This window comes from Vicugna pacos, chromosome 23 (assembly GCF_048564905.1).
Source record: "Vicugna pacos chromosome 23, VicPac4, whole genome shotgun sequence".
Taxonomy (NCBI): Eukaryota; Metazoa; Chordata; class Mammalia; order Artiodactyla; family Camelidae; genus Vicugna; species Vicugna pacos.
The window spans coordinates 29,507,117-29,579,205 of record NC_133009.1 but is presented as its reverse complement, the minus strand read 5'-3'; the positions used below and the strand labels follow the sequence as shown (position 1 = coordinate 29,579,205).

The 72,089-nt window shown below is 36.4% G+C and overlaps 1 pseudogene; it reads left to right on the top strand.

The window, feature by feature from the left end:
- The first annotated feature begins 51,330 nt into the window (after positions 1 to 51,330).
- LOC140688656 (small ribosomal subunit protein uS2-like) lies at positions 51,331 to 52,217 on the top strand (annotated as a pseudogene).
- Positions 52,218 to 72,089: the final 19,872 nt, after the last annotated feature.

Genomic DNA, 72,089 nt, shown 5'->3' with positions numbered 1-72,089 from the left:
ATTCAACCACATATTATAGAAGAAACATACAATGGCATTCTTCCTTGGGAATAAATTAGTTTATTTAGGTAGATACTGGGACAGTGTATATATATTTAGTAAGTAGGAAAAGAATACACTTTAATTTAGTTTAACCAATAACTGGCTAGAGGTCGGAAATGTCAGTCTAACCTAAAATCTCCACGTTTATTGTTTGTCTGTGTATTTGTTTTAGTGAATGAACAAGGGTTGTGATGACTAGCAAAGCTGAGTACCATGTTGAAAGAGCGTCTCCTCGCTGGTTCCTTTTTTCCCCCTGCCCTCCACGTCCGCCTTTGCAGAATATTGAAATAATTTGTCAGACGTGAATGCGCTTAATAGTCTAGGCAGTGAAAGGACCCCTTTGGCAACACTTTTCATCAAAATAAGTAAAATTTAGTGTCCAGAAGAATGAAATATATTAGAAAATAAATGACTACAACTTCAAATAGATCATACTGTGTTTTAGATAACTACTAAAAGGAATTTAAGAGAATCAAACAATGTGAAGTATGCACTGTAAAATTTAAGAAATTAATCATTTTCACATATGCCTTACATAATTTAAATAGACCTTAGTCTATTGAAACACTCAGAGAAAAACAAACGTTTATAAGCAGAGCTATGAGACATCTGTTTAAAACACATATTTTCAAAATTTTATTAACTTTTTAAAACTATAAAACAATACTTTCTGTTACTATTTTAATAATATTCTTGTTAATATTGAAGGATGACCTTTTATATTATTTCAAATATTAAGGTATTCTAATGTAACATGTCCATTTTCATAGAGCAGCAGTGTTTGGTCTGCTTTGTTTGTTAATATTATTCATAGCTAACTTTTTAATATTTATATTATATGGCAAAAATATTTAAGTGGACAATTTTTATAATACTTGGGGGAGTTTCCTAAGGCTTTCAAAACCATATACAGTTTCTGCTCCAGCAATTGTTGGCACTTTCCTAAGATTGTCAAGATGGAATTCATTAACATATATAACTAAATCTACATCTTTTATCAAAATACCATATAACCCACACTCCGTGACAGATTAAAGAAAGCTGTATCATAAATTGTGCAAACTGAGCCTCTGTTACAAAACTTACCCAAATTATAGCTCTGCCATTTGCCTCTTATGACAGGATAAAAATAAGAGTCTCATAAAAACAAGATTAAAAAAAGGTAGTCTGTCATTCTTTCCTAAAGAAAACATTTGTCAGGAAATCTTCAAAAGTAATTGGGAAGAAAATGTTAGGTTCTACAACCCACTGAGTTATTTTAAGGTGCATCTGAGCATGTTAAAACTTTTTTTTTTAAGATCAACCTAGTTGTGCAATGATGTATTCCCAAAGTTTTCTCAAACTTGCTTTAAAAGAATTATTTTGCCTGATTTTAAGCATAAGCATTTACTCTATTAAAAAAAAAAAAGACTTCTAAATTTCCCTGGGTTGACTCTCCATGTTCTACATATTTTATTGCTAAACTTATTGTGCTGTGATTTCCTCTGACAAATGTTGTTTGGAGCCCTGTTACAGTTTAGAAAAGGAGTCTAGATTTTAGTTCTCAGTTTATCCGCTACGTAAATTCATATTTTCCTCTGAGAATGTAATGCTAACATACATAATTTGTCATTAAAGGAATGATCATATTTCAATTAAACTCATCAGTATATCAAGTTTGTGTACCTGTTACTTTCTTCCAATCATCTGCTATCCACAGCAGAGCGGAGGCATGCCTTTTCATCTTTCTGTCTTCTTCAGTAAGTCTTCTTCTTCTTACATATAGTTCAATATAAGTTTATTAAATTTAAATATATGTATAAAATTTTCTTTATAAAGCTATTGTTAAAGATAACACTGACAAAAGCATTTCTAGCCACTCATATTCTATTAGAATTATGGTAGCTTGTTAAATTCTAGCTACCCTCTTTGACCTGATATATTAAAATTACTTTTTGATCTGCAATTTTATTAAAAAAGAAGGCTAATTTTGTTAAATGAAAAGCACTTCCAAGATTAGGAGATTTTTATTGGATGTCATCTAATTTTACAATCGCCTACCTTCAGCCAGTGTTGATAACTTTAAATTGAGTGCGTCTGGGAGAGACAATATGGCTGCCAATCTGTGAGTCATGCCTGTCAAATTCTGTTAAGCTGGGGGAGGGTATAGCTCAGTGGTAGAGCGCATGCTTAGCACGCGTGAGGTCCTGGGTTCAATCCCCAGTACTGCCATAAATGTGAATAAGTAAATAAACCTAGTTACCTCCCCCTAAAAAACAAGCAAAAAAAAAAAAAAAACCACCAAAAAATAAATGAAATATTTTTTTAAAAAGTCTTTTAAGCTCTCATCCTCTCTTAACTCACTCATTCTTCCTCACCTGCTGTGAATTCAATTCTTTCAATAGTATCTATAAACAAATAGCTTTTACATATGTGTCTAAAATATTCTACCACTTGGAGAAGCAAAAAGATATGATATAAAAGGATCTATGAGACAGGTCCTTTTCAGTGACACATTTTTACATCATTCTATCTCTCATATACTGGGTCCAAAAGATGGTAGGCAGTGATTAATCAAAAAGCAATTTCCCCCCAAAATCAACTTTTTTTACAAGATGACTCCTGACTAACCTAATGTGTTAAAATAGAAGTGTACGCCCTATAATTATAATAATTGAATGGCACGGTAAACAGTACGTGATAGTTACTCATCAAGTATTCATTGAACGGACAGATACATTATTTTAAACTATAACTTCACTCTAGAAATACTGTCATTAGTAGCCTAAGCACTAGACTGGCAACCAAAACTTCTGAGCACGTGACTCTGCTCTCTGAAAAACCGCACTGCATGTGCGAAGAGAGCGTACAACAGTTTTCTCTGTCTTGTTATTATTGATCTATAAAAAGCTTTTGTAACATGGAGATCCATAAGTACAGTAGTTTAAACAAGATAGATTCACAGCTCTCTCTCAAGCCGGAGCCCTGAAGTAAACGTTCCAGGACTGGTAAAATGACGGCCGTCCTCTGTATGTGGATTTTCTCCCTCCAACCAGAGTGGCTGACCCAGCTCTCACTTTCCCAGTCAACGGGAAAGAGTATAACAGAAGACACTCAAAATGTGTCTGTTTGAGGATAGAGCTGGAAATACAGAGCTCCCATCTGCTCACAGTGCACTGGCCAGAACTTCATGAGAATTTCACTACTAGGTAGGCTGTGCGGGGGGGGGGGAAAGCCCCAGGTGGGGACAGGGAAGGAGGATTTGTGCTCTGCTGGAAAACAAGAGTTCTAATGTTAAAGGAAGTGGAATAAAAGAAACATAGGTGAACAAGCAAAATTTTTGCCACGTTGTGCCTCTCACTTCACATAAAGTACCTCTGCTCAGAAAAATGCTGAATCAATGATTGCAAGTGTTGAAAAACTAAATGATATCAGTCCAGTAAGGGAACAATTTATACATTTGTTACATATCTATAACTTTGAAAATATTAATGAGCTTACAAATTTTATATAAGATGATGTCAAAAAAGAGATGGTAAAACATTAGAATAAGGTTAACAAAGTTTGTAAACTTCAGGTTTTAGCTCAAAAGTTTTTTTTGTAGAACTTCTCTGAGTCCTTTTCTTCTAAATTAACTCCTATTCTAATAGGCATTCTTTTTTAGAAAGTAATTGTATATGTAGTATATAAGCTACTATTTGTTCATCAAATGCCACTTTCATTAAATTACAAACTCAAAGAAAGACCCTTATTTATTTCACTCATCACTCAAATGAATTAGAATATTTGTATAATATTGAATATAGAGTATTTCTATAAATATTTAATTAAATGCATGTTTAATGTGGAGGAAAGCTAACATTTGTGAAGTATGCAGGATTAAGTACCACATTTGAGGGCCCTCTTTTACCAAATGTAACTGAAATTGTGAAAAAGTTAATCAAAAGAAAATATAAAACTCATTTTAATCGCAAGGGTACAAGCAATATTCCTAATACAGCCTCAGACAATCTCTGTAGTATTTGGAACTGGCAAGAGCAAAGAATAAGAGGGAGAGGAGGGGCAAAAAACATGTAATCATTTAATGAAATATTTTCAGGAGAGCTATTCCACATGACAAATTTTATAAAACCAAAGTAGAGGAGAGAGAGAGACAGAAAGAGAGAGAGAGTATAAAGAATGAGAAATACAAAGCAAAAACTAGGAGAATATATTTGGTTATGACTTTAGGCACATTCTCTTTTTTTCTATTATTCAAGTATAATTGACATACAACAGTATTAGTTTCAGGCATACAACATAATGATTCTATATTTGTAAGTATTGTGAAATGAGGAATATTATTCATAAAGAATGTTTAAATTGCAGCCTAAATGCCCATCAACAGATGACTGGATAAAAAAGTTGTAGTATACAATGGAATACTACTCAGCCATAAAAAAGAATAAAATAATGCCATTTTCAGCAACATAGATGGACCTAGAGATCCTCATACTAAGTGAAGTAAGCCAGAATGAGAAAGAAGAAAATATCATACGATATCATTCATATGTGGAGTCTTAAAAAAAAAAAAAAGAGGACACTAATGAACTTATCTAAAAAACAGAAACAGACTCACATACTTAGTAAAAAATCTTATGGTTACTGGGGAAAGGGGATAGGAAGGGACAAATTTGGAAGTTTGAAATTTGCAAATGTTAGCCACTATATATAAAAATAGATTAAAAAAAAACCAAGTTTTTTCTGTATAGTACAGGGAACTATAGAAAAAACAATGTTCAAATTGTTGGTGATTGAAATCTCACTACCTTATTATTTAGTGAATTATGCACAGTTATCCTAACAATGCACACAATACTTGTTTCTTTTTGTCAAAATATAAAAGAAACCCATAGACCCAGGAAAATAACAATATCAGACAGGATTCAATGCAGAGAACAGAATACACTGTAGATATTTTTTGCTAGAAAGAATTTAATACATGATACTCAATAAAATACAGTGATAACTGGAGGAGAGGACTCTAGTCCACACATACATTAATTACTTCCAGAACATGATCAAACTGACTTGTTAGTTGGGTCCTTCTGTACTGGACAATGTAATTTATACCAATTGAAGAAATAAACGAAGGAGCAGATAGATTATTATAATTATTGTAATAGTCAAAAACTATTGTTCAAACTTGATAGAACAAGACATAAGTATTTGTGTGTTTTATCTAAATTTACAAAGGTAGCCACGATAAGAATCCCCCAACTAAAACTCTTAAAAATCAGACATGGGAGGAAGGCAGGAGAAGTGGAATGAGAAAAAAATTAGCTATTCTTCATATTTTATAATAGTGAAACAAATAATACAAATTATTTTAGTCATCAAACTTAAAAAACAATGGAGTTTATTTATATTATTTGGAGTTTGGATAAAACTACCTAAAGACGAAATTCAAGAACAGTTTCAAGTATTTGTCTCGTAGAAGTATGACTGGAAATACTACTACTTGGAAGTATGACCTATGACTTTTGTTTTAATGGTTGCCAGATTATGATGGTTCACGCATTTTAACTATGTTCACACTGAATTTTGATCATTTTAAATACATATGCTAAGATGTTAAAAAACTTAAGGGTTACAAATAAAAAATGTTTAAAAAAATCAACATTAAAAAAAAAACCAAAACAACTTAAGGGTTACAGATCTGTGCCAGAAATAAATATTTAATAAAGCTCAGATACTGCACTGTTTGTCTCAAGTTTTTTTAAACATCATTTTTTCAACCTTGTTTCCTGTTTAACTGCACAGAGAGATCTCTACCGTAGACTCGGAAGTTTAATTGTTGTATTATGAGACTTAACAGCGTGGTTATGACACTTATTTATATAAAAACTAAATATTTAATCAGCTTCCCATGTCTTAATTTTATCTCAGTACACCTTCCATTTTTAAGTGTTTAAATGAGTATATTTTGCAACAAAAAAAAAATGTAGTGATTAAAAGAAAAAACAAGGCACTGAGACAAGAAGAAGACCTAAGACTCTGTAGATGTGGATTAAAAATTCATAGTCTTTCCAGCCTCCACCAACAGTCTTTGGTTTTTGCCGTGCCAGAAAGTTCCTATTCTTAGTTTCCTGGAGAAGTGATTTCTTCGCATAAGCCATCTTCTTCCTTCCTTCCTTCCTTCCTTCCTTCCTTTCTTCCTTCCTTCCTTCCTTTCTTCCTTCCTTCCTTTCCTTCCTTCCTTTCTCTCTTCTTCTCTTTCTCTTCCTTCCTTTCTTTCTTTCTTCCTTCCTTTCTTTCTCTCTCTCTCTCTCTCTCTCTTTCTTTCTTTCTTTCTTCCTTTCTTCCTTCCTTTCTTTCTTTCTTTCTTTCTTTCTTTCTTTCTTTCTTTCTTTCTTTCTTTCTTTCTTTCTTTCTTTCTTTCTTTCTTTCTTTCTTTCTTTCTTTCTTTCTTTCTTTCTTTCTTTCTTTCTTTCTTTTTTTCCTGTAGACTAGAGCTTTATTTCCAGGAAACAGGATATAAATACTAAATAAACAATGGCATATTTAGTTAAAATAAACTGCTAAGATTTACTACTAGAAAATGAATCAGAAAAAAAACCTTTATTTTCATCATTGTTTGTAGACTAACATGAACTACTTTAGAGAAGACATTCATGAACTTCAGCCAAAGGGCTTATTTCATTAGTATCAGAGTTCTCGTAGCTTTGAAACACTCGCTCAGACCTGTGTAGACGATAGTCACAATAGTCCATGGCATATAACACTGTGTAAGTGCTAGATATATTAACCAAAAATTCAGGAAAAAAAAATTAGTAGAAGAGTTTCTAGTACTCTCAGGTTATAATTTAGACACTAGAACTTGTGAACATGTTTTTCTTTAAAATGCTATAATACTAGTGTAAATATGTAATAATAAAAAGGGGAGATGGAAATAAAGAGCTTTTATAGAAAAAAAGGAGTGGAAAAATCTTATTAAGGAAAAATGTCAAATGGCTACTACATTTTTAACATGTTTATGCTATGTAAAATCATATAGAAACCAGTAATCTTGGAAAACCTTGGAGGAAGTAATTTTAAACATGGAACATTACTAAGTAGATCTGGTAAATTAAAAAATACGTCTACAAGTGTTATAGACAAAATATTTACTTATTTCAATGAAGTTATGCAAAAATATATTATGGACATTGGGTTAAAACAACTATCATTGCCAAAATATTAATTTTTTTAAGTTTTTACTCATGAAAAATTTCACTGTACTTTTCATAGACACACTGAATATATTGCATAAAATAATTTTGTAACCACAAATCTTTAGTACTGATTTCTGTTAGTGGCTGATACTGTTTACCGTTGAATCCGTGCACTCTGTGTGCTGATGTCACAGATACCTTTCGTGTAAAACCTGAAAGCACTGCATATGAAGAGATTATGGGTCTACGGAGAAACATACAAATAATGAATTTTGCTGCCTTATCTCACTGAAAACACTTATTACAAAGCAAGTTCAACTATAGTTAAATCTCAGTAGTCACAAAGAATGAATGTGGTAATTGCAGGAAAAGGCAATAAAGCCAGTCTTTGCAGTGTCAGTTCAGTGTGATTTTTTTGTATCGGATAGGCTGTATGTCTCAGTCAGTCCCTGCAGGGGAGTCAGACAATTTAAAATGTATATCCATTGTGAGATAAGGCCCCAAGCCCGCTGTGCTTGCCAAGGAGGAAATGCTGTCACACTACACAGGATGTTTGAAAGAAAATTATGCGCGTCTTATTCATGATTAAGAAATCAAAAAGACTTCTTGCCTGTGAATTGAGGTTCCTAGATTCAGATAAGAACGACTTCTTCAGACATGAAAACTGGGTTAATCTCCTTATTTGACTACACACAGATACATATTTTGATCCCTACTCCACCCTCAGGTTACAGGATCTCCTTGTGATACCTTGTGACCTCAGATATTTGGCAGAAAGTTCCAGGTAAGTGTTCTGAAGTATACAAATGCACTTCATTTAAAGCATTATATATACACATTATATATGCATTATGTAACTATGCACTAGTTTTTTTTAAACATAGAAATATCTGAAAATTTGATTCAGTTTTGTAATAATATGTATGTTAAGATTTTTCTTCTCAAAAAGTACTCAGAAATGAATTACAGTCAAGTCTAGTTTAGCAATTGTAGCTTCCCTAATAGCATTATGGAGGTATTTCTCATTTAGTTTTCATGTGGCTCATTAATATTTAAGAGGGTATTTATTATTTTTCTTTAAAAATAGAAAAATTTCAATTTTATTAAAAAATATTTGTTTATAATTTTTTGATAAAATTAAGAGAGAAATAAATGATCAATGAGTACCCAATAAAAAATTTAAAAGTAACCCACAGGATATATAAATAACATGATAGATTATTTCAGAATATAACCAATTATGAAATTAAAATTAATATAAAACTCAATATTTACAAATAAGACAAATCACTATGGTGCTTAATATTTTCCATACCAGTATTCATAAAAAATAACAAATGACAATGACAGTTTACACATTGTAGTCTTCCAATAGTCTATCTAAAATGTAACTGTGTATGGATACTTGCCATAATATTGTATGTTCACTAAGTCAACAGTTACATAGTGTACAGCTATTCATCATTTTACAAAATAGACACGATTTTGAGGGCAAGCTATGTGATAATCTCTATTATATTTGGGAATAAAGCAGTGATAAGGTGAAGTCTGTGCTCTCTTAGAGTTTATTTTCTCATGGTAAAGACAATTAAAAATAAATATATAACATAAGGATAACGTGAAACAGTGATCAATGTTATAAAAACAAATAATGCACGGTAAGAGAACAGATGACAGAAACATCACAGGAAGTTTGCTAAAGGTTCTTCTAACGAGGTTAAATGTGAGCAATGACTGGATCTGCCAGAACTGTGTGGATGGGGAGGTGACAAATCCTTTGAAAAGGCAGATAGCGGAGGAGGGCTTTCAAGAATGAAGCAGATCCACCCAGGATAGAAGTTCAGGAGATGGCATTACAAGAAATGAGAACTTCAAACGCAGCCATCACAGTATGAAATTACTCATCAAATTATGTATTTATTAGACAAGAGTTTACCACTTGGTGTGCCTAGAAATAGGATATAGAATTTTGAGAGATGCATTTAGAAAGTCAGCTTTGAAGTGGAGGGTGTTTTATGTTATTCAAAGGATTTTGTTTGGCAGTATAATCAATGATAGAATCACTATTTTAACAGTTTATTTCTGGGGGGACAAAGATGATTTTGGGGGAAAATGCAGGAAGTTATTTATAAGGTTATTTTAGAGTCTTGAAAAATTGATGATTAAAATTTGGTATTAGTCAGTGACAATGGGAATAAAGAAAAGAAACAAGGTTGGAGAATTTCATAAATAAGTCATCATGACCACAAAACTGACCTGATGTGGAGACTGATAAATAGGAAGACACAAAGGGGACTTATATTAAGGCTGATTAGGTAGATAACGTAATCATATACAACAATCAAAATGCTTTGTGCTTTCTTCAATATGCTTAGAAATGCATTCCCAGAATAAATGTTTTACTTAGGAACCTGGTGTTTAATGTGATACGCAAATAAATCAGTAGAAAAACTCTCTGGAGTCTCTCAAGGAAAAATAATAAGATATTCACAACTAATCCTTAGAATCTACAGAGTGTGAAAATTGACATAAAGGAAGAATACAAGTTCAGATGGAGAAGAAAAATACCTGAAGAGATATCTGCGTATTTATATATCAAGATAATTTTGTATTCATGAGATGGTACAATATTCTTGTCAGGGAAGAGAGATTACCCAACTCTCAATGTTCCAAGTGGGAAAAGAAAAAAAAATTATCATTGAGTGTTATCCCAGATGTAAAAGAAGCCAGGATAATGTTAATGGTAGAGAGAGACTGTTAACAAGTACACACACTAGGAGCCCATTGATAAGTGTATATTGAGGACAACCATAAGTCTAGAAGTGTACACTTCCATTTTAACTTCCATTCATTGAGGGTAGTGAATGATATTGTGCCCCGATATAAAGATATGAATTTTAAACATAAAAGTGAAATGGAAGGAAAACATTGCATAATACAAGACTTTAAAGAAGGAGCAGAGTTTAAATGGATAAAAAGATTTTTCATTCACAACTTCAAAATTAGTGTTACAATTCATTTTTCAAACATATCTATTAGAATTTTAGATGATTACTATTAAGCATTTTAGAAAAGAAAAATGCAATTAAAATAGATCATAATTTGATAAAAGCATCTTAATATTGTGAAATCATTAACTTCATTTTAATTACATTGATAGATATCCAGCTCTTTCTTAATTGCAATTTTCTCATCAGCATACACTAGTGATCTTTAAAATGAACCAAGCAAGTCTTATTAAGGTAATTATTTTGTGTAGTATCATAAACAATAAAAAAAACAGCAGAAGTACAGTGACTTTCCACCATCAGATTCAGACAATATGTGAATAAAAAGCTGATACTCAACTCCCTTTGCCATGATGTGCCATGTCTGGAAAAGAATTACTTTGGGAGAATGTTCAAATAGGTTGCTAGCTAAGACAAGGGTAAGAAGGGAGAAAGAGTTACATTTGTATGGTTAATAGTCATAGTTTAGAGATTTAAAAGTAAACAATTTGTTCTATGTGATCATCTACTAACTTACTCTTCTTATACAATTTTACTGAAGTGAATAAGAATGTTTCTGCTCAAACTAGGGTATGGTAATGAGCCAATCAAATTCAACATGACATTCACTTGAAGGGGTATCATTCATAGCATTATTGCCTCACACCCAGGAAACTATCTCACAAAAAGTTATGAAAGGACCATTACTTGGTGGCTTTTCATGTCCTTCACCTCCATCTCATCAAGATCTGCATGAAAGAAAACTCTCCAGGGGCTGCCATCCACCTTGGGCACCTACGAAGATAATCCTGACACTCAGCCTGAAACTCTTCCTAGTGCAAGCTAAGGAGAGAAGCTGTCACAATGCCTTACTTCATCAAGTTAATACTAAGGATGCTGCCCAGCTTTCTTTAAAATAACTTTACAAACTAACCAAGTCTCGTATTCCCTCGGTACCTCAGCTTCTTCCAACATCCCAGGTCTAGCAGATCAGCCTTCTTCCCTTGGATTCCAGCAGAATGCTGATGCAAATGTTTTCTAATAATATCAAATAGTGCACTACCTCACACCTCCCAGGGTCTTCCCTTTTGACTCTTTAAATACTAAATGTATGATCCCGGAATTCTTGGCCCCTCTTCTGTTTGTTCTGTGACTTCTCTTTAATTTAATTCAGGCAGTTCCTTGACAACATTTTCCTCCATCTTTCTTATAAAAATGTGTTTTTTCCCCTCACATCTCAGTTATGTTTCAATCTAAAAATCTGAGACTTTCTTGAGTTCTATAGAATTCTCAGTCATTTTCACATTGAGTAGTGCCTCTTTCTCATATTCATTCTTGAATTCCTACAATATGTAGAACATATATAATATATAAGAATATTATTATACAATTGTATTTATAGGAATATAAGAAATATGATTATAATATATAATTATGTAACATACATTCTATATATATGAAGAGATCATTTATTTCTCTATATAGCTTACATTTTATTTTATAATTTCCATCTATTTATCTCTCTGCAGTACACTGTGGTTGGTCTTCTTAGATCTCTCTTCAAATTTACTAACTTATCTTCAGCCACATTTAGGCTATTCTTTAATTTGACTAAAATGTATTATAAAAATCCTTGAAATTGGATTCTATAAATGATCTGCTAATTTAAACAAATGGTCCCCTTTCTTGCTTGATGAATTCCACTCATAGATGTATCATTTTTTAAAATGTTAACATACTTTTTAAATAACCATTTTGACTGGTCTAGTATTGTTCTAATATATAGTTTTTCTATATAGATTTTCCCGATTTGTGCATATTCTCTTAGTCGCTCACAGTGATCAATTTCTTCATTCACTATACGTTTTTTCCTCTGTCCTTACTCTCAGCAGGAACATTTTTTGTGGAAACTCCAAGCATGCTTGTTCTAGTTGTGGTTATATTTATGGGATGGTTTCACAATCGTCTACAACAGGTTTCCTGGCATTTGACTTTTTTTAGACCACTTTCTGTTTGTGTCTCAGCTTAAGGCATTCATGCTAAATTTGGGTTCAATACCTGCCAGCCGTGCAAGATCACTGTTGCAATTTTTTTTTTTTTCAAGATAGTCTTTTCCTAAATCAAAGTCCTAGGCTGGTCAGGGATAGTTTCTCACTTCTGTTCAGCAATTATACAGTCATTTTCCAGCATCTGGTTTTAGGCAGGAGCCTGGTTCTAATTCCTGGTATGACATGGGTCGGACAGCCTCAATATTTACCCCTGCAAGAGCACTACCACCCCAGCTCTTAGGACAGATCACAGCCTGGCATCCTAATACTTCTTAAAAAAAAAATTATTATTAGTGGTTGTGAGTACCTGGAAGCTGGTGATTTCCCTTTCTTCCCTTAAAACCAGATATACATTTTGTTTACTCATTTGTAATTTCGCTTAGTAGTTTGATGTATTTGCAGAAGAGTCTGGAATTCCCTTATCTTTCTAAGCTACTAAGCATTTGAATTCAGTCCTCAATCCAGGCCAATGTAGCTTCTGTCTCCTCAGCTCCACTGAACGCTGGCCACCTGTGGTCTCCATCCCGTGATCTCCATTAAATCCTTCCCAATCATGATCTGACTTGACGCTTAGCATCAAGCACACAGTTAACCACTCCTTCCTTTGTGAAACTCCCTCTTCTCTTCAGTCTGTGGGACCACATTTGTCTGGGTTTCCTGTTGCCTCAGTGGGCATTTCTTGGCTTCACTGGCTAGTTTTTCTTCCTTCATTTTGACTGTAAAATATTGGAATGTTGAAATTTTTTTTCCTATTCTCACTATGTTCTTTCTTGAGATGATCTCTTCCAGCCTTATGTTTCAAATACCAAATCAAAACCTTCATTCCCCCCCCACTTTTTCCTAGGGCCTCATCAGTACGTCCCATGAACTCTCCCGGGAAAATATATATTTAATTCCTCCACTTCTTTTCACAATGCCGCTGACCGAGTCCAACCATAATCAGCTTTCACCTTAACAAGTGTAAAAGCCTCTTAAATGGTCCCTCTACTTTGACTTCCCACCCCTACGCATTCTCTATATAGCAACTAGAATGATCTGCTTAAACTCACAAATCAGAGCACCTCGTGTTTTTTTTAATAAATATCTCAATTCCTTATAAAAATTCAGAATTTATGTCATGACCAACAAAAGGTAAACCAGGCTTCTCTCATCTCATTTTCTATGCCCCTCCTCTCTCTCAGTCATCCGACCACACTGAGTGAACTCCCTCCTCATCAGTGGACCCGCCAGTCTCATTCCTTCCCTAGGCAGGCCTGGCCCTGACTGTTTGCAGGGTGGACGGCCCTTCCACGGGCTCTTTATGGAGCTGCCTGTTCCTCGTTATCCGAGCCTCAGGTGTGCAGATAGGCCTTTTCTGCCAACTCTCCGAATTAGCGCCCATGCTTCTGCTTCACTCATTCTCTGGTTCTCTCCTCCATTAAAATATTTTATAATCTATAATTATTTTACCCATTTGATTAAATTTTATTCTATTTTATCAAGACAGCATGGTATTGGTACCAAAACAGACATATAGACCAATGGAACAGAATACAGAGCCCAGAAATGAACCCACAAACTTTTGGTCAACTCATCTTCGACAAAGGAGGCAAGAATATACAATGGAATAAAGACAGTCTCTTCAGCAAATGGTGTTGGGAAAACTGGACAGCAGCATGTAAAACAATGAAGCTAGAACACTCCCTTACACCATATACAAAAATCCACTCAAGATGGATTAAAGACTTAAACATAAGACAAGACACAATAAACCTCCTAGAGGAAAACATAGGCAAAACATTATCTGACATACATTTCAAAAATTTTCTCCATTTGATTAAATTTTAAATCACATTTCTTCTACCAATTGTCATGCGTACCCCATGAGTATTCCTGTTTATCTCATCTGTGCTTTTATATCCAATGCTTCATAAACTGCCTGTGTTTCAGTTGTTGCTCAATAACTTGAATGAATGATTAGATGTGCTTGAAGATAAGAGACAAGAATACAAGGGCAATGTTATATTAATTAAAACATATCTAGCCTTCAATATATCTTTTTCAAGTCTGAGTGGAGAGATGAAGGCAAGGTTACCAGGAACGCAATCTATTTAGTTTCAATAAGGTAAGGTGTCCATATTTGCCAATGGTGATCAAACGAGATCAAATATTGTGTCCTTCACAAGTCATTCTGTTCATGCCAGCTAAAGAAGTAAAAATTGTGAAGGCACTGTGTTCACCAAAATGTTTTTTATTTCAATATATAACTTAAATAGGATGTGTATTAGTCTCTGTATTCATTCATGTCCTAAACTGAACGATGCCTGGGAATATATTATCAATAGAAACAAGCCTAGTATTTGAAAGAGGTTTAAAAACAAAGAACCAAAGTAATTACAAAGTAATTATACTGCAAACAAGATATCCCTACAGTTTAAACTGCCCGGATTAAACAGTTGTCCCTAAAAGTTTCGAGAATGTGATAAATCACTGAAACAAGCATTTCTAACCTCTTTCATATTGTTCAGTTCTGCCACAGGGGCAGCAGTTAGTCTTAGCTGCAGACCGGGAACCTGTTCAAATCTAATCCTAACACGTCACATAATTTAGCTGTTGTGTGTATGTGCCTGTGTTTCCATAAGAGTTAAATTGAGCAATTAATGAAATTACACTGAGGACAGACATTAACTGTCCTTTTAAACAAGACCAAAATGCTTTACCAACATAGAAAATAAGCAGGCTGTCGTTCAAACACAAATTAAGTTTACTCTAAGTGAGTTACGGGTGTTACATGGGTGTCGTGTTCTAAATTCCAGTCATAGAAAAATCATTTGCTGTGATTATGTTTCAAAAGTTACATTACTAAAGGTTCTTTATTCTGTCTTCACTAGCATTTTCCATCTGCTTTTTTCTGCAGGCTGCATAACTCTGTTCATGTGAACCTGACTGTGCAATAGCTAGATATGGAAATAATGAGTTAATTGCACCATAATGTAATAGCAAAACTGACCACTGATCATTTGATCAACTGGACACTATTTTTCCCTAAGGAAAAAAAAAACTATAGAATTAGTCAAATAACTTTATAGGGGAACTGAACTTTGAGAATTCCATCTAAAAAATGTTTTATGGAGTACAAATTGAGATTTTTGTTTCATATAACAAATTCTTATTTCAGACTGATCAAATTACATGTAAAAAATAAAAAGAGGCAATCCATATCAAAATAAAAAGACTTAATTAAAATGTTTACACAGTATATTGCTTTCTGCAATAGTGTACTAGTTTTCAATTTTTATTAACTTTCTACACTATTATTGATGTGATAAATTACAATAAACTGAGAGGCTTAAAGCAACATACATTTATTATCTTATAGTTCCGGAAGGGGGTCTCGTTTGCCTAAAATCAATCTTCCAGTATGGCTCTGTTCCTTCCGGAGGCTCTATGGGAAAATGTGTTTCCTTGACTTTTCCAGTTTCTAGAGGTCACGTTCATTCTCTGGCTTTTGGCCGCACTTATCTATAATTTTCTAAGCCAGTAATGGCTAGTAGGGTCTTTCTCATATTGCATACGCTATCTCTACTTCTATGATTACTTCTCTGACTCTTTTATTTAGCCTATCTAGTAATCCAGGATAATCTCCCATTTGAAGGTCTTTAAGTTAATCACATCTGCAAAATCCCTTTTGCCTTGTTAAGGCAACCTATTCACAGGCTCCAGAGATCAGAGAATGGGCATCTTTGGTGGCTACTTCTGCTGACCACAAGTAGCACTCAAGTATGTTTATTTCTCATCTGTGTTGAAATAAGGAGGAAGCCAATGATGGGTTTTAGGCAGAGAAAATACATAACTAATTTTATATTTCACAAGGATCATGTTGGTTGAGATGCTAGAGAACAAATTAAGAGTGGGCAACAGTTAGGAAACTGTTTCAGTCATCCATCCAAGTCAGAAATGATTCTATCATCTCAGACTGGAGTGATGATATTGACAGTGAACTACAGGAGAGCAGTTCAACATTTCGGGAGGTACTTGGGGATTAAAAGCATGAGGATTTGTTGCAGGATTAGATGAGGCATACGAATAAGGCAGAAATGTCTGGCATGACTATGAGGCTTCTGTTTTTAGAGAGTAAGTAGTTCAGCAAGAGAGAAAACACTGAAGAAGGACTCAGGGAGATCTTCAATTTTATTTAACAAAGAGTCAGCTTCCAGACATTGAAGCAGAGATGTTACCAGCACTGAAGTTCTGAGGCGAGACCAGGAATAAAGCTGTAAATCTGTGAGTTGTAGATAACATGACCAAGAATGAAAATGGCTTTAAAAGAGGAAACACACTAAAAAGATATGAAGGCCTAAGACTTTAGGAAATTGATCTTTAAAAAGCTGGACAAGAGAGATCAGGGCAGCAAAGGAATATGGGGATGAGAGCTCAGACTTCTAGAAAGAAACTTGAACATGTGTTGCCATGGAAACAAGAGCAGAGGCTGCTAAAGAAGTCAACAATCTTGAAAGTTGCTGAAAAATCCCTAATTCTCATTGGATTGGTGATATTGAGATAATTATTAGCAAAACAGACCTATTTTTGAGGACCTGAAACCATACGGGATTGGATTAAGAAATGGTGTAGTTTGAGAAAATGAAAACTGTGTTAGCAAAGTTTTGACATCTGGGATTTGAGAAGTGATAAAATGAATGGTGGCTGTTAGGGGAGTGATGCTGAAGGAAAAAAAAAATATATATATATATATGTCAGAGAAATTTGATTACAGTGAAATATCAGCAGGACCTGTTCCATGGACATGTGAGCTGGGCCACTACATGAGGCCCCTGTTTAGAATTACCCATATTGGTTTAATGCTCTGCTATTGCCCTCTTGAAATTATTTTTTTTAATTTTTTTATTTATTTATTTAACATTTTTTATTGATTTATAATCATTTTACAATGTTGTGTCAAATTCCAGTGTTCAGCACAATTTTTCAGTCATTCATGGACATATACACACTCATTGTCACATTTTTTTCTCTGTGATTTATCATAACATTTTGTGTATATTTCCCTGTGCTATACAGTGTAATCTTGTTGAAATTATTAATTTATGTTTGACCTGGTGATTTGCAGGCAAACTCTGATGGAGCAAAGAGATGTGACAGTGGTTTGGAGACTGGTCCTGCCTCCTGCTGGCTTCCAACCACCTAAGGACGGTTTGGCCACACACTCTCCCACAGCCAGGCATTCCACTTGGCCCTACACCCAGCCAATAACCAGATGGGGTCTCAGGCGAAAGGAGGCCCTCATTCTGCTGTTGACCTTTGCCCCGTGAGTGCTGGGGTCAGGGTGTGCACTCCAGAGCATCTCAGGTAGTCTGGCAGCAGCATGGCTGGCAGGTAGCCAGCCAGTCTTGAAGGAGGCAATCCTCCAGCCCCTCCACCCACCATGGATTATGATGGCTGGGCTGTGAGAAGGGGAGATGCCTATCTCTGAAGCATGTGGGTCTGGAGGCTGGGGAGTGGGGGAACCTGGCAGCTGACTATTCTGTGCTAGGGGGAGTCTTGAGTCCTGGTTCAGGGCACTCATGTAACTGTTGAGTAACCCCTGCCTAGGGAGCCGTTTCTGGACCAGATCATGTTTGAGGGAACCTCTCTTCCCCCTTTCAAGCTTCCTGAGTCTAGTTTTTATTTGTCTGCCCTGATTTGCTAGCGCATAAGCATTGCATCATGTTTGAAGACAAGCTATGAAACAAGAATTATGTAATTCACACAATTTAAATGCTCGATATGCATTTAAACCTAGCATGGCATAGTTAAAAATAAGTGAAAAAAATTAGTGCTAATAATTTAAATGTTTATTTTTTTCTTGGCTTAGAACTACATTAAATAACAAATACCATGAGAGGTCAGGACTGGAAGAAGGGGAAAAGCTTTGAATCTTTTCAAAAACTAGAATTATGCAATTTATTGATAAGAAAACTGAAAAAGAAAAAGCTGTCTTTGGAAGAACTAAAACTTTTTTCTTCTATTGCTAAGAGAAATAATGTTAATGAGTATTTCCCCATACTTACTTATCTGTCTTTAACTGAGCAATGTTTCACAAAATTAAAAATCCCTTAAAATAAAACAATTAGTGATACAACAGAACACAGAGAATCCTGGAGGAACTTAGGGATTACACCTTACAAGGCATTTAGGTGGACTAATTACTTACTAGCTTACTCTATTTAAGTTAGATAGAAGAAACAGCCCCAAGAGTCAGATTCATTAATTACTAAAATTAGACATTATCAGATGAAGTAAAATTTGTTTTAATCAAGATAGTCTCAAAGGGAATAGATTATTTTTATCTGACAGGAATAATTTCTTTTTACACAATTCTATCAAATTGAATCTTTAGGCCATATTAATGTTGTTTATTGCATGTGTGTATTTGTTTACTATTAATTTTAAGACCATTATGATTTTATGGAGGCTTTTTATCCTGTAGTCCTACATATGCTACTGACCTTGTTATGAATATCCTTTTAATAGGTTCTCTGAAGCTTCCATGATAAGATATAAACAAATCAGAAGAACATATCTCTTTATTCTATAATATATCTCCAATTCACGGTTTATTAAAATCAGAGATTCTTTAAATTTTGTTTGAGATTCAAATTACTGTATATGGACAGGGACTCAGGAATGTACATGACAAAAAGCATGTTAGATGCGAGCAGGCACCATGCAAAACATTCCTTAAAATATATTGAGCATTTACTAGTCTGTGCATAAGTATGTAGATTGTTGATTTTATTATTTTGAAGTGGACACTCCTGGGCTTATATTTCTCAGTTTTCAGCTAGTGACCTTTTTGGACAAAGATAAATTACCTGTAAACTTTGTCTATTTTTACTGCTATAGAAAACACAAACATACATGTATGCACACACATACCACAAACATAATCAACTAAAATTAAGATAATTTTGATAGGTTTTAGGAACAGATAATTGTAAAATATATATGTGTAAAAGGTGTGATCAAGTTCACAGTAAACCTGTGTTCACATTTATAGAAATAACTTAAAGACAGAGTAATAATCACATCATGCACAGGAACTATTCTTCCAGAATATCCACTGAAAATCCTTAGAAGGCTTATATGTATAATACAAATATTCCTTGATCCCCACCAGTTTGCGTGACTGCTCGATTAGTAATGGGACGTGTTCAAATGACAGCCTTCCTCTGTCTTGTCTGTGTTTTTGCAGTTTGTCGGTTCAGAATGACCACTGTCCTTAAAGTTATGTTAGACCCCAATTCTCTTATCACAGTGGAGCTACTGTGGATGTAACTGCGGATCAATCATCTCCTCCTGTTTCAGGACCATCCATTCATTCATTCAATTAACATTTATGGAGTAGCTACTCTTTCAGGCAAATGGGGATCTGAATGTTTCTCACCATAAAACTCATATTCTAGCGGGGAGCTATTTACAATAAATGAGTAAATACTTGATGAACGTAAGTACTATGTAGGAGGTAAAATATAGGTAAGCAGTAGAGAAAGACAGGGAGATAGGGAGTTCTTATAGACTGGGTGATAAGGTGACATTTGAGCAAAGACCTAAATAAAATGAAGGAGAAAGGCAGACTGTCATATAAGTGAATTAACCCAGGCTGCCGTTTTCTGAGTCTGGCTTATTCTATTAGCGTTATGCATTTCAGCCCCATCCACATTATTAAGTACATGAGTAACGCATCCTGTGCTTATGATTGCTGAGTAGCACTCCACTAAATAGAGATTTCATAGTTTGCTTTTTTAACTCCCCATGGGACCTTTGGATTGTTTCTTTTGGGTAATAATGAATGAAGCTGTTCTGTACACACAGACAGATTCCTGGGTAAATACAGGTTTTCATTTGATTTGGGCAATCCTCTGTGAGGGATTGCTGGATCATAAGTAAGCAAATACTTAATTTTATAAGAAACTCCATACTGTCCAATGTGATTGTACCATTTTGCTTACTCATAAGAACTATAGGAGAATTCTAGTTGCTCTGCGTATATTCCAGCTCTTGTATTTTCAATTTTTTTGTTTTGTTTTAAACTTTCTAATCAGTATATACTGGTATCTCATTGTGTTTTCCGTTGCACTTCTTAAATGACTAATGATGTTTAGCATCCTTTCATTTGACATCTCTTTGTCTTCTGTGGTGAAGGGTCTCCTTAAGTGCTTACCCATTTTTATTTGGGGTTTCTTTCCCATTAGTAAATTTTGAGATTTCTTAATATATTCTAGAAATAAGTTTTTACACAATAGGTTATTTATAAATATTTTCTCCCAGTCTGTAGTCTGTCTCTTTTAATTCTCCCAACAGTGTCTTTGAAACAATTCGGTTTTTTTTTAATTGAGTAACTTGAAATGTAACACTGTGTAAGTTTAAAGTGTACACTGTGTTACTTTGAGATTTGTATACTGTAAATATATAACATTTGTATGTTGTAATTTGATGGCTGATACATAGTTCATAATTACACTACAATATTGTTGTCTATATTTATGTTATCGTGCTTTGCTTATTTGCTACTTCAGTTTTCATGTAGTCATTTTTTTGATGAGTATGTTGAAGGCATTCTTGTCTTTGTTATCATGTTTTTAATTTTATATTTATTACTTACAATTTTTATCTCTCTGCTGAAATTACTCATGCATGTCGTTCACTTTTTCCACTAAAGCATCTAACATATTAATCATAGCTATTTTATATTCTTAGCTGATAATTTTAAATTCTGGGACATATCCAACACTGGTCATCAGATTGGTTTGTTTCCTGAGAGTATGTTGCTTTTTCTTGCTTATTTGGGTGTCTCAATTTTTTGGTTGAAAGCTGATGTCTTCTGTAGAGCATAAGTAGTAACTACCTGTTTCTGTGGACACAGCCCTTCCATGGAAGGCCATCAGTGTGGGTGACTGAGTCAATCTAGCCAGGAACTGAGCTGGTTTGGGATCTGTTGTTTCTGTGGTTGTTACTGGCTTCATATCCCTTGAAGTCACCTTGTATGCAGATTGAGGCTGGTTTCTCAGAGAGTTTTTCACAGTATCAGCCCCACTTGCAGCATGAGGGCTTCCCTTTGAGCCTGCTCCTCGGAGAGATTCCTTTTCCATGTCTCTGCCCCAGCCAGGCAGTAGACGCTCTTACTTGTTCCTGGACGCTTGCTGGCCTGATGGTGGTAGTGAACAGGCATGAGAGAGTCGCTGTATGCTTTTCTGGTTTATCACTTAGATACGGAAGGCCCAGATTTAGGTGAACCTACAGATCATTGATCTTACATATTATCACACAAACTGTAACACTGAACATAAAGGGATAATGAAGGTAAAAAAAATCAGTAGCCAATTCCTTGGTCAATTCTATAGGCCCAGTGATTAGACTGCATCCATTTCACTATTGGGGACATATTATCCTAGTTTAAACGAATAACTCTGAATAGGAAACTAGGCATCAAATACCGAGAGTGGCATGGGAAAGTAAATACAGTGAAAAGGAAGAAGATAGCTTATCCCAAATTCCCAGGTTTCCAGTTCCCATCACCCCCTCGTCCTTGAGGAAATCACTATTTCAGTTACATACTTACAAACATACACATCCGCATGTCAACATGCTGTTTTAACCAAAAGTAATGGCACATTAAATACCCTTTCCTGAAATTTTCTCTTTTACTTAATATAACATGAAGACTGTAATATATTTTGAGGGTTTTTGCTTTTATTTACAATTCTACCTAGATACTTCTACCTCACATTTTTTATAGCTATGTAGTATTCTCTTGCATGAGTTTACAAAGCTTTATTAAATCAATCTGCTAGTCCACTAGTAATGGACATTCAAGTAACTTGTAGAAATCGGATACTATAAACAGCACTGAAATTCATTTTCAGTTTTACAATACAGCACATTCATAAGAGTTTATTATTAAGATACATTTCTGCAAGAGCTAATAGTAGATCAAAATGAGTGAGCATTTGAAATTTGACATTGATTTTAAGGATAATGTACAATTTATATTCTTAAAATATTTTGACAGTGAATGTCTGTGATTTCTTATCCAACCTAGAATACTGCCAACATTTTTATCTTTGCCAATGGTACATGATTATAATATTATTTTCTATTTATTTTATTTACAAGTGATATGGACATCTGCTAAGTATTTAAAAGCCATTTGAAGGTATTTTTACTTCTGGCTGTGGAGGACTAATTTATGTAAGACGAATTCCACAAAAGCTAGAAAAGACACCTAAAATACATATGTTTGAAGGCATCAGAGATCTATCAAGACACCGAAGACTTAAGGAATGAAGACACTAGTAAGAAGGAACACGAAGTGACAAGATCCAAACATATTTTCAACACGAGGCTTGTGTCAGAGCAGCACAGAGTCTGAAAAGCTAAGCAGACCTTTCATTAGTCTCCAGGGTCAGAAGGAAAAAAATCAATTTCAGATCCTGCGTCAGGAGAAGGGACCTGGCAAATGTCTGAGACTTTCAGATGTGACCAATTACACACCAGGAATAGTGATGCATCAAAACAGACAATCCTCACAGCTCCGAGTAAGCCCAATTCCTCACTGGAATAAGCTACACTTTCCTCTGGAGAAAGCTGTCACTCTTCAGAGCCACAAATTATTTCTATGCTTTTTTTTTTTTTACACAGAAACACTAGTATTCATTAAAAAGTTAACAGACATATTAGGACTCAAGTCATACACCATATTACTCAATAAATACATGACTCTTATTACATGTTACTATACACATGTATCACATATAACAATAAAAACTGAGACACAACTTACGTACCCAAAAGAGAAGATCGTTAGACTCTGTATCGTCATAAAATTAAAGTTGTAAATTATTATTTAATGACATGTAATGGCATGTAGATGGAATCAGTGGGGAATTTCATGTGGATGATGAGAAGCAGAGAGGTCTCATTAGGAATTGCTAACGTATCAATTTGCAAACTAAATGGATTTGGGGTTGGAGATCAAGAGTTTTATTTTGGACATACGAGTGTAGCTGAATAAATTACTTGGGAACTAGAGAAAAGATCTGGGCTGGGAAGAAAGTTCATGTCGTCAGCATGCAGAGGGTAACTAAGACCACAGGCACGGATGAGAAAGTTCAGGGAACGAGGCGTTAGCCCACCAAGAGCAGAGGGCCAGGAAGGCTCGAAGAACCTTAATTTATGGAAAAATTGCAGAGCAGAAGATATTTACTTGGATCCACTTAATTTATCATTCACAAAAAGTAATATTGTATCGGGTATTTATGTACAATGATTTTAGAGTCTTTCCCCTGCTCCTGCCTGGCATGAGTTTAATAGTTTGCCTCATATGGGATTGGTAAATTATTGATATACATTGATAGATGTTTCGTATATGCTTTGTACACCTTCTTCCCCACCCATGGGAATTCTCCAGGCAGTACATTAAGAGAAGTAAATATCTGCTACATTGCAAGGGCTCAGATTCTCTACACTCCTAGTACTGTTTGAAATTTTTGGTTGTTCAAATTTCCAATCCATCGTTGGATCCTTTGTGCTGAGCCCATGGACTGAAGCTTCACTACAGTGTCTGCCTGACTTTCATTGTGTTGTTCCCCTAGACACTAATTTTCTGGAATAAATGATCTCATCTCTCCAAAGTGAGCTTCTGTTATCAAAACCTCCATTGTTTTAATCTTCTTAATCTTTCTGAAACTTAAAAAAAAAAAGGCTGACGACAATGTGTTGAGATTTTAAAGACACTATTGAAGGCAGGGAGGGGAGGAGGAGGGGAGGGCCCCCTGTGGATAGAGACTCCCCTCAAATCATTCCTACTCTTTCTCCTCACTTAGATGCAGCCTTGGGTCTCCTGTGAGACTTAATTAAGCTACAGGCTCCCTCTGGCTGCCACCTCCCATATTTTCACGAGTCCACATTTCTCTAACTAACACATCTCTCCTTCCTTACTACTTTCTTTTCATGCCACACTCCAAGAAATCTCAGACATTCCTGATGATTTCTAAGGGTTCTTTTTACCATGAACTTCAGGAGAAAAACTGCTAAGAAGAAGAAAAAGACACATTGGGGAAATGTTATAAAAACACAAAATAGTAACAGGATTTTAAGGCTGCTTTTTTTCCTTATCATTTTGCTTGTCAGTAACAAATGAACATCTTGTTTTAATTCTGTAAAGGAGGTGTTCATTCACTGCATCCCATTTACTCTTTGGGCTGGTGACCTTATTGAATTTTTTATAATCCACTGAATTCTGTGCTTCTCCTTTATAGCTTTAGACGGTTTAAAGAGAGGGACAGATATTCCCAACTATGTTGGTGCTTACTTCGTGCCATACACACAGGAACCTCGTGTGTGTTAACTGCTTTAACTTTCATAACAAATGCATTGTGTAAAGAGGAAGTTTAGGCCCAGATTAAATCGCCCCTATTCATACAACCGGTGGTAATAAAATCCGAATTCAACTCCTGGCTTCTGGCACCAATGACCCAGGTGTGAACCCCTCTCCACTGTGGCAAAATCAACTACAGGCAGTAAAATGTGGTGATCAGCTTGCCTGGCGGTGTCATGAGAGGCTAAACTTCATTTCAGAGTCAATTATAGCCAACGTTTTCAATGTGCTTCTCAGAAAACATTCCCATGGGCTATTAACAGCTATTACAGGGGGAAAAGGAGGGCCTTGTCAAATAAGGCTGAAAACCATGGGATTAATAAGTACTAAACAGTTTGTTTTCAGGTCTTTTAACACTAACGTGACAAAAATGCATCGTGACTCTAGTGGCAGGATACTTTGTGCGTTGTTTTCCAGGTATACTTGACAATGAAACACATTTTGGAAGAATATGTATTTAGTAAGAGTTTAGGCAGCTATTTGAAAAACTCTGATGTAAATTGTTTCTCCCTGACTATTTCAAGAAATTACTGCCTCCCCCTGGAATAAATACTTTTTAAAATCATTTCCTCACGTCAAGTGATTTCACTCAAGATGTGAAACTTAGTTAGCTTGAGTAAGAATAAAAACTTGACTTTTAATGCTTCCTAAACTACCTTCACAATATACGCCAAGAGTGTGTTAGTCAGGATGATAATTAAGCTGCTATAACACATAGGGTCTAATATCTCAGTTAAACTCATGCCCGAGTTCAAAGCATTGTTCTATGTGAGCAGATAGTTCCTTCCATAAGAGGGATTCAGAGGTCAGAATTTTTCTGTCTAGGCTTCCGTCTAACTTAATTACAGCTGGTGAGAGGGAAAATGTGGAGAATGGACACCAGTCTTTTAAAAACTTCGTCCTGGAAATGACACATATCACTTTTGTTTGCATTTCATTGGCAAAGAGAAAACATATGCCCGCTCCTGGGTGAAGGAAAGCTGGGTGATGTACTGTCTAGGAAACTACTATTCAGGTATATTATTTTAATACATAAGTGGAAATGTTAAACTGAGGGCTTGTTAGTCATCTACTGCAAGGACTGCAAGTATTGGCCAATATTGCTTCAATTTCTACGCTCCTGTTGAATTTGTAAGGTTCCCAAAGTCATGCAGCAATTCACAAAATTGACTGAATAAAATTTCCAAATTATTGCCACATATTAAACGACCAGTCATTATCATTACTATAGTACCTCTGTCAATGATAAATTGCTGAATGGACATTTCCACTGAAAAGGATTTTCTGTGTGCATATTTAATTATTTTGTATTATATTTGGCTACATTTAAATTTCCCAAAACTTTCTTTACTTTTTCTAACTTATTTTTCACTCTTTAAAGATTGGTAAAACTCTTCTTCTAAAGTTATTAATAAAATCAAACTAGTATATGGCATGGTAGGACTCACCAGGAATACACAGTTGGCTCCCTGCTGGGGTAGAGTGGAACTTAGAATGAATAAGGAAGAACTTACACCAATTTCATTAAGTCAGGGGCAAGGAATAAGACTAAGAAATGGCCAGGGCTGCATCAGCCATAATTTCCCAAAGAAAATTCAGTCTAAAGAGGAAGATTCAACCTCTAGATAAATAGTTGAAATGAGAGACCAGCATAATCAAAATAATTTCCTTGTCAACCTTTCACATACCAACCTGTTCCTTCTCTTTGTGTTAAGTTATGACTCTGTGGTTGAGCTAAGGTCAGGGATCCTATTCAGTCATCACTACACTTAGCACTTGGCATAATGGCCAACATACAGTAGAAGCTTGATAAATGTTCACTGAAATACAACTTGAGTTTTGAATAAATAAATGAGTGGGTACATTGAGCTTGGGTATTTAGTTAGCAAATAGAACACACCAAGAATCTGAAAAAAAGCTACATTCATTGTCCCAGGGAGGAGGATGGTCAGAGTGAACTCACAAAGTCTGTGACTTTGTTCTGTCAAATAACATCTGTGACCCAATTTTGTTTAAGTGGTCTTCATCTTTTCTTGTCTTAACTCAAACAACAGTGGAGTCACATCTGTCTTATTCAAAATTCTATCTACAGCACATAGGATCTGTTTCTCAAATTAATACATTCTGCCTTGAGGTGAAAGGTCCCCACACCAGTCCTATGGCTGTGGAGTAGGTTCTGTTCCCTGGAACAGGGTTTGAATAGCCTTCCAGTCTTGAGAAAGTGGTCTGACACTAAAATAGAAAAAAGAAAGGAAGGACTGAGGATGAGACTCAGAAGAACTGCTGTGCACCAACAGGAGAGGAACTTAGACTCCAGACTTAGGAGCAATTATGAGAACCCAGGACCCAGGTCTAGGGTCAGACTGACCTCACATGCTGCTTGTTGCTCAGGTCCTAACTATAAAGCTGAGAGTGTTGAAATTCTTACAGATTCAAGTCAAAATTGATCATGACATCTCAGAATGGAGCTGAGTCTGACAATAGGTATCAAAGAGTCTTTACCTATACAGATCGGGCCCCAAAGTATTAGATATTTAAATTATTTTACCAAGTTATAGTCCCAGCTAGTTAATACATTTTATTTTTAGAGTCTTGTTTTGGGTTAGAACACACTGTCTCCCCAGACTCTAATGCTAATGGACATAGTGAAACTGAATAGTAAAAATGCTTCAATGGAGCTTCTTTAAGTAAACTATAAATTGGGATATAAGTCTAGAAATGCGAAGAAATTAAAATATGAAATTAAAAAGAAACACTTTCCATAAAAAGTAACAAAGAAAGTGGGTGTAACTCAAAGATGTCCTTTCCACAAAATTACCGATCAAGATTAGTCTGGAGAAGGTGGACAGTTCCCCATCTCCATGGGTTGGAGGAATAGTTGCATTAACAGCCCAGGCTAGAGGGCATGGCTTAGAAATGACATGTCCTGCACGTCTGTTCCCAAGCTAGACTAGCATCTCAGAGTCTACTCCCTGCCAAGACTGTCATGTTAGGAGGCTGCAAGGAAAGACAGAAGGGAGAGTATGACAAGGCGGAAACATCACTGTGATGTTGGACAAATTATTGAACTTCTCAGGGCTTCAGAATTCTCATCAAATGGGATTACCAGGATTTTGAGGGAGCCTGATGAATAGTCCATCTTTCCTCCCTAGTTCTGAACACAGTTGCGTATGTTAAAAAATGCCTTATTCCTACGAGAAGGCTTGTAAGACACACAGGACTAGTTCTCTTTGCCAAGAGGATTCACAAACTGATGTCCAGAACTGAGCAGAGTGAAGCCAGAAATCGCACTGTATGCTGAACTAAGGGACAATACTTGCTTCCTGTAGGCGTGCGGCTTCTCTTAGCATTTGGTTGACATTATAGGAAGTCACATTAAACTACAGGTTTCAAATCTCCTCATTTTGTATCTACAGTGTACATTTTTATTTTGTCGAATACCAAATGCTTTGTGCAGGGATTTTTAATTAACAAAGTTATTACTTCTCCATCATATCTTTTTGTAGTAGCATGGGTGGCTGCACCCCAAGGTGTAAATCCATACATTTTATCACATCTAAAACGTTAATAATTTCATATGCTTATTTCATAATGATACTTTTGTTAATGAGGTATTTATCATCTTTTGCATTTTGTCCTTGGCTAATGAAATCTGGAAGTTACCGATGCATCACAGTATCATTAGCCTCTAGGTGCTTGCTAGATCATTGCCTTATTGATGAAATCACCTTAGGATAAGGTCTCCATAACTCTGCCTCACTGGACACCTACAGGATCGGTTTGCCATCTTCTAAATTCCAATACATAGCAGGTTGTTTTATAACACACATCCTGCCTGTATCTCATTAAGGTTAAGTACTCTTTCATAACAAGCCAATTTTACAACACGTTTTGGCCTACGTTGTGTCCCTGTAATAACTTTGCTGCTTGGCAGTGAGTGTTTTCCATTCTTGCAGCACATTTTGTCTTTTCCTTAGGACCCTTTATAATGAAGAGTGAAATGCTACAAATTTGTCTTTGCCTCAGCAATCAGGTATTGATGTATTTGCTCTCCCTCTGCTCATCTGCAAGACCCAATTGCTTAAGCACTGAAAGCTCTCAAGGTAGTGACCTGAAATATTAGCAGGTTACATTACCTCATTAAGCAAAAGAAACTGCTCTTATTCAAAGCCTGTATATGCTGATGCTGCATTTATCCGAAAAATTATTAATGTCTGAATGGAAGAGTAGTAGCAAAGATACTCTATACTTCCAGACTGAGGGTTCTCTAAGTTTTCATGGCTTATAACAATTTCACCTATCGTTATTGCCTTTTCCTTGAAAAGTAAAGGTGAATGATGCTAAAAATGATACATTTAATACAGTCAAGTTACACTTCTCTCTGATGCTACCTCACATGTTGATGATCTGGCACTTTTTTTTTTTTTCTGCCAGAAATAGCACAAGTTCATTTGAAGGAGAAAGACAACCCTTAAATAACAGGGCAATTATTATTTTAATCAATAGCAGTATCATATTTTAAATTAATCTTCAAAAGTCCCTGAAGCTAAAATTTCAAAAGTCATTAATCAATTAAGCAAAATAATACACAGTCTTTCAAAGTACTCTGTCTCCTGAAGGTTGTTCAACCTGTTTTCTGACAATGAAAACTTAGTACTTTTTCTTCCCTTCCACTGAGTGGTTTTATTTTTCTAATAAATGTAATTACCTAATATGTGAAAAATAATGTGATGGTGTGTAAATGTGAACGTTCTAGTGTATTGAAATGGCTCCACTTTGGTCGCCACAAAATTGTAAATCCTTAAAAACTGCTTCTGTTTATCAATATGAAGGACACAATGCCTAAAAATCCTTTCTTTCTAAAATCATAACCTTTCAGAAAATTTGCTTTTGAAATCAGAGTAGAGAGAGTGGAACATGCCCCTCCTGTCTGCAGGATCTGGGCCATGTGGGTCACTTTGACGCAGAGAAGCAGCCTTGATTTCCAATCCAGGAACAAAGCTTCAGACAGGGCCTTTTCAGATACGTTACATGTTTAATTTCTAGGAACATAAACCATTGAGTCATTTCTCAGCTCTGCGAGTAATCAGACTATGATATTTTTATTAGACACTAAAATACTGATAATGGGACACCACCAAGTTCACACAGCCTTTCACCTTTTTTGCCATTTTCTTAACAATAGTTTCATCTCATCTAACACTCAATCTAGAGTTAATCCCTGCCTTCCTGGAATCTCACTTCAGAGCTATCCACTGTAAGCCCAAACCCTGTACAAAATCTCTCTTCCTTCTTACTAAGGTAAACAATGCACAGTTTCTCCTGGTGTATTCTTTCTCTTGCTGCAGTAAGTTATAAATCTAGTGGATTTTGTTTCACTACAGATATGTTCCTGGTTATCTTTATCTGATGGACATCGTCAAAATTCTTGTGACCCCGGCAGTCTGCAGAACACTATGAAAAATGTATATGCCAAATACAGTTGACGCTTGAACAACGGGGGTTTGAACTGCAAGAGTCCACTTATTCTCGTCTTTTTTTTTTTTTTCAATAGTAAATACGATTACACTGCACTACACGCTCCGAAGCTGGTGGAATCCAGGGTTGCAGAGCCAACTCTAACACTATACTCAGATTTTCGACTGCATGGAAGGACGATGCCTCTGACCCCCAAACTGTTCAAGGGTCAGCTGTATTTAGAAATAAAAGAATAGTTTAACAGAAATGGAATGAAAGGAATGTGTATGCATGATAACTGTCAAATTCAGTCACTTATCTTTAGAAACTAATCGAGGATTATTAGGTGCCCCATAGTAAATTGCTGAGTAAATTACTGGGGTTTTTCTGCCTCCCTTAAACTATTTCATACCTGTTTCTCTATTTTGCTATTACTTAACTACGGCTATGCCTTTGAATTCTTTTTCATAGCACACCACAAGAACCTGTTTCCTTCAGTCAGCCTATTTTTGCTCCAGACTTTTTCCAACCCTCTTCATGTCCACATATGCCTACCATTATCTTATTCTTCCAGAATATTCTTAATACAAGTCAACTGAGTTAATGTTTCAATATGGATTATTTTAAGTGTCACAGAACAGGAAGCCTGAATCATTCATTATAAATAGGGTTTGACCAAGGAAGAAATAATGCCATCGTAGGAGTTACTCAATGGACAGCATGAGTTGTCATTTCAGGCACATTTGAGATAATAAAGGTTTTAAACACTTTCCAGTATTCCTTGGAAAGAGTATGTGCAAACACGGAGGCAAGAAACGACTTGTCACTTGCTGTTGCTGAAATGTGTGCATGGAAGAAGTAGTTGGTGAGCACGTTAGAGAAAAGTACAAAGCATGTCAAAGAACTTGTCTTTCAGGCACAGAAACAGTCCAGTCATATCTGTAATGTGAAGGAAGATGTAAATCTGTCTTACGCTGTTGCAGTGAGCAGAGGTATAACTAATGGACAGCAGTTACAGCTGAATTTCTGTTCGATGTAAGAAATACTTTTCTAATAACTAGAACGGTCCAGAAAATATGATGAGCCAATTAGGCTGAGTGCCTCTTACTTCCTAGAAGTAACTAAGTAGATAAATGCCCATGCCTCAGGAATGTCTTAAAAAAATTTTCTCTTTTCCATTCTATAATGTTCTCCGCTGGGATTCTAATAAACGAATCAGTGCGAGTGTTAAGATAGACACAATTGTGCTGCAGTCACTAAGCAATGAAATAACACATAATAGAGGCATTTTAGAGTCATACAAAACAGGGGCTGAGAACAGCGCTGCCATGGTGGCAGGACAATAGGAAAAAGATCTAACATCAGACCTTTTTTAGATGTGATATTGAATCCCACAGAGGATGTCTTACTTTGCATGATCATAGAAAAGTATAACTGATGTTTAGTTATACCATAGTAATATATGATACCAGCTATTCTACTGCAATCCAATCATAGAGTAATTAACCTATACATAATATCACCTGCAACAAACAGTTTGAATGCCTACTAGGAACTAGGCACTCCGAGATATTCTGCATATTTATATCTAGTCCACCGATCAACCTGAAAGGCTAATATTATCCTCTTTTCACAGATCACAAAACCAAAGCTCTAAAAGATCAGGCTCTTCAGAGCTAACAAATGGTGTATTGAGAGCCCTGACTGTCTCCCAGCCCTATGGCATGCTTATATAGCAGACAACCACTTAATTGCTTTCTAAGTATAACTTAAATTTTAAGACTTTAATATATTTATGGAGTAAGATGCTACGGTTAGCCGCCTACTGTCACCAAGAAAGAGGATTTTTTAATTTGTTTGTTTAATACTCCTCCCTCCAGTTACAAAATGGGAACATCCTAAACTCTAAACTCAATAAATTAAATGTAATTGATTAACACCTATGTTTGGAAATAAACATCAAAAAGAACACTGGAAAAGGTATAAATTAATAAAAATGGAAATAAATTTAAAAATAATTCTATGTTTAACTCCATAGGTTGAAATAACTTTGACACCTGACAAAATTAGAGTAAAGATGTTAAGAGTCTCTGATCCTTCTTTAAGATACACTGAAATGGCAATTGCTGTCACTTCCAATTTTTGAAGTAGTGTACCTTCCGTTTTCCTTACTAATCACAACTTGTCCTGCCATCCTGTCCTAAGTTCGCCAATTAGCATCCTCTCTTGTGACTCCTCTGAAGAGTGTGGATTTATTATGATCCTACTTTTCAGGTATTAAAATGATATATCCTTGATTCCATTGTAATTTAGCCACCTAGACCACTTTTCAGTGGGACTAAACAAGACATTTTATAAGAAAAAAGTTAACAGTAAAATGTAAAGGAAGAAATAGAGTTGATTCACTGTGACCTACACATTACTGGAGAAATAACATAAGATTTTAAAATGTTAAAATATATATATATATATATATATATATATATACACATATACATATACATATATATGTGTATAATGCAGTAGCATTATTTTCTGGTAGTTAAATGCTTTCTGTTTCTGTTCTGGGAATCAAAGATAGTTACAGAATATACCATGCACAGGCATAAGCAAAATTCCACCTCCCCCTGCACCTTCCTTCAGTTTCTCCATCTCCTGGACAACATGCTAGTTTAACTCCAGGATGGAAGGTAAGAGGCAAAGAGGGCTACGTGGTTCCAGCCTGTCTGTGGGAGCTCCAGCTCCTGCTCTGTGGTTTTTCAGTTTCAACCAGCACGAACAATGAAGATGACAGCCCAGCAGCCTAATAGTCTTATAGATACTATTTAACTAGCTCTCAAAATTGCATAAACTCAGATCCCCGTAACAAATCCCTTTGCGTCTATGTGCGTGCATATATCCGTTTGCTAGGGCCGCCATAATGAAGTACCACAAACTGAGTGGCTTGAACAACAGAAATGTGTTGTTCACAGTTTTGGAGGCTAAAAGGCTGACATCAAAGCTGCTTCCTTCTGTGGGTTAGAAAAGAAAATTTGTCCCAGGCTTCTCACCTTACTTCTGGTGGTTGTGTGGCAATCTTTGCAGCTCCTTGGCTTGTACATACATCCGCTCATCTCTGCGTTCATGTTCCCCTGGCAATCTCCCTACGTGCGAGGCTCTGTGTCCAAATTCGCCCTTCTTATAAGGATCTCGGCATTATTGGATTAGGGACCCACTCTACTTCAGCATGACCTCACTTTAACTAATCACATTTGGAATGACCCGGTTTACAAATAAAGCAATAATCACATTTTAAGGTACTCAGGATTAAGTACTCAACATATCATGGGGAGACAATTCAACCCATAACAAGATGAATTGTGTCCCCATAAAATTCATATGTTTTTACATATACACACATATTCATTCACACACACACACTCACACACTCACACCTCTTAGTGGTTCCGCTTCTCTAACTGAATCCCTGACGATAGTTCATCTCTGCCATGTATTTTCACACACCCACGCCTTTGTCCAAACTAGAAATACCTTCCCGTCATTTTCTGTCAAGAGAACACCTACTCCTATTCCAAGATACAAGTCAAAAGTGTCCTATGGTATATTCCTTCCCTGTTACTTTACTGGGACAACGTTGATGGCAGAATTAATTATAATATGCATAGCCTAACTAACTAATTACATATATCTATGTAAATTATATAACTGTATAATTATTTAAATCATTTATTGTATAATCATATAACCTGTAATTGTATAATCATTCAGATTTTGAATGGTATAAACAAAAATTTCATAAAATACAGCAATAATCCAACACCATCTTCTCCAATGTTTTCACCAGTTGAAGGATAAGGACCATAATTTACTCCTATTGTCTGCATAGCACTCTTCATAGTGCCAAGGCGTCACAAATATTTTTTTCTAAAGCTGCTGAATTAAGTACAACTTGGGCCAAAGGAATTTTTTAAATTTCTGATTAATAAATTGCAAACATATCCATGTATATCTCAGTAATGCTTCTCATTTTTTAAAAGCACTTTTCACAGACTTGGAATATCGGGATTCTGGTCTTTGTTTTGATGATAAACAACTGAGGCAGGAAAACCCAAAGCTGCATTTCTGACTCCCTTGCAGTAGCGCGAATTCAGCCTGTGATCTAGGTTTCACCAAGCAGACGCACTCACGTGGTGGTGTGTGATGTGAGGTGACGGCTATGAGCAGGGAGGTTAGGTCATCTGGAAAGCACAAGTGATCTAGAAACGCAGGTCCCCTCTCAGCAAGCGGATGGCGTTTACACCATCCACGGCCTGCTGTCCGAGGGCCTGAGCACAGCAGCCTCACAGTATGGTTGGGAATTTGCTCTGGATGCTCCGTTTCTAGCTGTGTAACATTCAAGCCCAAATTTTCAGCAAGAATTTCCGAACTACCTAATATCCTGCAGTGAATCCTGCTCTGCTCCAATTTGCTTGTGTTAGGTTGGAGATTCTGTAAAGGAGAATCCTGAAAGGCTGTCTATGAGAAGAAAATGTTCTTCCTCAATTATTTGAACCAAGCGACAAAGATACTCTTCCGGATGGTGTTAGGTCAGTGCTGTGTTGATATATATACTCAGGAACTGGGGTGGCCGTTACCGGGTCATGTTCAAGATGAGTTTCCACAGGAAGTTATGCAAGATAAAGAAAGCAGCGAATTAACAGGGAATCACAGAGAGAGGTAAAAATGTAAGAGAATCTGCTGCAGTCTTCAAGAGACAAACAGTAAAGCAGGTGCCTTGCTTCCCTATTCTGGCTTCCACAGAACAAGTTGGAGTTAGTTATTTGTCTGTAGTTATTCATAAGGTCATAGTATAGTATGCCCTGTGATACGCTAACAATTAAATTCCATTTTCTCAAGAAAGCTATAGTGGCCAATGACTTTGCAGCCCAAAGAACCTGAACTAAACTGTATCATCTAGTACACCATCCTGACTCATTATGTAATTGCAGAAACGTAGGTGGTCTCTTCACAATAATGTTACCGTACCTTATCATTCACTCTACCATACAAATTGTGAGTATAAAGAACGGTTTTATTGCTTCTGATAATGAGGAGAGACTCTCCTTCTCAGGGCATCTATATGTTTAATTCCAACTACACAGAAACATTTCTCTGAATGGAGAAATGTTTATTTTTCTAATGCTGTATATTCTGTGTTTTAGCTTAAGGCAACTCTGTAGTGCCATCAGGAGGCATTAAGAAAAATACCGCACAAATTTTAAATGCCTCTGCTTGTTAAAAGAAAAGTAGGAGCAGAAATAGAACTGGAACTCAGGCATCAAGATACAACGATGAAGTAAATTGTGATACATATTCACAATAAGATTCTGTATACAGCCGTGAAAATGAATAACTTACCACCGCCTGCAATGGCACGGATGAATCTTAACGACCTAATGTTGACATTATGAATGCATGGAGTATGATCGATCTGCATGATGTTCAAAAATAGGCGAAATTAAACCACATTGTTTCAGGGGATCGCAGAGACGTGGCAAACATTAAACAGAAGAAGAAGAAGAAGAAGAAAGGAAATTACTCTCATAAATACTAGCATGTAGTACTTCTGACAAGGAGTCAAAAAAGGACATGGCTGGAGCTTCGGCTGCTGACAATTTTCTATTTCTAACCTGGGTGGTTGCCGGATATTTACACGGATGTTCGCTTTAGAAGTACTTCTCTGACTGTATATGTAAGTCTTCTGCTATTTTCTGTGTTTCGTTTACATGTAGATCAAAAGGGCTTTAAAAAAGAAAAGAAACCCCAACGAATCAATTTCCCTGATTCTATGTCTTCGGGAGGTTAAATCTCTCCAGTAGTGAGGACTGTGAAAGAGCTATTTCAGCCAAAATTTCAGCTACAGTGGGGTTTATTTTTATCAATTTTTATTTTAAAAACTCTAGATACTCTCTTATCCCATCTGCCCTGCCCTCTGCCCAAGTCCAGATCTCCTGGCTTCCCCACTCCCTGTGACAGGGAGAGCCCCTTTGCACACAGGCTTTCTGCAGCCCCTGTCCCAGATGTCTGTCTCCTGGTTAGCTTTCTTCCCTAACCATCTCCTGAGTCTCCCCACCTCTTCCTACTTCATCCTGCCGCAGGCCGAGGCCCGTCCCCCTGGCTGAGAGGCTGTGGCACAGACAATGAAGTTCTCCTTTAGCTCCACAAATCCCGGACCCCAACCTCTCTGGACTTGCGCTGAGTCTCTCCCACGACGTTACTCTCTTAGCCTGTGGTTAGGCTCAGTAAGTAATTCCAGGACTGGAAGCCTCCGCTTAGAGACACACGACACACAACCCTTTTCAATTACGTGTCAGCTCTTGGCATCATCTCTCATTTAGTACAAAAATCATCGTGTCTAGCAACTATTTTTTTTTCCAAATATGTGATGAGGTAATCTCCCTGTTTCACTGGAAATTGCCTCTCTCTCTCTCTCTCTCTCTTTCAGTCTCTTCATTGTTCTAGTTGTTGTGTTGTATTTCAAGGGATGGAACACACAGAAATACCCTTATGACAACAAATCAAACTGGAAGTCTTAACTGAAAACCTCAGATGGGATCATCGTTCTCTTTTCATTTATGTATAAACATGATGTTTGAAGAAAGGCTTAAAGCTTGAGTAACTTAATTAACATCACAGCAGTAAATGGTAGAGGAATTCAAAAGCCAGGTGCCTCTGTCCTCACAGCCTGAGTGTTTTACTGCCTTACAGCGTGGCCACCAGGGGTTGAACAGTACGTTAGAAGTCAAGGATCTACGTTCATCTTCATCGGCATCACTGGCACATGAAACGCTTCTTTTAGTCACTGCTACATCTTCAGTGTACCTAATGGTAAGATGTAGTTTGTTATATGGAGACCAAAGAAGGAATATAGCACCCTGATGGATGTGGAAAAAGCAGTGTGTAAACTACATAGTAAACAACAAGGAAGAAGGCGCACACACGCCACTTGCGCTGCGTAAGGAAACTGGTTAGTTTGAAATCTCTGATGCTGCATGGATTTCAGCAACATTTTTAGCTTTCAATGACATAGGCTGAATGTTCAATTATGCCAAGATTGACATTTACCATAACTATGACATAGAGTTTATGTTATCCAGATTTTCATTAAATTATGTTAGGAAATAGTCATATTTGACCCAACCTAATATTAGACTATAGATCATTTATCATTCACAGATAGCTTTTCATGCATATATAATATGACACAGCTTAAGTAAAAGTGTTAGTATTTAATGATCGCGGAATATATCAAGTGGATATAAGACAGTCCTGTTATATATTTTGACGTTTCGTTCTTAGACTAATTGAATTTTTTTTTCAATAGAGGCAACTTGTTGCATTTTCTAATTCTTTGCTAACTCAAATAAATGGAAAACAAGTATCTGCAGCTACTTGAGCTCATCTTTCTCCTTCTTGTGGTCCTTGCTCCACTGATTGGTGGTTTGTTTCCCTTTAACAGATTCCTCTTGTTGCTTCTGGTTCATAGCATGTCTCTTACTATTTCTAGTATCAATCACATCTCAGTAGCTGTGGAAAAGTCTTCTTCCCGTCAAGACCACCAAACATTTATTAGGCTTCTGTGTGTGGCCTTGTCCATAAAGTACCTGAGGTCTTTTACTTCAATGTCTTTCACCATTTTCAGTTGATAGAGTAATTTACTGACACAATGCACCAGCCTCAGGTGCCTTATTTTCTGGATAATCATCCATCATCCCATAACACTTGGAGTCTCTTCTGTCTCCAAGTGAGTTCCCTGGCCATGAACACCTGCTCAGGAGTTTGGGGAGATATTCTTTATGAATGTCTATTCTAACATCTCTTTAGTATTTCTGTTAAGACACGATTAGAATTGTAAGTGGTAGGATGGATTATTAAACGTGTGGATTTGGGATCCAGGATACCTACATACAAGTCCTCATTTAATCATTTTTCAGCTATTGTGGGCCCTGAGCAGGCCGCTTAACCCCACTATGACTCACCTTTCCCATCAGTAAATAAGGTGAGTAGTGAGTACTTCCTAACTTGCAGATTTATCACATTAAATGTGTTACCAGTGATGTGTTTTGAGGAGTGCTTGACATATATAAAACCCTCAGGCTGTGTTAACTATGGTTTTTGTTATTGTCATTTTTATTCTTGTGGAACTTCTAATTATAAACGCAAGTAGGCAGATTTCTAAGACACAAATAATTTTTAACCTAGTCTATATTTACTTCACTTAACTAACTTTATAGAAGGGTGCAAGGCTGGAGATACAGCAAGTACTTGGTCATTTCATCAGGAGTCCCAGCAGCTACCCAAGTACACAGTTTCTTTTGCTTCCAACCCACATGAGGTATGCACAGCTGCCATAGACAAGAGTCTTATGATAGAAACTTTATCTTCTACTTCCCACCAGTCCTTAATACCATCCTAGTCATGCAGGCCTGAGGCTGAGGTGCCAGCTCACTCTTTCTCCCATGCAGCTGCAGTTTCATCTGATAAACAAGGCAAAACCACATTCTCATTTATTTTAGCTCAGTTGTTTCCAAGAAAACAGTGCTGTGGGAATCTGACATCATTCTAGAAAGGCCTTCATCAGCCCCAACCAGCCCAGAAGCTAATCATTTACTCACAATTTATTTCATTTTGAAAAGAAACCCTGGTTCATATAGAAAATATGTTCTTGCAGGAAGTAAAATAGATATTCTTTTAATTTAGTTAAACACTGAATCTTAGATGTAAACAAGTGTAGGCAAATCCCTACAATGGCCCTCTTAAGCAGTTACGAGAAAAGGTCTTCCCCAGACCTTTCTCTACTTCTCTACTTCTATATTATGTTCATTAGAAGTTCAGAATTAGGCTGTCGGTATTGAGCTGTGCTAATACATGGATGATCTTGGAAAAAGGAAAACATCAGAAGTTTATCACCAATCACTGACATCTGATTATGTGTTTTATGATATAGGTATACAAATAGCCTTCTTCCAACTGAAGACTAGGAGCTGGCTAAATGGCTCATAAGTCAAGGAAGGTTTGAGGGGAGAGGTTCCAGTTATCTATTGCTGCAAAATAAAGTGTTCCAGAACTTAGAATTTTGAAGCAATTATCTTATTATATCACATAATTTTGTGCATCAGGAATTCAGAAAAGGCTGGGATGGATAATTCCTCTGCTCCATGTGGCACTGATGGAGGTCAGTGGGGTTATTCAACTGGCACAGTGTCTTGAGGCTGCCCCCTAACAAGTCTGCTGTCTTGACTACTGGAAGGTGGTTTTTATTAGGGTATCATTAGAATTTGATGAAATAAAAAAAAAAAACAAGCAAATTACACTTGTATTTACTTTTAGTCAGACTTCTCACATGAACGCTCAGGGCTCCAACAGCACGTATTCCCACTAACAATATGGGGAAAACACTTAGTTTATAATCTAATCTCAGAAGACACAAGAATCTCTTCTGCCACACTCGGTTGAAGTGGTCACAAGCCCACCCACGTTTAAGAGAGAGGACAACAATGCCCTCTCTATGAGAAGGATATCAAGGAATTTTAGATTATGTTTTAAAATAGTAACACGGAAATTGTGAAGAAATGTCTAGCATGTGTAGGACAGTTTGGGGCAGTAGACTTGAATGGGGTGCCCCTTTCCTGGAAAGAGAAAATGTAGGACACACTTTGTTTGCTAAGTATACCTGCATTTTGGAGGTAAAAATGTATGACTGGCAAACTGCCCAATCAAACTTCAGCTGGACACAAAACTTAAACTCAACAGAAATGCCTATGAATACTAACAAAACCAAAGCCCAAATCCAGAATTGGATAAATTGGTATGAAATTTTAAAAAGCAGATGATTCAAATAATGAATATTTCATTAACTCTTCCATCTAAAATGCAGATTAAAGTGTGTTAAGCTGCTTATATTGAGATTTTATTGTTTCCTCTCTTCAAATTTATGTGCTTTATCAAATATAACTTAAACTAGGGTACCAAAGGCTTCATAATGAAACTAGATGTTTATAGATGGATGCAAGGGCTTTTGCAATCATTTGTTATTTTTCTACAACAAATTTTTATTTATGATAATGACAATTCTTTAGTAGGCAAAGTATAAAGTATGTCTTTATGAAGAGACAAAGACTGTATTTTACGTATTGAGAGTGAGTTTCAAGAACAATGAAGGACAAGAACAGATCCCCAAATAGGGGGAATAATACTCTGTGGACCCGTCAATTTATGCACAAGCTAATTAAATAGTTTCCTTTCAGTGATATCTACAGCTAATAATATCCACAACAGTAACTTTCAATAATTTTTAAATCTTTAATGCAAAGAATTAATAACAGCACAAAATGATTAGCAAAAAAAAATTGCATTGCAATTTTGAATACCCAGTTAATCCAAGTTCATTTATATTATGGACATTAATATAAATGTATATAAACACATATTTGTATGCATATTTTATGGAAGATCTATCATAGAATTTAATTTTTACAAATTTGTAATTATGTATTTATATGATTACATATTTAATCTCACCAAAATATTAGGTTCATTAAAAACTGGCTTTTTCTCTACTGCATCCAGTGACTAGGAGTACCTGGCACAAGCTAGGGCTCAAGATGCATTTATTGAATTAAATCTGATTCTCCCATTATATCAAACTCAGGTCATGACCGTTATCTGTTGTTGTTTTTTTTTTTTTGCCCAGTAGAAAACTCATCATTTTAATCAATGTGTGTGTGTGTGTGTGTGTGTGTGTTTGTGTGTGTAAGTATCCAAAAAATATAGCTTTTCTTTTCCCTAGCCACTTAACCTCCTTTTCATGGGCTGTCCTCTCCTTTTGTTAATTTCCAATAATATTACATGAGAATTAATCATCCTTCTGCTGTTTTTATTTCAGCTGTACTTGAAGCAATACAGCTCAACTATATTTTCAGTTTTTATTTAGAAAATTGACCAAACCCATTCAAATGTGCCAGTTAATACTACTGTATATATACAGAACATATGCAATTTTCTGGATCAAAAAAGAAGAATCGAATTGGCTTTGCAAGATATTTTTGGGATGAGGATAGATGTCGTCAAAAGAAGAAACAGGTTAAAAGGCCCTTGCATAGCCTACAACTACTCAGTCATGAGCATGGTACTCCATGGCCGTTTTATACATTTGATGAGGCAAGTCTTTATTGAATAGCTATGCTCTCTTCAACATGGCTTTAATCATTATGGCAAATAGAAACATATAACAGAACCTCGCAGATGACATTTTCACCTACATAACTACTAGAGAATGGTGTTAAAACACATATTCAGATAAGACTGCAAAAAAATTGAGAATGGGGAGAATGATACAGACAAGGAGAATCAGGGAAGATTTCAAGGTGGCAAATTTGAGTCCTCACCTGGGAAGAAAAGAGGCAGAGAGAATAAACGGATGCTATTCAAAAATTGCATCTCTTGGGGAGTGATGGAAATGTTAGCTATCTTGTTTGTGGTGGTAGTTTTATGGGTGTGTACATCTATCAAAATCAATCAAATTGTACATCTGAAATATGTATTGTTTACTGTACAGGAAACATACCACAATAAAGGTGTTTAAAAAAATCTTATCACAATTACCATTCTCTTTAGGGGCTCAGGATCTTATACCTTTAATAAATATTAAAGCAATTATATTTTTTAAAATTTTTATTTTAAAATAAAGTCAGGAAAATCCAGTTATAACCTTATGGTCACCCTCCATTTTGAACAAGCAAATTTCATGCCTCTCTGGTTACCCACCTTCAGACATTTTCTAATTGTCCTGTGGAGCACTATTACCCTTCATTCTACTGCTACTGGTTTCTCCTGAATTGATTCCACTGAACCGAACTGTTGTCCATATTTCCTGCAAAAAGATCCCCTAAATCCCTGTACAGAATCTCCATTCACTTCTTATGTAACCCTCAAAGGATTTCTAAATACCAGGAGGGAAGATGGACCAGAATTACCCTCCATTCTTACCACCACTTGCAGACCATGGGAATTTTGAAAAAGCCATCACCACTGTTTTTGTTGATGTCATCTAGCTATTCCCCATGTCCCCTCCCCTCACAATCTCATACATCCCAAGAGAACCTTGCCCTTGACTTAACAGTCTTCTTCTCCATGGGAACTCCCAATGGCATCCCATTTTTCACGCTACTAGATACTGAGTCCATATGGCCCGATACTAGTCTTGTACCTACTGTACAATGTGTAGTCCCACTAGGTACCAGCATAGGTTTCCTTCAGAGACAAACAATACATGGAACTAAAATTCTATGCTCCCCTGTTTAATATCCTTTTTAGGGAATATTAAAAATCATCTCTTTTATTTAAAATCTCATTCCCCAGCTGTCAGAGGAATAGAGAACAAAAATTGCATCAATTTTATAATTAACGCGTTTTGGTCTTTCTTTACTTTTCCCTTTCCATGGAGAGGAATCTGCCTCTATATCCCGAACAGATGTTTCACTCAGGCTTGTGAAACTACATTTCTGAAACTCTCCTCCTGGGTCCCATTCCCTAATGTCTGAGGTAAAATAATTTTCCAGATTGCTAAGCAAGAATATTAAATGTTGAAAATTAATAATTTTCATAATTGTTATTTTGTCTATATTTCCCCCTCCCGTCACTTTTCTTTATGTTCTAGTTCTAAAATTTCAAATTTCTCATAGATGGAGATATATATATATATATACCACAGATAAAGGAACACCATCGTTTTACACATAGCACACTAAAAATGTCAAATTTCTTAGCACCAGCATTTAACACTGCATAAGCAAAGGGTTGTACGAATGGGTTAATGCATATTACTGCATTTTCTGTCTAAGAAACTATACAAAGATTGCCTAACAATAGGAGTTGAACATAGAATCTATTGTGGGACATTAAATCTATGGCTATATAAGCACCACAGTTTCTCCCTCATAAGTCTAGTTTCTTTAATAAAAAATACCAATCTGTGGGTGAGATGTAAGCTTTTTTCCAAACAAACACAGATATATTCCTTAGTTTATCTGACAAGAAGGAACTACTTCCTGCCTATCTAGTTTTATCGTATTGACTTGTCTCTTTTCTTACCCATGAGCAAGTCAAGGGAATTATTGCCAAATTTCGCTTTCATTTCTGTTTGGTGACATTTAAACTTCCCCTCAATGATACACTGATCTTCTCCTCAGGTAGGAGTCAAGGCCTCTGTAATCAGTATTCTGTTTTATTTTTGCACAGATCATCTGCTTATGAAGACTCATTAAAGCACGATGAGTCAGACATGTTCGAGGGTATATTTTAAGTTAATTACGTTCTGAACTCTTACCTTTGCTGCTTTGGGCATAAATTAAAAGAGTCTAAAGTGGCTTCTTTTTAAAAAAATTTTTTAAAAGTGTCTTTAAATTAATTTTAAAATATGTTTCCAGAGAAAGATGCATCTGGTCAGAGCTCTGAATATAAAGGAGAAACACTACCTCTTGCAAACTCTCTAACAAAGAAAAAACAACCATGAGTTTATTATGGCAAAGAGCATGTTTCAAGGTCACTGCCTTACTTTGTCTCTGAAGTTTAGCAGCTAAAGAATACAGAGAGATTCAAATGCTGGCTTCTTTCAAGTGACATTTGGTATAAAAGCATTTGATCAGAGAGAGAAGCACAGACTCTACATGGAAGCCATGCAATCTGAATTCGTAATGCTTTACAACAAAACATTTTACTGTTGTGTAAATAATATTATGTGGGCAGAGTTTTCATTTTAATGTCAGAGACCGTATTTTGTATTAAAGAAAGAATAAGCAGTTAAATGCCAAGTCTACATTGAAATTCAAACTTTTTTTTTTTTTTTTTTTTACTTAGGAAACTCAAAGATTTGTTTTCCTCTAGTCCATGGAGTTCCTAACCCCAGATAGGGAAGTTCAGGAAATCCAGTGGTTTAATATCCAGTCAGATGGTGGGAGAGTCTCCCATCTCAACACGACATTCCACTTAACTGCATTCAGGTATCACATCAATTAAATAAATTCATTAACATTACAAGAGAGCATTTCAGCAATTCACCCAACCAAAAGAGGACAGTGTGCTAAGCCCTTGGTAAAGTCCCTCAGAAGAGGAGAAACAAATTAAATTAACACCACACCCTCTCCTGATTATTGAGTGGCAGGCAGGGCTTTCTCTGCGGTGTGATTTTTAAAGACTGTTTTAGTAAAAAGTATCTTTCTCTTCTCATCACGCTATCAGAAAATCTCCACAGAAAACTCTTAAGGTTTAGGAGTTTAAAGGCCTCCCATGAGCTGTAAATTTATTTAATTGAATTGAGACCCGGGTTCTTGTCTGGTCATCAAGTAATCTTAGGAAAGGGACCTGGAGCCCCATTGTCTCCCTGGGTAGTAGGTGGATGCACTAGATGAGACTAAGAACGTCTTAGCTGCTTAGGTTGAAAGTTCTGTGTGTCTGCAACAAACCTAACAGACTACTGGCTAATACATGGATGAGACTGTTTCATTAGACTGGCTGAAGTCAGGTGCCTAGTGATGTAGGAGGAGAAAGCGTTAGTAATAGATGGTACTACAGGAAGTATTTAGCATCACAGAAGAAACACACGACTTACAGTTTGGGTCACAAAATGGTTTAGAGACACAGAACTTTATCATTTTATTGAGTTCTATATCTTAAAAATCTCTCTCTCTATATATATATATATATATATTTGTGTGTCTGTGTGTGTGTATGTGTGTGTGTGTGTGTATTTTGATGTGAACAGTATTTATTCAGTTTTTCTTATAAGGCTTAGGCTGGATCAAAGTAAGTGTCCTTTCAATAAATGCACAGTGGGATCAATCAGTCAATTAATACAAAAACTTGGATGCACAGATAAGTCTGAATGAGGAGCCTAACAGACAAAGTTGCTGGACATTTAACTGCTCAGTCCCTGAAATAATGAGGCTTTTAAGCAAGGAGCTTGTAGGATTACAGAACAATTTCAGAAGACGAAAAATAATTCAGAAAAACATCTGGTATGATTGTAAGTTAGAGAGCACGTGAATTATAATTCTCTAGAAGTGAATGACGCTACTTTCCGATGACGATAAATAGTCAGAGATAAGGTAAGACTGATAGCTACCCCAGCACTAATTAAAAGTGTGATGAACTAGGATCCCACATCCTCCCCTCCTCACTCCTTTTTATGCAGCGTTTCCTCCTTGATTTTCCTGGAGTCTTCTACAGTCAAACCGCGTGTCCATCTCACGCCATACACACTGAAGTCTTAGCTGTCTATTAAAAACTTCAATGGTGTGTTTTTAATGCTTCTAGGGACATAGGAGCTTCTCAAAGACTTAAACATCTTCAACTCTGGAATCTCTGATTTAAGGTCTGCAGAGCACCACTGACGGAGCTCTCTGGTGCAGGGAATCCTTCCTCAGCCCTGAAGGCCACCGCGAGTGCACACTCACCTGGGTTGTACTCCAATCAGTAATGCACGCGAACGCTGGAGGCCCCCAAGTACACGAGACGGAATATCATATATGTCTTTGTAAACACCAGTAGTACACAGCACAGAGCAGCAACTCAGTTTCTATGGATCCCTTTCAGTTTACCTTTCAGCCCACGGAGGGGTGTGGCAGAGAGAGGGGTTAGTGACTGGTCAGGGCTAGGTTCTCTTTCCTGTTCAATTACCAACCTTCAGGTTCTAGGCCATCACTTAACCTACTGGTTCCTTCATTGGAAGTGTTTATTTATGCAAATATTATAAGGAACAAATAAGAAAATGCATGTCAAAATTCTTTCACAAATATAAGGATATTAGTGCTGGAGCTAGCTTTAGATAAAATAGCCCTGAGTAATAATTACACTTCAGAACACAATTAAATTCTAGAGTAGCTATCACAGGATTTTCTGTAAAATTTTTGCTCTGTAGCTTAAACTGAAACAGAAACTGCAGACCCACCAGAGGTGCTACTGATAAGAGCAGGAGAGTGGAAAGAAAAGGGAAAGACAAAGTATGAGAAGACACTGAATAAGATAACAGGAAAAAAGGAAGAGAAAGGACGGGGGAAGTAGAAAGAGGAGCGCATCTCTACGAAGGAGTGGAAGAGTATCTGTTATATAATTGGCTTTTTCCTCTAGGGGTTTTCAGACTTTCCTAGCACAGCCGGAGCGGGGAAGACAGGAGATTAAGAAAGCCCAAGGGCTGGGCAGAGGCTTCCATCACTTAAACATACTGCTTAAAAAAGAAAGACTTTTTCTTTCTTGTTTCAAAACCTAGAAATCCACTTATTTCATTTGAGTCCACAGCACCACTATACAGGAAAATGCCTTAACAATATATAGAAACAATAAAGTCACTGATTTTTTTTTTAACATATATCTGATTCTATTGGGAAATAACGAGAAACACATTTTTAAAGTTTCACCAGTTTGCCTTGTGGTGCTAGGCAGTGTTTAATATTTGATCAAAATGAAAATAGAAAATCCATGTCACAGTTGTTTTCATCAATATCTGTGTGCAAAACATATCACTGTTGTAATATATTGAGAAATTACATTGTACAGTGATTATGACAGAACAGCACAGTGGCTGGAACACAATTTCTGGAGCCAGATTATGTAGGTTTTTGACAGAGTTATTTGTTCACTGTGAAATCCTGGGCAAATACTGAACCTCTTTTTCTCCTTAGATGCCTCATTTTTAACATGAAGGTTATAATAAGTGGTGGTGTGAAATTTTTCTTGAGTCAATTTATACAAATTATTTAGAACCAGTAAATGAGAGGTTTTGTTTTAATTAAGTGTGAGTTTTTGCTTTAAATTTATTTTTAAGCGAGAGTAAGTTAAGGTTGATTTGTGTTTTATTTTGATACTTCAAGTGTCTTTTATTTTTAAATTACTCCCTCCTAAATAAAACTTAAAAGTCTAAAATATAAGAAACTAATTACTTAGGGTAGAAGACCCACCATTTAAAAAAAAAAAGACAGAAGACAGAAAGAAAGAAACTAATGACTCCTCTGATACATCAGAGCTTCAGTAAAGAAAGGTATTTAAAAATGATAATACTATTTCTTCTTTGTTCCTTTATTGACATTTTTATTCATGCACATTTAAAGATGAAGTACAGTTTTTAAACCATGTCTTTTTTTTAGAGGGTGGGTAATCAAGTTTCTTTATTTTTATATTTTAAATGTAGATCCTGGGGAACGAACCTAGGACCTTGCAAATGCTAAGCATGCACTCTACCACCGAGCTATACCCTCGCCCTAAGCCATGTCTTTGTCAGCTGTGTGTTTACAGCTCCCTCCCCATCTGGTAACTTAAATCAGGACTTAGAATTAATTATAAAACTCCTTGATTCCTTTAACTTTAATTTATTTCTCATTTTATGTTGAACTGTAATTATGCAATTTTCTTTTAAAAATTTCAATTCTAATTAGCATTGTATTAAAGTCTTTGTCATCTCATCAGATTTCACTTTACACAGAATTTTAACATATAAATATCACAATATTATAAAAAGATACACTAAAGAGCATCTTTCATATTGATTTTATGTAGACTACTGGCTAAATTAATGAGAAAAAAAATGTATGCGCTCAGTCTCGTAGACTTTTAAAAAATAACCAACAGTACGGGAATTCAAAATAGCTGGAAAAATAAATTTAAAACAAAAGCAAAATGCAAAACTTTCTCTTAAGAAGCTATCAAAGAGACAAGCAAGCAAAGTTAGCCTGTTTACATGTACATCTTCCCAACAACTAAATCACGAGGTAGCAAGACTCTTATAGGTTCATTAAGGATTACAGGTTAAAGAAACGCTGATTACGGAGGTATATGCAAAACATAATTAATTTCTGAAATGAGATCTCTTACTGATGAAACAAAAGCTGCTGATTTCCTTCTCTTTTTAATCATTCTCTCAATCCTGTGCTGTGTAAGGGAAGAAAAATAATTTTCCTTCTACCCTTCTAGATTTTTGGCTGAGATACCTCTTGTAATAAAGACAGATTAACAGGAGAAAAACAACTTTAATAAGATATATACCTACTGTATACATGGAAGCATGGGAGATACTCATGAAAACTGAATAACTGTCCAAAATGGCCCAAGCCATCACCTCAAATACTATCTCCAGCTAAAAACAACAGAAGATTTTTTTTTTTGGTGGAGTGCCAGTTATGGGAGGGTATTAAGAAAAGCACAGTAAACAAGGGTAAGATTTTTAGGCAGGCTTAAGTCTTCTTCACTCATAAGCAATTTGTAGAGATTTCAAAACATCATCCTCTTTTCCCGGTACAGAGACACTCTTACAAATAAAGAGATATCCCTTATAAATGTAAATCTCTCCTACAAAAGGGTAATTTCTATTACTCATTTTCAGAACTGTTCTTGTGTCTGCTGTTTCTTAAAAAATAATCAGCTCAAAATAATACTTATGCCCAAGAGGCACATTTTAGGATGACATACTCTGTTCCCCTTCAGCTGCTACTGGCTTTTCTAGAGTACTACTAACCTTTAATTAAAATAAAGCTAAATAAAAGTACTTTTCAAATAAAGCCTTTAGAAAACATACCTGAAGACTATGGAAGAGAAGTCAGGCAAACTAAACATTATTTAAAGGTGATTTTCTTTTTCACCCCTCTTACTCCCTCAACACCCGAGATCTCATAGAATTCAGCATCTCATGGCATACTGCAGAAGAGAAGGGTATAGACCTTTTGTTCTGAAACCAACAGACTGCCAGGCATTTCTCCAGCAGAGATAAGTTTACTTGGGATCAGCAGAGAACTGCAGTTTGAGGTCAGCCATCATGGTGAGTCACGTGCTAGTCCCCCCACAGCAAGGGAAGGAGAAGCTTGTACAGCGGGAAAAGGAAGTTGGGAAGGCCATAGAAAACAGAGAGTTTCTGAATTTTCACTGACTGGGTCCTTGTTGGGAAAGAAGAGGAATTTTTCTTCTTCCTGTGTGACTCTGCTATCTTTGCAGGGTGTGGGTGCTCCCCATTCTGGTTTCCTGACTCCCGGTTTCTGTTAATATTTTTAGGGCCTAGAATCAGTTTTGCCAGCAACTTTCCCAGCAACTGGTGTTAAATACTTCCAAAGGGCAGTAGAAATTCTATTATCTGATTCTGGCTAATATTTCAACTATCCCTAAGTTGTTAGAATGCATGTTCCACTGCCTTCACTGTTCTCAAACTCTTAACAGGACCACCGTACGCATGTTTGACTTCACAATGGTCTCAATCGAGAACAAAGGTCTTGCTTACCTTCTGTTAAACATCAGAGAATCGTCTGCTGAGCAATGATGGAGATCCCTTCTTCCACAGAATCTACAAATAAAAGTGAAAAGATTTGAAGACTATATATTATCTGGAATGTTTTATAATGAGTTTCCAGCTGCCATACTAATGCGTTGGTTCATTTCTACATATATAAATAAGGTGACAGAGAAAAATGGAAGCAGGAATTGATTAAATCATATGTCTGTATTTTCAGCAATATAATTTCCAAATTCTAACGTCTCTGAATAACGTTCTCAGGTACACTCTGCATAATAGTGCCTGACCTAGGGGCCAGGAGCTAAAACTATAATGTAGCTTTGCCTTCCTTAACAGACATGTGTTCTGTGTGATGTGGCTAGATCTGCCCAGAAGGAAAACACCCATTTTTTTTTTCTCCTTGATATACCCCAAAGAGGAGTCTTTGCAATTCTACTTTTTGTTCTTTAATTTGTATATCAGTACCAATTGTGCTAGACAAGACACTGCAACGAAGATCAGATAAAATAAACAAGAGTGAATTTCTCTTTTATGAGCAGTATTTAGCTTAGTGTCTGAAATACATATCTGTGAACAGAGTAAAGAGATGACATGAACAAATTAATAAATGAGATACAGTTGACCCTTAAACAATGAGGAGGTTGAGGAGGGTGCTGACCTCGTCCCCCAGGTGAAAGTTTGGTACTGCCATCTCTGACTCAAAAAACAAAGGAAGTGAAAAATGACTCACCCAAGGGGAGCAAGCTGACCCCCTCTGTATAGAATCAGGACTTAAACCCTTGTTTTTTTGATTCCATATATTTTGATCTCTAATCCAACAGAAAACTTTCCCCCACACTTAGTTAATTTAAATGTCTGTAAAATGAAACTAAAAGTACTATGTTTATTGAAACAAATTTGCATAAAAGTGGACCTGAGACATTCAAACCTGTGTTGTTCAAGGGTGTCAACTGTATTACTTTTAATCTTGTAAGAGTGGATGAATGAAGGAATAATGAGTAGAAATATTACCCTCCAAACCCAGTTTCTTAATCAAGCTCTCAATGTCTTTGGCAAAATGATTTCTAACAGGACATAATAATACACTCCCCATAGCATTGAAATACTCTGTGTTGTTTTTATAATTTTCAAATTATTTTCAATAGTTGATAGAATTTTTGCATAGAATTTTATAGAATAACTAGCACATTTCTTCTTCTGGCTAATAACAATTTTGCTAGGATAAACATATGTTATCTATTTCCTTGCATAGACGAGTAGAGAGCATTCCTAGCTAGGGAAATGATAGGTCAGAAAATATTTTTATCTTTCACATATTTTAATTATTTTGATCATTTTTTTACAAAGATTGATCTAGAAATTATTAATATTTTTAAATGTTTGCCAAATTGTATAATGCTGTTTTGACTTGCATTTATTTAATTATGTATGAATTTATGCATCATTATGTTAATTTCTGTGTAAACTGCTTATTCATGTCTATGCTTATTAGATTATTCATAGTTTTCAAATATATTTATAAATGCCCCTTCCTCCTAATCCTGGAAATGCTATAGGAAAAATAGGAAGAGTGTTGGAACTCAAAATTTTGTTTAGCAACTAATAAAACACACTTAACAGTGAGATCCACCTGTTTTCTTCCAAGAGTTACACATAGCACATAAGCACCTTTTAATTGTGGGTTTTTTCTTTTTTCTGAAGTAGTTCCATTTATGTTCTTGATATGAATTTTGTTGTTGTTGTTGTTAAATGGATTGCGGGTGTCTTCTTGATCTGTGGCTTGTACTTTAGGTTTGTATATGAAGGCTTCCAAAATTAGATTTCCAAGCTCTTCCATGCTACCCAGAGAGGGGTTCATACAGCATTGTTCTGAGCTCCGGTCAAAACTTAAAGGGAAACTTTCACAATGCCCAGAGCCCTGAAAATGAAGATGGCTGTGCTCACATTCCTTGCGGCAGGAACCCCCTTAGGTGGCATCGGCCTTGACTTTCAAATGGAACAGAACATCTGCAAAAGGAAAAGTGATGGCCTTACCTCATAAATCTGAAGAGACCCTGGGAAAAGCTTCTGCTGGCCGCTCCTGCCACTGCTGCCACTGAAAACCCAGCTGATGTCACTGCCACATCCTCCAGGAAGACGGGCCCGCGAGCTGTGCTGAAGGTGGCTGCTGCCGCGGGAGCCACTCCTGCTGCTGGTCCCCTCACTGCTGGAACCTTCTCTAACCAGATCCAGGCGGCCCTCCGGGAGCCGCGACCCGCGGTGGTGACTGCTTCCAGCTCTCCCCGAGGCCTCTTACCTGCCTACCACTGCTCCGGGTGACACGGACTGTTTCTCCTTGCCCTGCGGACATGGCCATCCTCGCACCAAGGGAGCTCCCTCCGAGGCTCTGACGGGGCGGACGCCGCCCGGAAGTTCTGGGCATGCGTGGTTCCCTCTCCCGTGAGCACCCGCGAGAGGTCCTGCCTGATCCCTGCGGCTGCAAAGGTCCTGAGCGGCGGGGAGAGGAGGAGCCGGCCGGGGCTGTGACCAGCGAGGATTTCAGGGGGGATGGACTGCTCTAGATCCTGAATTTACTGCTACTGGATCCGAAGTAGCTGACTGGTCTGACGGCGGCAGGTGCGCTCTGTGCCTGTCCAGCCGTTCCCCACTGAGGACCGCTGAGGACCGCTGTGCACAGCGGCCACTGAAGCCAAGTCTGCAAATCCCACTGCTTGGGCCACTGAATGCAGAGGAATAAGCACTGAGTGGTCTTCAGCCGTTCTTCCACAGACTTTATGCAGAAAATGGAAATGAAAGGGATGGTAAATAAACAGTCCCTGAAACAATTCCAAACTATGCAGTGACTTCAACTCCATCAGAAACCAGCCCGGGTCACCGGTTGTCAGTAGGCATCCACTTTTCATTTGCAGATGTTGCATAAAGGCATTAAGATAATGTCCATTTCATAAAAGAAATTCAACAGTTGTACCAATAATTTGCTAATTCTTGTTACATTAACTACTTTTTATTATAAAAATAAAATACAAACTTTTTTAAAAAAGAGCTGTATCTTACTAATATTCACATGTGATAGCTTGCTGCTCTATACAAAAGTAAAAATGAACGTTTTGTAAAATATGAAGACCTAAGTAGCTGGAGGTATATCTCTTATTAATATATAAATTGGAAATTTTTCTAGTTTTTTGGTTTCTTTCCACAGTATTTCATATGGAAATAGTAGCAGAAGTTCTTTTTCTTGCGACTTTGTTTCATCTCTTTAAAGGAATTACTCTCTGAATTATTTCTTTTTTTCTCTATTCACAGCCTGATGGGCTACCTTTTGAAGCATGTAGTCAAGGCTGTATTTTTACCTGGGTTTTACATACTGAGCATATATCTTCTGGTAAGTTGCACCTTTTGTTCTTTTTTTATGGCTTTTATGCATTGTTATTCCATTAGTACAAGGCTGGCTATTGCTACAAATGTCCCACAGAGAGAATATTTCAGTGACTTTCTTGACAATGCTGAAAAGTCTTTGTTTAGCATTCATTCTGCCTTCTAATTCTGTGCTCCTGTCACTCTCTGTGTTTCAGTTTAATTCGGGTAGGGTTATTCTTATTCTTTCAGTTTCTAATCTCTAGCTCTCATATCTTTCAATTACACAAATCTGAGCACAGCTTTAGTCTGGATTCACACACATTTGGTCTGTCACTTGAGTTCAGATCCAAAGTAGGTTTTTGATGTTTGCTACAACCATTACCTCATTGTCAGCTCCAGATAAAGTTTTCAGAAATTTACTGCATAATTCAGTATGGTTTTACTTGGAATAAAATTAATTTTATTTGGAATAGACTTACAGGAAAACATGCCATTTAAAAAAATCAATTTGACAGGAAGTAGAAGTATTAAGTCTAGAGATTAATAAAATTACTTAAATATAATGAGTGTTTATTGGTACACTAACTGGAAATTTGTGAAAATATGTTCATTAGGGCTTCTATAATATTCTAAGGTGGGTAATAATAAAAGAATATTGAACAAAACTTTCTCAAAACTAATGTAGTGCAAATAAAGATGATTTGTAAACAAAATTTTTCTAATTACTAATAAAACTTTGATATTGCTATTAATCTTTGATTTATATCATCATACTTACTTGAAATTGCAAATTGAGTTTATTTTACAAAATGTATTTTGTAAACCTTAGAGCAATGACAAAAAGAAAAAATATATATAATTACCAAGCCAATAGTAATGATAAAATACCATGTTGAAAAGCATTAAACTCATCCAAATAAAGGCAGGAAAGGAGCAAAAACTGGAGCAAAGAACAAAAGCAAAAGTAGGGAACAAAGAGCAGACGGTATATTTAAACTCAATCAAGTCTATAACAGTATCATATGTAAAAGACCTTACAGGAGAGCAAGGCAGAGATTATCATAATGGGGGAACAAAGACTAAACTAAGTTTTCTACATAAAAATCACTTTTAAAATGAATACGTTTAAATCTAAAAGGATTGAAAAAGATACATTATGTGAAACCTATTCATAAGATACCTAGAGAAGTAACATTAATATTAGACATGGTAGATTTTAGATGAAGAAAAATTACCATGGATAAAGAGGAAAATGCTATGGTAGAGGGGGTGATTTAGAAGGAGGTTATTATAATCTCAATTTCATGCATCTGATATATTTTATATAAAGCAAAATGAATAGAACTGATAGGATAAGTAGATAAATTTGCAATTATAAATGAAGTTTTCAATACTTCTATCACAGTCCACCTTCAAAAAATATTATACCACAACACTTAATTTGTAAAGTCTTTCAAGAATATACTTTGATTTTCTCCTTCCTGTCCTTTGGACAATAATTGCTATATATTTTATATCTAATTATAAACTACACAATACATTTTGAATATAATTTTTTATATATTTGGAAGTTCTGCATAATTCTGTGGACTGATATTTTCTTAAGTGACCAATGGAGGATGTTAACAAAACCATTCACCTGGAAAAGATCCATTCAAAGTACAAGATAGACTAATGAATTTTTATGTAACGAATTACAAAAAATACATTAATATGGTATCAGATTTCTTATTGAAACTAACCTCTAAGAAGCTACCACTTACCAAGTTTTGACATTATATCAAAGAAAAATATCTACAATTATCTGAAAAGGCTTTTAAAATTCTCCTAACTTTTCAAATTACTTGTCTGTGTTAACGCCAGGTTTTCTTCATATATTTGACCATTAAAAACAATGGACTGAATGCAGAAATAAATCTGAGAGTCCAGTTCTCTTATATTTACACAAACATTACAGAAATTTTCAAAATCTAGAACATTGCCTCTCTCTCATGATTTCATATATATAGTTATCTTTAATTAAATGTTTATGTAAACTATAGCAATATGTTGGATTTTATGGTTGTTTTTCAATTAATTAAATATTAATATTTTTTAGTTTTTATTTTTATTTTTTATTGTGGTAAGAACACTAACTGGAGATCTATCCTCTTAATAAAGTTCTCAGTACACAACTAATTACTGTTAAGAATAGGCACTATGTTGACAGCAGACCTCTAGAACTTGTTCATCTTCCCTACCTGCAACTTTATACCAGCTGAACAGCAGCTTCCCGTCTCTTCATCACCCCAGCCCCTGGCAACCATCATTCAGCTCTCTGTTTCTATGAGTTAGACTACCTTTTGTAAGTGGAACCATGACAGTGCAATTCTTCTGTGTCTGGCTTGTCTCGCTTATCATTCATGTCGTCGGATAAGGCAGGATTTCCTTCTTTTTAAAGCTGAATAATATTTTCATTGTATTTAGGTACCGCATTTGCTTTATTCATCCTACAGTGGGCATTTAGGTTGTCTCCACATGTTGGCGACTGTGAGTCATGCTGCCATGGACATGGGGTTGCAGCTATCTCTTCAAGATCCTGATTTCAATTATTTTGGACATATAACCAGAAGTAGTATTAATAGATCATATAATAGTTCTACTGTTAGTATTTTGAGAAACCGCCATACTGTTTTGTGTAATGGCTGCACCAGCTTACATTTCTAGTGACAGTGGACGAGGATTCCAATTCCTCCACATCCTCTCCAAAATGGTAGCTTTTGGTTTTTTTGATAATTGTCATCCTAGCAGGTGTAAGGTGATATCTACATAAATAAAAGCACTTTGGTGTCCTCAGTTACTTTATCATATAAATATGTCCTCTTATTCCTAAGGCTAAGCAATGAACATCCGGCAATGGAGAAAAGAAAGAACAATTGTTGAGATACCATTTGTTTGTTGTTCCAGCATTTTTAAAATGTTCCCTATTGTCTTCTGGCTGTATGATTTTTCACAATTTTTCTCTACCTCCTCAGTGCAGTATGCTGTGCCCTGCTTGACCCTTTCAGTATTATCTGGGACGTGCTTCCACACAGGAGTCAGGGCAAAATTGTAGCATTCACCTAATACGTTTTTCTCTCTCATGAGTCACATTTTGTGTTGCCAGTAGTCCCCTATGTGGTTTTCAATTTTAAATTGTGGTAAAGGAAAAATCTGGTACCAGTGAATGGTCAGTTCGTGGAAAAAAGCAGAAATCCTCCTCATTTCACCATTTTCTTTCATTGCCTAAAAGCCTAATTTCATTTTATTAATTTACTTTAACTTAGAATTTTTCTTGAATTTAATTCTAAACTTGTATTAACTTTCCATTTTGTAACACTGGGAAGAAGGAAATAGTGCATTGAGAAGTTTTGTTGCATAACAATCTGAAATATCAATGGCTTAAAATAACAAGCATGTATTTTTCTCACATTCAGAACTACTAGTTAGTGAGACAGATCTGCCTCAGGCTATAAGTCGGCTGCCTTTAGCTTCAAATTTCTGTTGGCATTCAGGTCCATTCCATGTGAGTCCACATTTCCTTAAACAGGTGACTCTCTGAGACATGTTATCCTCATGGCAGGCCACAGAAGCACAAGAGGGCAGGCCATCTTTCCCAGACATATTTAACAAATCGTGTCTCATCATTCCTGCTAGCATTTCACTGGCCCAGACATATAATATGACAAATCCCAAGGTCAGCTTGTAAAAAAGTGCATTGCTTCTACCATGAAGCCATAGCAAAGACAGTGAAACATGAGGCTAAAACAAGACTTGAGTGAAGAATTAGAGATAATGTCTCACAAGACATTTAACAGGTCTCTGTATCATTTAGTAAAGTCAAAAAGCCAGCACTCATACAGCCTTGCTACAATATTTTTTCTTCACTTAATTTAATGTGCATTAGACAATTGAAAAAGCTTGAAAGGTATTTCACCAATAATTTCATTTGATAAATGGAGAAACTGATATCACAGACTATTTTAAGCCCTTTTCTTTATTTGTGTAAAGTCATTAACATCTGACCTGGAAATAACTGGTCTGACACTGTTCCTGAATTCAGTGATACACTGGCTTTCTCTTACTATTCATGTGACCTTTCAATATTCCAACGCATTTCTATCAGACAGGGTTCAGGCAGGAAACAGATGGCAATCTCAGAAGGGTTTATCAGAAAGTTAAACAAGATTAAAGAGGTTTAACGAAGAGATTCTTAGCAGCGGTGAGAGCAGTTTAAAAAAATCCACAAGAAATGAGAGAGAATCCATGTTTAACCACCAGCACCTTATCTGAAGGGGCAGGAGGGAGAAGAGGGTTCTAGAACCTAAAAAAGCTGGTCAAGGGGGAGGAGCTTGACCCTTAGAAAGATGAAATCCTGGTAGAATCCCGGAATCCCTATAGAGAAAAAGGAAAGAAGGAAGAGGAGTAAATTAAAGCTCTCTCTTCCTCCTTCTCCTGCTTTTCAGCTTCCTGTCAGTGTCTCCCCTGGCTGAATCCAACTGAAAGTCAGCAGGTAAGCAGGTGTCTTTGAGGTGATCAGAAAGGCGAACCTCTCTGGGCTCAGAGCAGAGGGCAAGGGAAGAAAAAAGAAAAGAAGGTAACAGGGAAAAATCAGCACAGCTTTAATGCTTAAGTTTGTGTCTTCTGCAGAATATCAATCATTGATTCATTGAACAGATGTTTATTGAAATCCTGCTATGTGCCAGGTTTGTCTACAGGCATTCAGAGTGCAGCACTGAGTGAAACAAATAAAAATTTCTTCTTGGAGCTTACATTCTAGAGATAGGTTCGGTTCATAAGCAAGAAAAACAGGTAAAATCATATTATGTTAATAGTGATAAATACCAAGAAAAAAAATCAGGGAAATGGAATAAGAAGCAGATCTTGTGGGACCTGGTGCAGAATGTAAGCTGAACTGACTTATGTTTAAATAGGAAAGCTCACTGCTGAGTTAAAGATTAGCTGAAGATGGGCAAAGCTTGATGCAGGTAGAATCTTAGAAAATGCAATTACATTATTGGTATACGCTAGAAACATAGTTAATTTTTGTCACCTATTTAAATAGCATGAGAAAAGAGAGATAAAGAAAAATGTGCCAATTTTTATAAATAAGTAAAATAATTGTGTCCTAATTTATTTATTGTGTAAGTCTAGACTTTTTACTGGCTTCCTTGAAGTGAAGCACCGATTAACTGAATGTAGACTGTTGGCTGATGTGAGCTGATGTAGGTTCTTAGATAGCTCTGAGCTACTTGTAAACATTTGCAAAAGAGATGCATTTTATAGTAAATTCTAGACTTTTGAAGGAAAATTTGAAATGAGAGGCAGGGAGGAAAGACTTATTATTTGTAACAAATGAATGGTATAAATTATTTGGAAGACGAAATAGAGAAATGGGTAAGACTGAATGTGAAGGACACTGGAGTGGTTAAAACACATGGACAAACCCTCTATTTATAATACAACAGTGGGAGAGTTCCTAAACCAATCTGTGCCTCAGTTGCCATTTACCGCACATATAAATGGAGCATAATAACGCTACCTACTTCACAGGGTTGGTATGTTTACTAAATATATGTATATATAATATTTAATGATCTGCTTGTCTATTTTTATATTTACATGTCTCTATTATCTATAACTATTCCTCTATCTACTGAGTCTTATTTGTCTTCCAACTTACTAACTTAACAGTAATGTGATAGGCAAATATTTATTAACTGTGAATGATTTTATTAGTTATGGATTGTACAGTATTTTATATTTTGTATACATATTTCTGTGCACATATATATGTGTACACATGTATATTATAAATACCATATGTACAAAATATGTATTATATGCAATATGTATGCAGTCTTTACACACTGATTCTATACATGTATGTATTCAATATAAAGTATGTACATAATATGTATATTCTGTGTGCATATATACATTCCACAAACATAAAATTACTATATAACTACATTATAATAGTCAAACCACAAAAGTACAGTTTCAAAATCCTTGAATTTTATAGATAAGACCTTGCCCAGCCTAGTTAGATTAAAGAAACTGAAGTTTCTTTATGTTGAAATTATGGTTTAAAATTAATGCAGGGGGAAGCCTGAGTTGAATGTTCTTGCCACCTCATCATCCTGTTTCATCCAAGAGATTCCAATAGGCCATTCCTGGAAATTTCAAACTCCAGAGGCTTGAAACTAAATAATTTGTCTATTGGCTGTATGTTGAAAGCCATCACTTTTGCTTGAGGTATTACCTAACACAGATTAGTTTATACTGGAGTCACACAGAAAGTAGTGCATACTACAAAAATTGTTTATAGGTTGCTATACTACGCCAAATAAAATATGCATGAGAATATTAAAGTACTTAATTGCTTTTGTGTTTTTAATCATTTTGGCTTTTTAAATATAAACACATCCCGTCACCACCACTACAATTCTTTGCCAGGCTGGAAAAACACACAGTATAGTGGATATCCTGAAAATGAAAATATACTTTAGAATTCTTTCATTGAGCTCATAATTTTTGAGCACCTGCTCCTCGCCGGGCCCTTATAAAATAGCATAATATGACAAAATTAGTATCTCCAGTAATTCTCTAAAATTATCACTACTATAATGTTCAAGTGCAATACACTCATTAGTTTGCAGAAAGTGACACTATACATAGCCTGTTGTTTAACCTCTCTGTGACTAGGGAGAATAAATTTATTAACAAAAATAAATTAAGCATTTTAAAATGCATAAAATTCTGGAGGAGTTTAAATCAGATTTTCAAAGATATGATCTATAAAATAGAACCCTGATATTTATATAAGTCATTATAAAATCAAAATCTAAACACATATAATACCATTATAAAAATATAGACAACTTTTAGCAAAACACCTACAAAACTCTTGTTTTCAATCTTGTTTTTTTTTTTTAAACACATTTTATACACTTTTTACACAGAAGGAATGATACAGAAAAAATAATATTATTTTTAGGCCCTGAGGAGGCCAGCAGAAACATAGCCCCTTTGAAAATCTCAACAATTTTCACAGCATTATTTATTATAATTTCTAATGTCAATTCTGTTCTCTATAAACCTGATATATCTTTGTAAAACAGTATTTTTCCCTATAATCAAAAAACCCCCACAATTTTCAGCAATATTCACTACTTACTTCACAAATATGATGAGTATTAGTAACATATATTATATTACTTCAGATCTGTATAAATTAAACACTTGTTCATGGGACCCTTAATATTTTTTTCATAAACTCTGACTTGATTGTTTTAAATGACTTTTAATCTAAGTCTCCTAAATTGTCATAAAAATGAGGCTGATTCGCCGTCCCTCTGAGGCTATGCTATAAAAGCTCATCCATCACGGTGTATCTAATTAAGAAACTAAGTTAAGAGGTGTTTGAACAAGATATTTGAAAATCTCAGGGGACCAGACAATTGAATTGGTATTTCAGACATATCAAATTAGTTAATGATTTGGGAATCTGTATTCTGCAAGAGTATGTAAATTAAAAAAGAATAATGAAATTCATTAAAGCTTGGTATCAGGGGGAAGGAGGACCCTGTGCACCGCTGCATGTAATTATAAGTACCTGCTTCATTCAGATAGAAGGACAGGAGACCAGGGAAACAAAAAATGCAATTTGAACAGATTAATTTTCATATTGGACACAGATAATTACAATTATTTTTCTTTATATTTTTAGGGTATCTTTCTCATAATTGACAAATCCATATTTGGTAACCAGGCTTGTTTTCCATTTTCAATTCACCATATGAACTTGTAAGATAAATGTCTTGCCATTCAAAATGACAATAGATATTGAATTTTCTCTTGAAATTTAACAACGTATTTTATTTTTTCTGTCAGCCTATTTTGATACCAAAAGAGGCAGAAGAATAAAACTACACGGCTTCATCCAAATGCATAGAATGAATGGAATATTAAATCTCACCCAATAGATGACTGGACTGGAATATATATTCAAAATGTAAGTAAAACCTTTTCTCATGTTCCAAAGCAGTATCCTCTTGGTTCTTTTAAAGCAGCTAAAATAAGAATGCAATGAATGACAATATTATTTTGTTAAATAAAGTAAAAATAATAATTTCCTCCACTTTGTATCTCTTCTGGTTTGTCCATTAAAAAAAAGTTCATTTTCGTATGCATTGTTTTGAAAACTTAAACTCTGATAAAACATAAGAAGTGTTTTTAAAACTTGGATACATGTAGAATATGCCCTTTTTATAAAAAATAATATACTTTTCCTAGATTTTTGTGTATAAGAAGGTTATAGAAATATAAAAACCAAATGTTGGTTTGAACCATGATACTCCACTTAAAGTTATAATATTCCAGGGGACTACAGAGTATTAGCACATTTCCCCCCAAAGCTTCCCTCCCCCCATCTCCCCCCTTCCCACGCATTCCCTCCAACCCACTAGCCTCTATGATACATGTTTAACTTTTATGAGATTTCTGCCTTTAGTTTTCAGCCGCAGCAGCTCAGAAAACTCAAAACATTTGCAAAATAATACTTGTTGTGTCCACATCATCAAATTGATACACATCAAACTGATATATATCAAAATCATCATCAAATCAATATATATCGAAATCAAAACAGATGAGGATATAGAGTGGCTAAAGTGTTCATTGCCAATGAAATGAATCTCGAGATGGAATGAAGTCAAGAAAAACACATTAACAGTAAAATAGGAAACAGATATTCCCGAAGTAGGAATATTACTTACAGGTGAGTATTCTGGCTCTGACAGGGGTGGTTATCGGGCACTGTACATTCTGTGAAATGTACGCACCTGTGTACTGCGTGTGACAGTAGACTGATGAGGTGCCAACATCAGATGCCTGCCGCATTGCTCACGTTACCCTGAAAACACGAGAATACGTGTTTACCCTTCAAACATATTATTTTCTTTGCATTTCGCTGAAAAGGTGATTTTTTTTCCCCAAAGGGGTCAATACCACCATGAGGTGAGGTAATATGACAACCCTTTGTAAAAAGAATCTCTTTATTGGATAAGGTTAGCAAACTGATGCTGCCAGAGACTGTAGTACACCTTCCCTTGTGGATGCTTGCAGTGCGATTTTCAGAAACGATCACTTCAGAGAAGTAAAGAATAAATTGCTGTATTCTCTCTCCAAAATCCTTTCCAAAATAGATTTGACAGCTGAGTGATTGCATCTCTAATGGATACTGTGATAGAATATGTGAGATTAAAAACTCAGCAGCTTCATCCACCAGGCACTGAACAAAAGGGGTCAACAGAAACCCGGGGCCCTCCAAATCAAACCCAGGTAACTAATCAACTTAACTCTGCCCTCAATACATAGAGGTTAAGATCCGTGCCTTCCACCATCTTTGTTGTTCGGGTTTCAAAACCCTATAGTTTTTCCTCCTACAAAGATCTTATCAATTTGTTCAAGAATTTTGAGCCTAAGATTAGTAACACCTGAATGTAGGAAGTTATACCTGCAGAAATGAAACCTCCTGATTCTTGTTAGACTTCCAAAAGAACTGCTGGAGGGAAATGTGTGAGGAATAGTATCTGCCTACTTACTGTTTCACTTACGCTTTAGGACTTAGAAGCTCAAAGGGGATAACCAAAGAGAGAAATAATGAAATACCAAATACTGATATTATGTTCTATTGGAATCTGCACACACACGGGCCCATTTCCACACTTTACTATATAGATTTGCATTCAAAATAACAGGAAACATGTATCCTATATGAGAAATGAGACATACCATAAATCAATTATCTTCTGAAAAGATAGATCAAAGGTTCTATTTCCTATCTAAAATTTCATTCTTCACCTAATTAGGTACCGTGCAAAGAAATATTAAGAAATAGAATTTAGCTAAAGAAACATAGACCTGCAGCAGAACTGTAGAATTTGAAATAATAAAAAGTATTGCAATCTGCCCCTTATGGTCAGAGTTCAGATAGTGTTATGTTCATTTTCAGTATTTTGATTGCCGGAATATTGAAGAAGTACAGCTGTAATTCTGACTATTGCCTTTATGTCCCCTACACACACGTCTACACGATGTTTCTTCTGAGATGACAACTGAAGGCAGACACTCCCAATCTTGTCTTTCCTTGTAGGTATTAACCAAATATAGAATATCAACCTTTCCATTCTTAGCTCTACAAAAAAAAAAATATATATATATATTATTTTTTTTCCTCCATTAGAGCAGTGTTTTTAACAAAGAGCATCCTTCACAATCACGTGGAACATTTATTCGCTTGTTTGTCTATGAATGAGAGTGCCCTGATGCTAACCTAGGCCAATGCAATCAGTACATTGGATGGAGTGGGGCCCAGTGTGTGTAATTTTCACCATCCTTGGTTCAGAAATCTTGCTCTAGAGAGCAGATATGATTATATGCTCTCCTTGGCCGCTGGGGTTTTCCCACAGCTGCTGTCTCTGTGGCTGTTCGCTCTGCTGCCTGAGCACCTCTTTTAATAACAGGTGTGTCAGGGTCGCTGCCAGCCCAGGTAGAGACGGACGCCAGCATCCTGGAGCCGGGGTCTTTACTGATGCTGCTCCTCTCCTCACACCATTCATTCGGACCCAAGACCAAAGAAGGAATCTTTTTTAAAGGCGGGATCATTTTCAAAATCAGACTATCAAACCCTCAGTCATAATTTTCTATCTGAAATCACAATGAGTAAAACTCCACATCACAGTCATTAGTAACTACTTGCTTGTACTGGGGTCATGAATGGGGTCGACTCAAGAGAACAGGAAAGGAGACAAAATTCCCACAGATGTGCAATAAACAGTGAATGGTGACACCAGGAGTCATGAGGACAGTCAACAGTGCAGCCTGTGCGACTCAAGAACCAAAATGCGTCAACATGACAAGAACGCATCTAGTGTACTACCTGGCTGCTGTAATGACCCTTGTCATATCTGTGACCACCTCTTGAATAGTGTTTCCATAACAGGGGAAATTTCCATGAGTCCTGTCTCTCATAGATAGAAACAGAATTTGAATTCTCAGACTCCCTGGCGAATAAAAGGTGGATGGGTGACCTATATACTCTGCCACTCAGTCACACAAAAATTTGATTCATAGCAGGTGACTGGTGGCAGGGACTTTGGGCAGCGACCCCAGCGTTGCTTGTGTGGTTTGTGACAAAGTATTGGAAGAACATCAGGAGTTGTATGATTGATTGATTCGCTGAGGCAGAAGTGAAATTGGTGCTGGGAAGCGGTTTTCATACAGGTGAACGCCGTTCATTTTATGCTTGATGATGGAAAGTGCAGCGCCAGCAGTTTCCTCAAGGGGCCAGTTCTCTTGAGACTTGAGGATGTGTCTCAGGAGGAGGAGAATCCAGTTTATTCCTGTGTAACTTTCTGCGTGTCAAGCTTTTCCTAATATTCTGTAACAAATTGCATTTTTGCATAAAGGAGGGAAAGTGCATTTTCCTGTTGCAGCTAGGGTCCCCGAGCGCACGTTAGGAGGACTGTTAAGTGGTGGCCAGCATCCTACTTCCAATACATGGGAAAATTGTTATCTGGCAGGCAAATGCTGAAGACAATAACAATTCAACTAGCATGAGATTTTATCACATGGCATGCAGTGACAAAATAAATACATGCATTTCCTATAACTGCTTTGAATACAATACACGTTGAAAGCAAGCCTATGGGGGGACTAACGAGCTATTCAGATTCGTTGTATAAGAGTCAGGGACTGGTTTCATACTCTTAATTGTGCAGGAAGGCTTAGGGGAAAGAAATAATATACTCAAAAATCCTAAATTCTCAGATCAAGGCATAGTCTGAGAACAATGAAATTTGTATAAGCATTCTAAAAAATCTCTTAATATTCGCTGCCAGAACATTAATGTAGCCAGAAAGCAAACTCAACGTTTGATTCCGTGAATTATTGGAGTTTTAATTATTTATTTTTAATTAAATATTTACCAGATTCCTTTAGGGAAAGTCAGGGCATTGTTGAGGAAGAATATAACCCCATGGACTCTTTGGAATGGAATGAAAATATATACTAGGGAGGGGGCAGGTATAGCTCAATGGTGGAGCGCGTGCTTAGCATGCACGAGGTCCTGGGTTCAATCCCCAGTACCTCCATTAAAAATAAAACCAAAACTATAATCTATGAAGAAAAACACATCAGTACATTGAATTTATTAAAATTAAAAGCTACTCTATAAAAGACACTTGCTAAGAGCCACTTTGGGAGACAGCTTTGCCACTTTTCACAAAACATCATATTCTTTCTATGTAATCTGGTAGTCATGCTCCTTGATATTTACCCAAATGAGCTGAAATTTTATGTCACCCCCAAAATCCTGTGAAGGAGCATTTATAGCAGCTTTGTTCATAATTACCAAAAATTGAAAAGATGACCTCAGTAGGTGAATGGTTAAGCTAACAGTATGTCCACACAATGCAATATTACTTACAGATGAAAAGAAACAAATTATCTAGCCAAGAAAACACATAGAAGAACCTCAAATGCATACTGCTATGTGAAAAAAAGACAGCCTGCAAAGGGTACATTCTGTGTAATTCCAACTATACAGCATTCTGTAAAAGGTAAAACTACAGAGGCAGTAAAAACATCAGTGCTTGCCAGGGGTGTAGCATGGCACAGGGAGGAGGAGAAGGGAAACTCAGATGCAGCACTGGGGAGTTCTAGGAGAGAGAAACTGTTCTATAAAAATTGCAATGGTGGACATTATGCATCTGTCAAAACCCGTATCAACTGTATGATACAAAGAGTATATCCTAATGCTAAGTATGGACTTTGGTTAATAGCAATGTATCAATATTAGTTCATTAATTGTAACAAATGCACTACACTAATATGTGCAAAAGAGGTATATGAGAACTCTCTGTACATTCTGCTAAATAATTCTGTAAGCCTAAAACTGCTCTAAAAATGAGATCTATTAATTTAAAAAAAAAGATCTATCAAGCATGAAAGAAAACAGAGAAACCTTAAGCCTATACTACTAGAAGACACCTATCTAAAAAGACTACATGATGTATGATTATTGAAGAAGATCATGAAGAAGACTTGATCGCCGGGTGACCCTCGAGCTGGAGCCAGGCAATTGGAAGCTCTCCATTTGCTCTCCTGTCTTTAGAATGTGTGTTTTGTTTTGTTTTGTTTTCCCTGTTCCCAGAAGCTGCCTCAAAGATACAGCCCTGAGATAGAAATGTGGTGTTGAGACTCTCTGGATGGCATCCATAACTAAACCCGGTTGGGGGCTCAGTATAAACGTCTAGGATTTGGTGGGTGGTGTGGGAATCTACTGATGTTGCAGCCGCCCAAGACAAGCCTCCCATGTAAGTCCCTTGCTTACTAAACCTACCACCTACCTACCTCCGGCCCCCCAACTGGGGCAGTCTGTCTCTTTCTTTGGTCTCTCCTAGCCCTGTGCATACAGAGGCCAGTTTCAGATTACACCCGGGAAGCTCCCAAGGAAGTTGAGAACCAACAGTGATTCTGGGACAGTTGAAACTGTGGAGGTAGTAAAAATATGTGGTTGCCAGGGCTTTGGAGAATGGTGGGAAAGACCAGGAGGTGAGCACAGGGGATTTCCAGGCGAGTGAAACTTCCCTTGATGATACCATAATGGTGAAATTATGACATTATGCATTTGTCAAACACACAGAAATGTATTGCACAAAGAACAAAACTTAATGTATGCAAATTTAAAAGAATCGTTTAGGAATTCAGGAACTCCCAGTAAAGACTATGGACTTTGACAAGAGAATTTAACTGTATTACAAATGTATGAAACAATCTCACTGAAGGAAGTAGGGGAAAAGGCTCTGACCCAGTAATCTTGGAAATGAATTGAGTCTGTAAGTTAAAAGCAAAAGAAACTGAACATAAGCATTTCACTCTGGCTGATAATGTATTTCAAGGGCATACAGGTTAGCAATTTTGATACTGCTATGCATGTATATCAGATTTGAAAAATTAGGTAAATTGATGACACTCAATAGGAGCCAGGTTTCTTACTTTTTTGAGTGAGGATTTACAGAGAAGCAAGGGGAGGAGGCTAGAAACATCAAAGTGGTAGTGGGCTCAAGTTGGAGACATCGGCAGGAACTTATGTTTAATTTAGTACGGATTCAGATGGTTAGGTTTAGATGTTTATAGGTAAGTGCATATACGTGTGTTAGTATTGTGAACCAAAATACTGCAATGTGAATGAAAATACTGCAACCATTCAGTAAACAAAGAATGCTGACACCAAGTCATCAGCAGCTGCCGCCACCCCCCCAACCCCCAGTGAGGACAGGCCTGCAGCCCAGCCTCTGCAGCCACTCACAATGGTGCCCTCTGAGCGGACTCAGAATAAGAAAGGACAGGATACTGGCCCTAGATAGCCAGATGCTTGTCAAAGGAATGAATTCAATGAACCCAAATGTTTGCTTCCTCCCATACATAGAAAAGCACGAAATTCTTTAACTTGAGATGCCTGGTTTTCTTTAGATAACAAGCAATCTTTTATTGTTCCAACTACCTGGTCTTTGTTGTACAGCTCCGGTATATCCTAGCTCCTCCCAGACCTCTTCAGAGCAGCCCCTCAGAGCGATCTGAGAGGCTGTCATCCCGGCTCGAGTCCTCCCTCTTAACTTTCAGGCTGCACATTTATTTCAGTCGACAGTGTACAAACATATTTCCTTGCTCAAGCAGCTGAGGGGGCCTAAAAGAAGTAAGACCCCAGCAGCAGTGAGCACATTTATGACGTCAGTCGGATAAACATAAAGGGCTTCACGAGATACTCCCTCGTGTTTGTTCTGAGTTTATATAAAGATTTAAATATTTATTGAAGTGAAGTCTAGGAAATGCCTCTTAAATCTGAAGTATTCCATACAAATAAATGTGTTTCAAAGGATAAGCCTTGAATCCTGGATTGTGATACCAAAGGACCACTGAGCGTCAGAAATAATAATATGATTTCCAATGAGGAAAAAGTGCTCAATTTTATGCACCAAGCGCTGTGTTGCTCACAATGAAGAATGAGGATGACACAAAAGCAGATCTTACTCTGGTTTAAAATAAATAGAGGGAACGAATGCACACGTACAAAATTAAAGCAATAAAGAAACCGGTAAATTTGATGTCTTAAGAGAAATATGATTTAAAAAAAGAGCTACGGAAGTGCAAAAGAGATGTAAATTACCTTCCGAAAAAGGAATCAGGGAAGTCTTCCTCAGTGGTGGTGTTTCATCTGGCCACTGATCTAACGGTTAGGAATGAGTAATATCCAGCATGAGGATTTCGTCTTCATCTTCAATGTAATTACATCATTGCTTAAATTTTGTTGCACATTATGTTAAAAGGCTTCTTTGTCAGAGCAAAATTTCTGCATCAAGGTGTTTTGTTTTTGATCCGTGTGAGGATTCATGGTGTAATAGTTACCAATTTGCATAACAAACCACCTCAAAGTCAGGAGCTTAAAAAAATACCTTTTAGGTAACTCAGTATTCCGTGGATTGGCTGTGTGCTGCTTCTGGCCTGACCTGGTGTGGGTGATGGACTGAGCCATCTCTTAGATGCATGGCCAGCTGGTGGGTGGCCGGTGGCTGAAGGAGGTAGGACGGCCTCACTCTGTCCAGGGACTGGCAGGCTATCAGCCAGGCCAGCTCGGTTCTCTTCCACCTGGTCTCTTATCCACACATGTAGGCTAGTTTGGCCTTACTCACATGATGGTCTTACGCGTACAAGCATGGGAAGAGGTGACATCATTGCACAAGTACTTTTTAAGCCTCTGATATATCACACTTGCAATGTCTCATTGGCCAAAGCAAGTCACGTGGACAGACCAGACTTGAAGAGGTGGAGAAACAGACTTCGCCCTACATGGGAAAAGCTGTCACACTGCAAAGGACATGGCCATGCGAATGGGAAGAATTTATGCAATTTTTGCGATGTAATCACACATGATTCCTTGGAAAATAATTGCCGAATAGAAAATTGAAACCTTGGACCTGAGTATGCTTTATATGCTAATACTTACTCTTAAAAATATAACAAAATACTAATGAAGCTTTTATAGGTATTGTGGAAAATAAATATGACAAATCTCTTCTATATAATAAATGGGATACCACGCGGTGTTTGTGAAAAAAATCACTTGAACGTAATTAAATTCACCTACAGTTCTACTTTCACAGGTACAAAAATATACAAACACTGAAATTAAAGACAAACGTCATGATTAATACATGAATAATACCTTCGGTGACTCAAACTGTGGTTGATTCTTCTCTGTGTGTCTACTGGAAATCATGTTCACGTATTGTTAAAGGACTGAGTTAAAGATGACTTGTTATGTGTGAATTCTGGAAAGCCCTCTGCTCACTGTAATTTGAATTAATCTGGGCATCAGAATCCTGACACTGGTCGTCAGGTCTAAATGTCAGCTCTTAACAGCTCATTTGGAGGTTTTTTAGCTTAATACCTGATGAAAGATACTAGCAGAAGGTTCTGTTGAAGGTGATAGAACCTCTCCTACTAAAAATTCTTATTCCATAATGCAGCTGTATAGGACAAAACCCAGACATGTAGTGCATTCAATAATCATCTCTAATTCTTCTGCTGAAGTGCAGCTGTGCGAATAGGTCATCTCACCGACAGGAATTTACTTACCAGCCCCCATAATGCTCTTAACCCAACCAGCTGTTCTAGAACGTGAGTTTATCTGCAAGATCAGTCAATTATTTGGCTTGCGTCTATGCACTCAGTCAGAGCAAGTTCTGTAGGAACTGAGTGTGGATCGTTTGCAGGCTACAAAGAGTTTCCTTCCACTGTGTTAGGTTAAATGTCGACGGTGGCCTCTAGGGGCCACACAATGCATCTCAGTGCTCTACAAACTTTTTGAACTCACTCCCTTATAGTAAAAAAAAAAATTAGCATATGTACATTTCTTTATTTTAAATTGTATATATATTTTGTTATTAGCTAATCTCTCCAGGAACACTATAAACTTGGAATATGTTTCAATACTTATGATTTTAAATGTGAATTCATTTTCCTCATAATCTTCTTGATTATTTTGTATGTTTTGACTTATTTCTTGGCATCATTATTTTGTCACCATCCAATGAAAGGCTTGCACTAGGCACAGGAAAGTGATTATGTTGTCATTTTTAAACTTTTTTTTTTCAATACCTGAAACAATGTTTTCTTTGTCATTTCTCTCCATGAATCTTTACAAGCCTTACATTCATTTTTGAGGGGCAGTTTAGTTAGAATCATTCTGATATGTTTGGGAAACTCATTACAGTTTTAAAATCTTTGTAGGAGTATCAACTCCTGCTTGGAATCTGAATTGAAATTAGAAACAGAACCAATTATTATTGATGCTATTTTTTGAAAACCTGCCACATGCCTCATATATTTTATCTTGTTCAAGTCTAAGCTCAACCCTATGTACCAAGAATTATTCACAATTTTACAAATGAGGAAATAGAGTTTGTAAACACATCATTGGCTGCAGCTGTTATGGAAACAACAGGCCAGCCAGTAAACAAGCACCACTCGGAGGGTTGGAGTACTCAGATGTATTACGCCAATGAGCTCAGAGGGGCTTCTGCTCCGAAGCTCTGAGCACCTCCAAGACGTGCACATGAGGTTTTATAGGGTAAAGTACAAGCTTGGGGTATTCGGCCAGTAGGCATGGAACAGCTTTAGCAGCATCATTATCACAAAAGTGGAGGCAGGGAGGCAGCAAACCAACATTCCAAAGCCAGATATATATCTTTGAATATAGATATTTTTTGCTGGCTAGCAAAAAAACATGAACAGCAAACCAACAGTAATTAACTTAGATTTACGAGTTAGTCCAGCAGAACTCAAATCAGTATTCCAATACTTAGATTTGTGAGTTATCTTGTTAGCCCACATTCTTAGACTTGTGAGTTATCTTATTAGCCCGCATCCTTAGACTTGTGAGTTATCTTGTTAGCCCAGCCCAGCTTTTTCTTCACATAGCAAAGCACACAAGCTAGTAAGTGATGTAGCAGAGCTGGGATTCAAATCTGGATCTGTGAATTAGAAGTCACTGTGTTTTACACTGTAATAATAATGGTTTGTGTCATGTCTGTAAACGTCTTTCAGCAATACTACTTAGTCATCTTTATTCCCAGGTACAGTTAGAAAAATGTGAGACATTAGGGGCTACAGGGAAAAAAAAAATAGCACCAGCCCTTAAGAATCTGAACATCTTAAGAGGAGTTAGACAACTAAATATAGATGATAAATGTAATATAATAAACATTATAAAGAGGTAAGTCCTAGGTAAAATGTAAGCATCCAAGATTGGCATTTAATCCAAAAAAAGAGTTAGAAAACAGTCCAGGAAATATGGAGAACAAGGCATTCCAAGCAGAGGAAGGAAATACAAGTTAGAATGAGGCTCTTAGGGCACCACACAGAATTGATCGACCACAAATGATTCAGTAGGACTCTTACAGAGGATTCAAGGTGAAGAGGGGCAAAGATAAGGTTGGAGAGAATAGCAGCCTGATCATAAAGAACCTTCTATAGCATACTAAGGACAGCAGATTTTATCTTGAACTGTCAGGAAAGCTATTGAAGGATTTTAAGTAAGAAGTTCCTTCATCAGATTTATTTCTTGTAGAAAGATCACTGTGTATAGTAACGTGAAGATTGTATCAGAGCAGGACCCCAAGTTAGGAGATATTTTAGAAAGCCTGGCTAGATGGTTCTAAGGCAGGGGCATGAGGTCTGAAGAATAGGGAAAGTGGAATAAATCAAGGAGACAGATTTTCTTAAAAAAAAAAAAAGAAAAAGCAAATTCTATTTAGATATAAAAATAATAATATACATAGAGCTAGAGAATATAAGAAGAATGGAAGAATAGAACTTGATTGGATTGTAAGTTTGGTTTGATATATGTTACATTTGAAATGTCTGAAAGATACTCAAAAGTGGATCATAGTTGAAAGAATAAACGTTCTCAGCGTCACAAAAACTTTTAGTTGTCATTAACCTATTAGTGGCATTTCAATTAACTGGAGTAGGATGATTGTAAGGGCTTACTGTGTTCCAGGTACTATTTTAACTGCTTTATAGGTTTTTTCTTATTTAGTTCTTACGACAACCTAATGATTTTGTAGATGAAGAAACAGAAAAATGAAGCTGATACTTAACGTAGACAAAAGCCATTAAGACAGTGCTTTGCCTCTCGCATACCTGAGTAAATTTAGCTTC